This window comes from Helicoverpa armigera, chromosome 28 (genome assembly GCF_030705265.1).
Source record: "Helicoverpa armigera isolate CAAS_96S chromosome 28, ASM3070526v1, whole genome shotgun sequence".
Lineage (NCBI taxonomy): Eukaryota > Metazoa > Arthropoda > Insecta > Lepidoptera > Noctuidae > Helicoverpa > Helicoverpa armigera.
In genome coordinates, this window is record NC_087147.1 from 13,368 (window position 1) to 85,456 (window position 72,089).

A 72,089-nucleotide genomic window follows, 5' to 3' on the forward strand; every position below is an offset into this window, starting at 1 on the left:
GCAAATGCGTAAAGATATCAAAAGCTACCTGGAGATTCATTCGGACAGAGGCCAGCGGGTCCTCTACGAGCTCAGCAAGAGAATGACATGTCTGGAAGCAGGGACAAAAACACAACCGCACACAAAAGGGACCTTAGCAGGAAACGACCAAGACGTTCTGATGCGCCTTGATGAGGTTGAAACCAACTTGGAGACACGACTCAACCTCCTTGAGTCAAAAATGACCGCAGCTTTTGAAGAGCAAACTGCTCTCCGCGACGATGGTGGCGCTGACATCATCGACAAAATCATCGACAAAATTGACGAGGTTAGAGCGGCAATTGATACCATCACCGACGATGTCAGAGTCATGGGCCGCTCTCAACATACCCTCGGCAATAAGCTCGATGAAATCGCCGGTGATGTTGCGATAGCCAAAGAGCAAATCAACCAGGTTGCCACAGGGACGGTCACGTGTCAGAGTCCCAATCCCAGGACTTACGCCAGCGTAGCAGCGTCCAATCAAGTATACCGGCCAGCACTTCATTCGATGGCGGTCACCTCCGAAGGCAATCTGGAGACTGCTGATGAGGTACTCGCCAGAGTGAAAAAGGCGGTTGATGCCAGGACCACTGGTCTAAGAATAAATAAGGTCAGAAAGGCCAAAAATCAGACCGTTATTCTAGGATGTGACACAGTGGAGGACCTAGAAAAAGTCAAGCACAGGCTAGAAAGTCAGGGTGAGGGACTAACAGTAGTACCAATGAAAAATAAAAACCCTCTAGTCGTCCTGAAAGATGTCTTTTTAGACAGTGATGATGAAGAAATGGTTAAGGCGCTACACTCACAAAATGAAAACATTTTCAGGGGACTTGAACAAACCGATAAAGAAATTGAAATAAAATATAAAAAAGGAAAACCCCAGAACAGCCCACGTCGTGGTCCAGGTAAGACCAATAGTATGGCAGAGGATGACGGAGTCCGGAGCCCTCTACCTTGACCTGCAAAGGATCAGGGTGGAGGACCAGTCTCCTCATCCAATGCACTAAGTGCCTCGCCTACGGTCATGGCCGGAAATTTTGCACCGAAAGTGTGGACAGATGCAGCCACTGCGGCGGACCGCATCTGCGCGAGAAATGCGCAGACTACATCGCAGGAAACGAACCGCAGTGCTGCAACTGCTCGCACTCTAGGCAGCAGAAAACCGACCATAATGCATTCAGCGCACAGTGCCCAGTACGTCAAAAATGGGATTACCTGGCCCGCGCAAACACTGCTTACCATTGACTCACTAAATGTGGGGTGCGTAACACACACTACAGCACGAAACACATACACAGACAAGACATGCAATAACTCAAACCGGGAGTACAAAAACCGAGAACACTTAGGAGGAAAGAACAAAACTATGGAAACCGGAGAACAAAAAACATATATACACAGATATGTTAACTATATAATGACTATATACAAGCATATCAATAACAACACACACAACATCAAACCGCACCCAACAAAACAATTAAAATACCAAGAAATAATTAGATACTGGAAAAGAAAATATGACAATAAATATATATAAAGTATGTATATATATATTATTGCCACTAATATAGCAGCAAGTAATAAATAAGGTTTAATTAGTGAGTAGAAAGGTTTAAAAAACAGAAAAACAATAAATAAATCATGTACGCCCTTACAAAATTGTAAATCTATATCTAAAATGTTATATTAAAAGTATATTGTTTAAAAATAAGTTAAATAGAATAAGATGGAAAGATGGAAAAGTTTCTACTTTTAGATATAAGAGCATAGTCATAAGAAATAAATTGTATTGTTAATCTGTAGTTTGTAATTGTAATACTTAGTAAAAAACAATGTCAGTAGAGATAAGATAAATTAAGAAAGAAAAATGTATATCTAGAGCGTCAGAATCAAACTAATGTAATCTAAACAACAACATAGTACTTAAACAAATTGATAGTAAATTAAGAAACATTAATTATTTCCTGTACTTGATAAAAGTTCAAGTAAATAAAGCCCCTTGATATAATTATTTTCCCTGTTGTAACAAATAAAAGTAGGCCAAATTAGCGGGAGTCCCACCCGGCAGAGTAAAAGAGATGATGCATGGAAGGAGGTATGATGAACTAGTATGAAAGAGTAAAACTAGAATAATAAGGTCCCGTTGTTCTCATGAACGGGGAAAGCAGAAAAAAAAAAAAAACCTAACCTAACCTAACCTAACCTAACCTAACCTATCCTAACCTAACCCTGAGCAAACCTAACCTAACCCTGAGCAAACCTAACCTAACCCTGAGCAAACCTAACCTAACCCTGAGCAAACCTAACCTAACCCTGAGCAAACCTAACCTAACCCTGAGCAAACCTAACCTAACCCTGAGCAAACCTAACCTAACCCTGAGCAAACCTAACCTAACCCTGAGCAAACCTAACCTAACCCTGAGCAAACCTAACCTAACCCTGAGCAAACCTAACCTAACCCTGAGCAAACCTAACCTAACCCTGAGCAAACCTAACCTAACCCTGAGCAAACCTAACCTAACCCTGAGCAAACCTTTTTGGGAGGGGAAATCCTCATGGACTTCCTCCGCCTGGGGAAAGGCGGAGGGATATGCCGGACTCCTACCGGCTAAAACCCCTTGTGTCCCTCCTTGTGTGCGCGGGGCCGCGGGAATCCAGATTCTTCCGCAGCCCCACACTAGTGCTGGCCCTCGCACGGGCCTCGTCTCTTGCACGGGGTAGTGAGGTGTTCGCCTACCCCGTGCATCATCTCAGGGGCACGCGCCGACACACGCGCGTGCCACCGCCTCGGGTCCACTGAGTAGGGGCGGGAACTTCCCCAAGTCCCTCGCCCTTGAACCCATTCATGGGGGACGGAAGAGTGCGTTGTCCGCCCTTCTCCTGCGCCCGGTGCGCCTTCTGCGACCGGGGAAGGGAGTCAAAATCTCCCTCTCCCGTTCCGCAGATTCCTTCTGCGACATCACGTCCTCGCAAAAGGAAACCACCGCGTCCCACGACTCTGCACTGCCGACCATCCTCCGCACCACAGCCGGCAGCGACAGATCGTACCCTGAGCAAACCTAACCTAACCCTGAGCAAACCTAACAGACGTTAGGTCACCGAAGACATCGAACGTGGTCCCGATGTGTTTTATACAAATCTTCACCCAGTCTACACAACTTCACCCATTGTATACAACTTCCCCCGTAGTATACAACTCCTCCAGTTCGGCACTACTTCCCCCGTAGGACACAACTTCACCCATCGTACCCAACTTTACCCAGTCTACAAAACTTCACCCATTGTACACAACTTCACCTAGTCTACAAAACTTCTCCCATTTAATATTTATTATAAATAACTATTTACTTGCTTATAATGCACTTCGTTTGATTGCTCAAAGGTAGCAATGGAATGTACCTAAAACATCTTGTCCACGTCAGTTTACTCGAACTTAGGTTTCACTAGGTTAGGTTTCGCTACGTTGAGTTGCTCAAAGTTAGGATTGATACGTTAGGTTGCGCAAAGTTAGGTTTCGCTACGTTGGGTTGCTCAAAGTTAAATTTCGCGACGTTGGGTTGCTCAAAGTTAGGTTTCGATACGTTAGGTTGCTCAAAGTTAGGTTTCGCTACGTTGGGTTGCTCAAAGTTAGGTTTCGCGACGTTGGGTTGCTCAAAGTTAGGTTTCGATACGTTAGGTTGCGCAAAGTTAGGTTTCGCTACGTTGGGTTGCTCAAAGTTAGGTTTCGCTTCCTTAGGTTGCTTAAAATTAGGTTTCACTACGTTGGGTTGGCCAAAGTTAGGTTTCGCTACGTTGGGTTGCTCAAAGTTAGATTTCACTGCGTTGGGTTGCTCAAAGTTAGGGTTCGCTACGTTGTGTTGCTCAAAGTTGTTTTCGAATATTATAAGTTGCACAAATTTAGATTGCCGTAAGTCCATAACTTTGCATTATGTTTGGTTTCAGGACGTTAGGTCTTACTTCTTGAGGTTCCAGTAGGAGAAGGTAATGTTTTAGATGTTGTTAGTTTGTTTGTACAAAGGTATGACCACTGTAGAAAACCGCATATTGCGTTTGTGTGTTTAATATTATGTTTAACTTCATCTTACCTACTTTTGAAAGATTATTTTAACTCTGATAGTTAATTTGTGATAGACATATGTGATAAAACATGTGCTTTCTTATCGGCCCTATGGAGTGCGACTTTTGCCTTCCAATTTCGGCAAACCAAACGTTATTCTGTGTGTATTTTTGACACTTTTAGGTAAAATCAGTTTTTCGACTAAAACTTTAAAATTTCGCTATACTTTCCTATAATAGATATACCACTGGATAGCTCTCACCGAGACGCTTCTTTTGACACCACTCGCGTTTCAATATCTTTTACGAAACGTCAAAAAATGCCCCGCCCACCCACCCGGTGTGTACAGGGCAGGTAAACTTTGCCTCAAGGTCATATTGTGAGTACCGCGTTTTGAATGTAATTTGTCTCGAAATGGCTTGTGGTTGCCTGCACAAACATCTTTTGTTCTAACAAAACCCTCATAGTCGTACCAGGGAGTGTCAATGTGTGTGTTTTGATATTAACTTTTCGATATGACGACCCGACAATTAGTAAATATTAGTTTTATGTATGAAGTTGTTCAACAGTAGATAAACATGTTTAAAGAATAATGTTTATTTTATACTAATGTAGAAAACTAAGTGGATACAATTTCCCTATTCAAAAATATAGCAAACATACCATTTGTTCGCTTTCCACAAAAAAAAATCATTTATCTACTAATAGTTTAAATTTAATTGTAAATACATATGTCTTATCCATTATTAATGAAATATTTCAATCATCATCATCCACTGCCGCCGCACTGCTTGTGACGTAATGTGAAGGCGGCCGCGGCCTAATAAGATATGTTTTTATATAAAGAAACTGCGAATTCGACTTCTTCAACATAATTATTACAAATGATGTGCTTGAGCTTGTTGATACTGATGTCAGATGATCTGATACACGTCACGGCTACCAAGTAACGACCAAACATATGATTGACTGACAAATAACCAACACTCCAAATACCCAAATCTGACAAATCACCAACACTGAAAATTACCAAATCTGACAAATCATAGGACATTATAGGAGTACATAAGGAAGTTAATAAGGGGAGTACATAAGGAAGTATATAAGGAGGTAAAAAGAAGTAGAAAAAAAATATGTACCAATTTTTTTGTTGATTTGGGTCGAGAATCATTAGCATAATAATTACATCCTTGAATATTGCACAGATGCAAATCAACACCTAGTATACTTTATTATTTACTCCTCTTATGTACTTATAAAATGACTAGTGCAGTAACCTGGCAATAGTTGAAAATGTCAATATATAATTAGATTTTTTCTAAAAGTTTATTTCATGATTTTTTTGAAGGATTTTTTTACCACACGGTTTATTATCCGCACGCGAGCTTGGTTGCATCTATGACATGCAACACAGAAGTCGCATGCGTGCTGCGGGTCGCACGACAGACCTCCATAGGTACTGAGTTCCAGTAGTTAATAAGTACTCAGCATAATGTTGTAACAAAATATATTACATACTTATAATAAATTAGGCATGTAGTACATAACAATGAATAATTTAACAAACAATACAGCGAGGAGTCATCAGGCGAGTGGTGGCGGCGGGTCGGGGCGGGTCGGCGGCTGCACACAGCTTCACCCTGCAATACAAGCGGCCAGTTAGAACATGTGGCGCCGCAGTGAGAGCGCTGAGTGCGCGACTGAGTGCGCGACTGACCGGTGGAGTTGGCGGCGATGGCGAGCAGGTCGCCCAGCACCTGCAGCTTGTTGATCTTCTGCTGCAGGTGCGCCAGCGCCAGCGACTCCAGCAGACCCGTGCCGTTCGCCGCGCCGCTGCACACACAATGTACACACATTACCGTATCCTTATACTAATTATCATTTAGGTTTACTACTTTATACTCTACACGTGTTGAGCTGAACGGATTTTCATGAAACTTACCAGTAATATAGCTTTATACATCGGAACGCAACATTATGTACATAGGCCATTATGTAACATTGTATAGGATGTGAATGGTTAGAGAGTGGAATGTAGGTACGTGCATGTGATGCGGAGACATTGGGAGCATGTTGTGAAGAAGGTAATGAGGATAAATGTAGATGTACATAATGGAACCAAGAAAAGATTGGATGGATTGTGTAAGAGTCGACATGTCATCATCCTCCGAGCCTTTTTCCCAATCATGTTGGGGTCGGCTTCCAGTCTAACCGGATTCAGCTGAGTACCAGTGCTTTACAAGAAGCGACTGCCTATCTGACCTCCTCAACCCAGTTACCCGGGCAACCCGATACCCTTTGGTTAGACTGGTGTCAGACTTACTGGCTTCTGACTACCCGTAACGACTGCCAAAGATGTTCAATGACAGCCGGGACCTACAGTTTAACGTGCCATCCGAAGAGTCGACATGTCTATGAAGAATATTACTTGTGAGATGACGGCATACAGAAGAGTATGGAAGAAGTTAACATTGGGATAAGGGCAGGAGTATGATGAAAGAACACAGCACAGTAGTGAGTGGTCGGGCAGTACTCACCCGGACAGCAGGCTCAGCAGGCCGAAGAAAGGCGAAGCGTCCGCGCCGCCCCACTGCACGACAAACATACGTTAACAACAATAGCACAGATTACCTAATAGCTATACACGCTACGTACCACGAGGCTTTTCAATATGTTTTGTATATAATCGATGTGGGTCAAGCACGAGTAGTGACCGACACGGTGCATTCAGACATGTATGTGTACAATTATTGTATGGGAAGCATGTCAAGTCACTTAGTACCTCGTTCTTGTGCAGTTTTATCATCTGCATATATTTTAAGCTTCGTCGGGTTTGTACATTTTGAATAAAAGTATTTTACATATTATATTTGCCTAATAATAGGTTGTGCTATCATAATAGATAGATAGGTACATTATCCGTCGTGCTCTTGTCACCGCCGGAGTGCCAGCCGTTTTAGAAGAACGGGAGGGGGGTATGTGGGACTCCCCGGTAAAGACGTTCCCGGTATACCCACTAAAAAGGCCCAGCGGCACTCCGACCTCGCCTGAGTGGAGGGGGTCTGGGAATCCATGTCATCCAGTGCCCGCCTTATGGCAGGCCCCTCATACCTCCCCCTAGTGGGGAAGGGTCCTTATAATGGCCGGAGCGCAGGGTTTGATCCTTGTGATGCAGGCGCCCCCGCGCCTGTCGCCCGCTGATCGCCCCCCGGGCCGGATGAGGACGGACGTCGTGTTTGTCGTCTTCTGCCCCTTCTTCGTCTGCGGAGCGGCGCCGCGAGAGGGTCTTTCTCCCGCTCGGTCGTTCTTCTGAACTATATCTTTTGGTTTCACATTCGGATAGCAATATTTGGCCAAAATTAAGCAGCCTTTATGTGGCAGATAACATCGACTCAGATAACTGACTGACACTGTATCGGTAACCAGTGAAACACTTTATCGGGCCTTAGTGGTTCACGTGTTGGTAACGTTATGTATCAATCACAAGGAGGCTATCGTCAGTGGTGAGTGAGGGTCACGATGAGTCAGAGCGGGAGAGCACTCACCAGCAGCAGTAGCGACGAGAGCAGCAGCGCCACGCACGACCAGCGCCACATGACGACTGAGTGACTGGATGAGTGCCCGAGTGAGTGAGTTCGACTAGAGGGTGAGCGCGCGAGTGCAGACATCGAGCGCGCGTCGCACATATAGTGACGTCGCATTACCATGTGAATGGAGACAGTCGCACGCAACAGCGGAACTACAGCAGGCCCACATAGCTTTATTTATGGACAGGTGCAGTCGGTTAAAAATGATATTGACGGGATAATAAGTTTAGTTGAAGACACCTACACAATAGTAGAAGAGTTTGATAACTGAGAACTGAAGAGTCGTAGTCCAGGTTGTGTGGCTTACGGACAGCTGATTCAAGAGCTTTAGCTGATTCTCTATACTTTAATCCTAAATCACTAGATAAAAAGCAATTCAAAAGAAGTTCCCTTTATAATCGTCCAGAGTGATGGAGCTTCTGTTCTGTCGGGTGAGTGTGCTGCATGAGCGTGACGAGACTAACGCGTCGCCTTGGATTAGCGCGTGTCAGCGCGCGACACTGACCGCGTCACGCCGCATCACGCCGACCCTGCAGCGTCTCAATGAACTCATTCCACTCATAGTGTTACACAACAGATCGCCTATACAGGGGGTGTTCTAACCGCTGCACGTTACTCCTGCGTGACGTGCGTGCAGCGCTCAGGATGCACATCAGTCGCGCTAGTTTAGCTGAATATCGTTGGTATCGGGAGCGGCTGATCCCCTTTGTGCGTCGCGTGACTTGTCGCCGGGGTGCGGGGTGCGGGGTGAGGCGCGGGGTGGGGGGCGGCGGGGTGCGAGGGTGGCTCGCTCGGCAGTTCGGTCGCGGCGCCCGGCGCTACAGGACGCCTCGCGAGTGTGTGTGAGTGTGGCTCGTCCGCGTCTCGATATCGGTGAGTGTTACATGACAACACAGTGCTACAGTGAGTGCACGCGATACTCATCACTTAACTTAGCATCGGTTCCACGTTTATTCCATCCCTAAGTGAAAATTTCCTGGAATGTATTTGCATTTCTTAGAGAATACTTGTTATCCTCATCGATGGTGACATTTGAATAAGAAAGCTTGTATTAAAAGGTCTTTGGAATTAGATTTCATGGATTCAGAGCGGATTTCCTTATTCTTAGTACCAATCCGCGATACGCAATAGGAATAACGTATTGTGTAGTTGAGATAGTGGTGACGAGTTCTGTGGGAGTGAGTGGAGTGCGGGCGACAGGAGACGCGCTCACGATGTGCCCATCGTGTCATAAGTTATTCGTTTACCAACAAAACAAGTGTTTCGAAGCAATAAATTAACATTCTTGGCAAATTCAATCCTAACAAATACCCATTGTTACTCGGATTGGATTAGACCAGCGAAAACATTGCCGTTTTCATGCAAAAATAAGGCTTTCAAAAAGATTTTTTAAGAGCTGAATCCCAAAAATGTCATTGCATAAAGTTGAGTTGGAGTTTTTGAACCCCTGCTCCATAGTACCTAGTGTGTACACCTAGAACAAATGTTGTATATCTCTTGCGGTTCAATATATCAGAATAAGGGTTAGAGAAAATAAAACTTTGCGTACCTATGTAGGGTTTCCATCGATCTCTTTCTCCGTAAGCTATGTGGAGCTTTAATATCAAGTGGATGTACACTTGGCAATGAAAGCCATAGTTCAAATGAGTCAAGAAGTAGTGAGTGGTCCGGTGTGGGGTCCCCCTGTGTGGCTGCTCACTGGTCAGTGCACTCGGAGCATTGTCTCGGAGCACAATACTCGCTCACATTAGCATATACATTGTGTCGGCGACACTGACACATAAGACTCTCACTCGATGACACTCAGCCAGAGCCTTAACAACAGATGTACTGATACTGTACAACTGAGTACAACGGCCACATACAAGCAAATAAAGACCTATTCTATTCATGTGACTGTCACTACTACTAACATAATAGCCGAGTATAGCTCCTTGATGAAATACAACCTCTACGTCGACGTAGAGAACTTCAGCAAGTGTCCATGCTCATAATAATGTTTCTGTGAAAACATAACCAGTACAATAAATAAAAGTCAGAAAGTCAGTAGATATTCGGTAATATTGAGTCGGAGCCCCTTGAAGTCCCCAATGACGTTGACTTGCTACGAATTTGGTTCTTTACATCTCATGAGTGAGAGTAAAGAGGTACAAACCAAAGTAGTAATAATGTAGTTATACATAGGGGTAGCTAGTATTGGCTTGTAACAGGAGGACAAAAATAGATGACTTACGTTACCTTACAAACATGAAACTCAATAGATTTCGTTTAACCATACAGGTTCATGGCATGATTTCGGTGCCCTGAGTTTTTTCCTACAGAAACCTGTCAGAAAGCGCAACAATCGACTTTTGGAAGTCAGACAGACAGTTAGCATGCATATACATACCTATATACATATTTGCAAAACATGTATGAGTATCAGATTACAATGATTGACATACGTAAGGAGTAGCCGAGTGAGATGTGATGATGAGCAGTCTCGCCACTGCTGCGATACATCTGCACGAGTTGGCGACGAGGGTGAGAGGGGGGGGGAAGGCAACTCGCTGCGAAACACATTAGTTAGGTGTCGGCGCAGCAGTATGGAAACCCGAGAGAAAGTTGTTGCGGAACAATAAAACTGTTCAAAAGTACAGCGATAAATTGCTAATATCCGCTTCCGAGGCGCGCCCTTAAACTGTCGCAACTTCTTATTGCTAGAATTTTTCTTGAGCGCATTTGTCGTTGACATTATACAAGTGTGGCGCTCCCCTCCTCCCCCCTCACACCCCGCGAGAGCGCGGCTCTGAGGAGTTACGAGCTCATCGGCAGAAATGCCTGACACACGCAGCACCAACTGAGACCGATGGCTGACTTACTTATGTGTTGTGTGACGGTTTTGATTCGAGAATTGTGCCATACTTTAATTGAGCATGAATTAATGGGCCTCTTTTTGCTGATAACTTTCGGAGAGGTTTTAATCAGGTTTGTTTACCTTTGCGACTGAAGTTTAGATTCAGTGCTGTTTGTGAGTTATCAGCCGCTGCGGGGGAGGTACGACCAAAACACATACCTAATACGCCTAATTTTGATTAAGACAAACCTTGTAGCGAGGCCTGCGATATTGGAAGTCACTGACTCCACTCATTGGCAAATGTCAAACAAAGCGATATAAATGAAAATCAAAGTGGAATAGTTTAGAAGTTGTTATTTTGCTATCTGCTAGCCTAGCTATGTAAGCTCGCTTACTTGGTATTCGGCAGAGCAGTTCTCCCTGGTTCCCTCTGGACCTCGAATGTGTAGAGAGTGGGCGTCTGACTACCTAAACATTAACGTATTATCATTGTAGAGAACCCCGGTACGTTGAAACTGACTCAATTGACCACCCGGAACTTAGAGGTCTAGACTTAATTAGCGAAATGGGAATCAAGAGCTCGTAGCTTAGTCCAAGCCATGCGGAGGTATCGATCGTTAAGTTAAGCAACACTTGGCGTAGCCACGGGCCCGTCTGTGGATGGATGAAGATCTTGTCATAACGAGTTCTACCGTGTTTCTTAAGGCACGACAAATTGGTGGGTCCCAGCTATCATTCCATCATCTTTGGCACTCGTAACGTTATGGCTACTGGCTCTTGGCTCTGGAAGCTGGTGTCTAGAAGTTACTGCTGTATATAATAGAGTCGACATCCTAAGCAAGAAAGTCAAGTTCACCTGAGCATGTTTACAACTTTCGAGAGTTGACTCGATTGCTCTGGGCTCCTTTCAATAGATCCTGACTCTGTCCTGACCGGCGTCGGTACGCTCTTTATGTTATAAGTGCTTCGCGAGGCATCGGACGTGCCGGTAGTGTTACATAAACAGGGCAGGAGCGGCGCCGCGGTGCAGACGAGGCGCGCTAAACACTTCCTTCCACTCGATGCCAAGATATACGATCTGTTGCCGCCAATTTCCATCCACACACCGCGCTTACTCGACAATATAAGGATGATGTGCAATACCACAGTCTATGTGCAATTTCTATATGAGGCCGTCCAGCTCATAAACCGATCTCACTACAAACAAAGTTCTTTGAACCGCTCCTGCTTCGCACGGGATGACAGTAGTTCCCCACTATTTAATGTATGTTATTATACATATAATAATAATAATGTCTAGACACATAATTATACATATAAACCTCCCTTTTAATCACTCTATCTAGGTATTAGATAACCGTATGAAAATTGGTTGCGCAGTTTTGAAGATTTAAGCGTTCAAAGAGACATAAGGATACAGGGATATAGGGACACAGGGATATAGGACAGAAAAAGCAATAAACGTAATTAGGTAGAGACCGTGACCGTGAGATTAGGGATCGTGTTGCAAACTCCGTGGTGCAGACCTACATGTATCAGATTGATGCGTTTATTCACACAGTGCGACAGTACAGTGCGAGTGCTGCAGTCGGTAACGCTTGTTGTTTGTCGACAGATGCAGCGTCCGTGGAGATGAGCGATGCGCGCGAGTCGCGCGGCCGGCCGCCACCTCCCCCCGCCCCGCGCCCCGCCCCGCCCCCCGCCATGCCGCGCGCTGATTGGCCGCGCGCGCCCCGCCCCGCGCTCCGCCCCGCGCGTCGCACGCGCACGCTACTCTCTGCTCTCCTCTACTTCTCCCTCTTTATTGGTGAGTACATAGTACAATACATAGCTCAGTTCCACTGTAGCTGTTCAGCTGGTGTTTGTTGTCCTGCCATAGGTTTAATTGTATCAGCGGATTGAAGGAACTTTTCAGGGCTCATACTATAACATACTATGACCTGATATGAACTCATTGAAATGACAAAGCGAATGTACGCAGTAGCGCCACCGTCTCTAAAGTAATGGCATTAGACACACGCGACCGACGCGACCGACGCGACGCCGCAATCATATAATCCGCGTTATCTCGCCATCAAATTAATGGTGAGATTTAATTACAAGAGCTTTGCGCTAAGCGCGCGAGAGAACTCCGAGCGCCGCTACTTATTGTTTCACTTGAGGGGAGCGACGCACATCTCTTTATGTCTCCGCATGCGATTGTGTTTCTTGATGCTTATTAACTTAATTAACGAGTACCTCTTATTTATGTTTGCTACTTCAATGAGTAGGGAAGTGGCTAAATTATAATGTACTTCAAAATAATTGTCTTTTGTAATAAAAACTGCTGAGGAAGCTTACGGAACTACTTATTAGAGCGAGTGCTTGGAGTGCTCGCTGTACCTGTATCGTGTTAGTCGGCTGCCATCCCGATTATTCCCAATACATTTTCTTTGCAATAGAGTGTGGATTCCAGAAGGGGCCAACAACTGTGGCTAGAAGTAACCCTCGGGGCGCATGTCCCCAAACCTGCTAGAAAGATCTTCAACACTTTTAATGACTTACGGTTTTATTTACTTAGGCACAATTTACTTGTGTATAAAGTCTCGTATCTTGTTATTGTTCATGGCTCGTGATCGTAAGATTCGCGGTGTGTGTGTGTGTGTGCGTGCTGCAATAAATCAGCGTGTGTCAGCGTGAGGCGGCGCATTGTTCGCGGCGGAGATGTTCCGGATCGCGCTCTGAGCTCGTCGCTAATGTCTGTTCGCGTGTTCCCCTCCAGTCGGCGGAATTCATTACAATTCACTGCCGAAATAAAGAGGTCGCTATCGATCGCCGCTCAATACAATTTGCGATAAAACGTAGCGTTGAGATTTCCGCTATTTGGAGTTCGCTTCGTAAGTATTCCCTAAGGCGTGCATTAGCATAGGAGGCGCACTACCGCGACACGACGCAGGCGAGCGCAGAAGTACCACTGTCTGTCTAGAAGACAACACTGACGATAGAAGCGCACTACTTATTGACAGCGGTTTCTGTTGAACATGTACCGACTTGAACCAACTACTTTGATCACCCGCTAGTGATATTAGTATGTTATGTACCTATATTGCTAATGTTCGTGCAGTGATGCACAGTGGTAGTTGTGCAGCGCGCGTGCTGAAGATGAAGGGTGTTGAGCTGATGTCACATCGGCTTAGCGCCGCGATATGATCAGGTGGGAGGGGAGCATACATTGTGACTAACAGCGTGTCTGACCATCTACATGTTTATTTCTAATAAAGGATAAATAAAAATCGTCTTGTTTCAATTGCTCAAAAAAACTGACTCTGGCTGAATCTCTCTTGGAATTGGACAGCAGCCCTTGTGAAAAATGGAGGCATTCGTACATTAGTGAACATCTTTAGACTGTGATGACGGCGACGTTGATTTAGACCATAGGATTCCTACTTCGAGTTATAACTCGAAGTATATGTAGTGTTGGGTATGTACTTAGAAACTCACGAGTCAACTGTATTCCAAGATCAAGATCATCGTTCCGTAACCGACTTCTTAAACCTGAAGAATAACAAAAATTACTTGGATGTACCGCTCAGAGGAAATGAAACAACGAGGCAATATGAGGTAATGCCTTACGACAGATTCCCTCAATACAAACATTAGAGAAACATGACATGAAGGCTGTGCCCCGGGGGCTCCACAGACATGTATAACTTCACATATTACCAGTTATATTCCATGTCCCATGGGACGGGGGTAAGCCTATTGCTTGACAACTTTGAACCTTACGAGAATTCAGTCAGGCTCAACGCAGATATTAACACATACAGACACACACACACAGGAATGTTACAATTTTTTGTTCTATATCTAGTATAGTATTTGTGCTCAATAATGTATAGTTGAGTAGAAGCCGCTATTGGCACGTAATGAGTCGGTCGGCGCGCGGTAATGGCGCTCACTCGTCACTCGCGACTCGACAACAATTCGCGGAAAAATGTGCGAACTGCTCCCCACCGCCACCACCCTGCACAGGAGGAAGGCGGATGAAGGCATTATTTTTAAAACGTTATTACGCGGAGACTAATGTATTCATAGGTCGCGGCTACTGCAGACCGCACGTCGATACAACTCCATCTCAACATTCAATAAAGTCGACGGAGCAATAATAGCTGCTTACTATTTACGACATTGTATGCTGTTTATATGATAACTACAGGCTTTTGTATGAGCTGCGACTACCCACCACTACTCACACTAGTAAACCTTCTATGTGTGTGTTATTCTATCTGAACCTTACTGATCAGTATCGTCGCGCCGAAGACAGTTTACAAATGGTCTGCTTTACTATAAACTAGTTTCTATTATGCATTCCTTTATTTCAGGCAACTAAGGCCCTTAGAAATACAAATATGATATATCTATAAAGGCCTTACCAACCCGCATTGAGCAAGCGTGGTGATTACTGCTCAATCCTTCTCCGTGTGAGAGGAGGCCTGTGCCCAGCAGCGGGACGATACAAGGCTGTAACAGTATTTATGGGCACTAGTTGCCTGAAATACAAGAATAAAAAAATAAAAAAAAACTATTAGATATGCCAACGGTTTCTTCCATGTCCCGTCCCGAGGGAAGGGAACTACTTCCCTCACTCGGATAACACAAATTCTCTTTAGTACTGGTAGGCTCGAGGCGAGGGGAAGTTGATCTTCGGTTGGGAGCGGCTGGAGTCACAAATAATCCGGCGCTGAGCGCGGCAGGCACGCCGCCCTGTGCTAATAACAACATCCTTCCCAATTACCTCAATATTCAAATAAAACAATACAACTTACTATCGTGAGGATTCGGAGAGAAGAGAAAACCATTTACTATCTCCATAAATCATCTAATCGCAATCGCAAAATATAAATTGCATATGATCCCCACGTCACCGCTCAATACGCTCTAAGCCAAAGACATCACACGCCGGGGCGACTGACCCTTAACGCACACATACACACACCAATATTGTTGACACACACACACGAGCATCATCTTTTTCGTCAGAATATTGTTTTGCGACATTGTTCGGAACATTCGACGTATAGTTATATTGTGTTTGTGTGGAGTCGAAATATTTGGTTATAGAGGTAGGAACCAAAATTGTTAAGCCTTCTGAATTGATTAGATAGCTGGATGTAAAGAGCATTAAAGCTTATTAAGAGTAATGACATGTTGTTCCTAGACTCGCACGGTGCTGAGCTGGTCACAGCGTCAGTCTCACAGTCCGCTCTCATCGTATAATCCAGCAATTAAAGCGCTGACTAAACAAACCGCTGCTTTGGATCGCATCCTCGCCGTCCGAGTGGAACAGCGCTGCCCGCACCGCCGGGAAACGATAAAGCAGTTTATTGTGGGAATATCTGCGCCCTACGCCGCGATAAGCTTCGCTAGCGGGGCCCCGGGGGGAGAGAGGGCTCCGGGGGAGGGGGGAGTGCTGAGGTAATGAGCCAAAGTGAAAAGTAGCCGCTACGACTAGTGCCGATAACTGCTCTCCTAGCAGATTTACTCGAGTACCTGAGCTAGCTTACCGTCTAATAATACCGCCATTTCCAGGCTGTCATAGTTATTGCCATTACTAAATTAATAATTTGTGCTAATCCGCGATGTTTATTTGTTTTGGCGATGATGTCAATGATGGCAAGTATTCGTCATTCAGTGGCGACTGGCGGTGACACGCTGCACTATTGTCTAGTCCTCGCTCTAGCTCATCACAAAGTACGCGACTGCGTGTCTATTCGGGACTCGTCTAACAATTCCTTTGAGTGAATCACTTGGTGTACTTCAATAGATCGCGTTGTGTGCGAGCCACAAAGCGTTGTCTGCGGAACTTGGCTCGCACACATCCCGCTCCGAACAGAAAGAGTGTTTAACTAACAAATACTAAGTTCAGCGAAGTTTCTTTGTTCTCGTTGTTCCCGACTGTACACTGATGCTGCAGTACTCATGGCGTATGACGCTCACTGAGATAAGACTTCTTCATTGATTTCACCATTTATGTATAATGCTTTTTAGCGTTTCCCAAAGTTTGACTTAACATGGTTTAAATCGGTTTCTAAAGATGGAATACCTCCATAGCTACATCTAATAGGTACACCGAACGTTAAGCAGTAAGGGAATTCACTGCGACCGATATAGAGCCAGGGTAAGGGGGTCAGTTCTACCTCTAAAGTATCAGTATCCATTCAGTAAACGTTAAAGTTAATGACCCGCTAGAGCATACGAGTGTAAAACAAACCAAATCTGTGCGACACACGACGATATCACGCGCGTGTGTGTGTGTGACTGCAATGTACATGTGTAGGTATGTGTGTGCCAGTGTACAGACATGTGCAGAGAAGGTTCAGTATTAAAGTGATAGATAATACACGACTCTTCATTAGTCAAGAGAGTAGGCACTTGGGCAGCGCTAGCAATCGTTGTATTAACACACAAGCAATAAATCATACATTTGAATACAATGCCAAGTAAAGAAGTTCAATGGAAGTGCATGTATGTTACTTCTGCAGCGCGAGTATTAGCCGGGCATGTGTATCGATCGGCGTCACACACGCACACACGCGCGAGCCGCACGCACACAGCGGCGCCGGCTGCAGTCGCGACGAGCTGCACGCGGCAGAGAGAAGTACTAGCAAATTGCAGTTCTAACTCACTGGATTGATAACACACTATGCGGAGACAAACGCGTGCTTGCTAAGGCTGCAATTAATGCAGTATCTTGCATACGATGGTAATGTATGCCAGTCATAGTTGATTTCATTGATCAGAGATAATAGAGAAATGCCATCGTTTGGTGCATGTTGTTTACCGGCTTGAATGTAAAGGCGGCACAGACGTCGGCACGCCGGCGTCACGCTACACTGCGGAGCAAACGTAGCGGAACAGTAACGACAGCGACAATACTCCCCCCCCCTCCCCCCGACCGAACAAATGACGCTAACTTTACAGCGACGATAACTACAGGCCGCCTGTCTTAGCTAATTTACAAAAGAGTCGCTCAAAAAAGTTATTCCGATGTAGTCTTTGAACTGTGAAACAAGTATCGCAAATTAGGGATGATAATGTAATCAATGGTCGTCAGCGGCGACGTAATGAGCCGAGGGGTGGCGCAGACGACGGAGGGGGTGCGCGGCGGGCAGGGGAGAAGTGTCAGAAAAACAGCGAAGAAGCGATGACGAGCGCCTGTTAACATCTGTTAGATATTCATGAGGAGCTGCAGTTTGTGCACAACCGACGCCATGAGTCACACGAGACACGTGATTGATCGAACTGTTATGTTGAGCATGTGATCTCCAAGAGTTCACCTGTGCGTGGCTAATGCAACACATAATTGTACAACATTCAGCAGCACTCGCGTGGATTGTTCCCGTGGCGTGGTTGAGGGGCTCATCAGGACGTTGTTTATCGCGCCGAGAGCGGTAACGAGGTGCGGCTGATGTTCGCACATCTTGTTGTTTCACAAAGTACCCTCATTTGGACAATATTTTTCTTCCAACTTCTTTCCTTATGTTTGTGTTTCTCGTTATTATGCAGATTGAGGCATCTCCGGCCGTCATTAACAATTTTTCGTATTATAATCTGATCCAAATTTACATTTTCTTCTTTTACAGTTTCCTGGCTTTTACAGATATAAACGACGTGATTAAATGGATTTAAGTCAAATGTAAGAGTCAGTGGGGCACTCGGTGACTCCCCGGGGTTCAATAACGCGACGAAGTATTTTTCTCCGAACAATAGGAAGCTAATCTTTGCATCTAATTTGTGCACTCACAGTATTCTAGGATGCCGATTGCCGACATTTTTATGGCTTTTGTCTGTCATCATCATCATCAGCCTATCGCAGTCCACTGCTGGACATAGGCCTCTCCAAGTGCACGCCACTGAGATCGATTTTCGGCTTCTCGCATCCAGCTCCTGCCAGCCGTCTTGCGCAAGTCATCACTCCACCGTGCCTGAGGACGTCCTACACTACGTTTGCCGAGGCGCGGTCTCCACTCTAGAACTCGTTTACCCCAACGGTTATCGGTTCTTCGGCTAATATGGCCAGCCCACTGCCACTTCAGCTTGCTGATTCGGTAGGCTATGTCGATGACCTTGGTTCTCTGACGGATTACCTCATTTCTGATGCGATCCCTCAGAGAAACGCCGAGCATAGCTCTTTCCATAGCCCGCTGAGCGACTTTAAACTTGGCTTTTGTCTGGCGCTGATATTATTATTATCTTAGTGGAATGTTTGTGTTGGTCTTGAGTTATTGCTATTTGAACTCCGTTCGCGGGTTGTGCAGTCGGCGGAATGAGGGAATTCCGCAAATAGGTCACAAGTTGTAGTGCTCTGTGTGAGCAACAATCCGGTCAAGTGTGCGTTTGGCAGGTCGCGGCGCCGCCGAGTGTGTGCGTCTACTTCAACACCTTGGCTCATGAATATCACGCGGAGCCTGAGGGGAGGCGTTTGTGCATAAATTAATCAAAAATATACGCGAAGTATCACAGCTGTGTACTTGAGTATGTACAGCAAGGTGCTGAGCTAAAAATATTATACATTGACTTGAATGTTATGGCAATGGCAATGGGCAGCCCATATTGCTCGCAGAGCAAATGACCAATGGGGTAGAAAGGTGCTGGAGTGGAGACCACGGACTAACAAGCGCAGCGTAGGACGTCCACCAACAAGGCGGACAGACGACCTTACAAAGGTCGCCTCCAACAGGTACCTATGGAGATGGTGATCTAAGGGGGAGGCCTATGTTCAGCAGTGGACGTCCTATGGCTGAAATGATGATGATGATGATGAATGTTGTAAATCCATTGTTTTCGTGGCTGTTATTGAAGCGATAATGATCGGATGAATGCCCCGATGAATCTCCACGAGTGTGTCCGCAGAGCACACTGATAGCAGAGATCCGTTTTAATGCCGTTTAGAATGTTTTCAGTAATGGCATCAGTAAATCCGTCGCCGGTGATACAAGTTATTGGGATAGCTGAGAGTATTCCTGCTGGGTTTGCTCGAAGTATTTCATTGCTTGTTACTTTATCAAAAAGTTCTGTGAGAGAACTCGCCTTTTTAACTTCGACCTTCATGTAAACACTTGGAAGTAATAATGACAAGTATTAATTACTTAGTGGAGTAATGGCCGGCCGCACACCTATTAATTGATGACGTACTTTTAATTAAGGAATGCTAATTAAAGCCCGCGCCGTTAATTACTGACTCGCCATTATTGTAGACATTTTAAATAATGACGTCGGCGCCCGAACTACTCACGTACCTACATATTAGTTTACTTTAATGACTTCACATCAGTGCGGTGTTCGCCGATGGAGTCATCAGACTAACTGATGTAGAAGCGGAGGTTGACCAAAATATACTATGTATGTAGGTGTAAATTATGACAGACAAGTATGGATAAAGGCAGAAGGATGATGATTACATATTAAGCAGATATATACCCTAAATAACTGGGGCTACTAATCAGTTTTAAATCAACCATCCTGGCTGATGGTACCGAAAAAATGCAGACTACATAAAAAACTCAATGAAAGCAAGCATGAACATTAAACTTATACTAGAATCTTTAAATTTCTTTGAACTTGTGCGACTACTGATCTCACAGTTATATCATACAAACATATTATGAGCATTCGAAGTAACCTTGGAGTTATTCTGTATTGAATTAATCTAGCTAGAGACTTAATAATTGCGGTCGTTTTGAATCAGGAGTTAGTTGATTTACAGTTTAGCTTCAGCCGGTTTTTCATAAGACTTTATGTTAAAACCATACACCTAGCTCCTAACATTTTATAAACAAGTGGTATTTGAAGTCGGTCGTGGTGGTTCGTTGTAATGTACCGCCACAGAGACAAACTTCGCGCAACTGTGTGACGTGATAAAGGAAAGTCGCGACGGTTAATGTTAATGATGACAAACTTTGTTCATTAATTAGACATCACTTGACTGTCGATGTTTCGTGTCGGCTCATTGTAACATTCACGTCGCGACGCCCACACGACACAACTACCGGAGTAGAAATGGTACTCGGTACAGAATCGTAATAAACACAAACCTTTCTAACGTTATTTGTGTATCGAGTGGAAGGCACAAACGTTCATATGTGCTCATAGTTAGGGAAGAGGTCTGTTACTCCCACCACAGACGTCAGATGTGACGGACGCCGGCCGCCGACCTCTTAAGATTACATCAAGCTACTTTAGATACGCGCGTATCACCCCCTCCCCCTCACATGAGCCCCGAGGGTGGGGGGGGGACGTGTCGGAGCCGATCGTGTCGAGAATTTTAATATCGCGTTTGTAGAGGGAAGCGACACAGATTGGCCACAGGGCGGTGTTGTCGCATGAGCGGTGCCTGGGCTGCATGCCGTGGCCGGCTGTGACGCGAAGACGCGCGGTATCGCGTGGTGTCGCACGTTGGTGCGGCGGCGGCGGCGGCGGCGGCGGCGGCGCCTCCTTCATGAATTATGTACGACGGGGAGCTAAATGTCAGCCTGTTTTGTCCACACGATGCTCGATAGGCTTTTCAACAATTCAGTAGATGAAGCTATTGTCCCTATTAGTCTGTACATACATAACACGCTTATATTGCCCGAGGGGATGTGATGTGTGTTTACTTACAAATATTCCGTATTCCTTGACTTTTGATTGCGTCCCACGCGTTACTGTTACTGCGGAACTGTTTGAACGTACTCGCGAGACGAGGGGCGGTGAAACCTGACAACACGCTATATGTGTTGTTGAGGAGATAGGATCCATGTATTTTAAGGATTAGTTACAAGGAAACACAGTTTAATAAGAAGCTCGCTGCTGCTCGTGTAACACAATAACTCGGCGGTGTAGTCGGGAGGCGTGCACTCAGCGCTCGGCTCGGGTATCGCGAGTGAAGCTGCACCGACTTACACAACTTGTTGGCGCTGCGATAGCTCGATGTAATCACATTAAGTAAAGGTGCGCTCAGACTGCACGCCTTCGGAGCGTTTGTACAAAAATAAGTCGGTTTCGTTTGAACAGACACATTGGCACGCACTCAACCCTCATTGGTGCTGTTCAATGAACTTCAGCGTCGAATACGGGATCAGTCTCGCTAGCCATGCACACGTAATCACGGGTAGGACAACGGGATAGATCTCCCACTCCACGGTAATGCCGTTTAAAGGATCAAATAGGACGCGGGCATCCAGAACAACAAGGTGCCCACCCCTCCACCCGTTAAAACACCGCGACCATATTGGAGTATGTAAGTAAGCACCTAATTAAGAATATGTCTCGCTACAGAAGAATAAGGCGTACCAACACACTCTCACATTTGTGTAAAGACTCTTGTCTGTACTTCGTTGTTGATTGTAGTACCCTGCAAAGCTGTGAGCCTTTCCAAGGCGGGCTAATTGTGTCGCGAGACATACACGCCTCGCCACCTGTCTGCCTCACACAGCCGATTGTCTGCCACGACACTCGTATACGTAGGCTACGCCACGCCACGCGCTCAATGTGCATTGTCGTCGACGAATACTTTTGTCGTGAATCCTAAGCCAAGAGCTTAGGAGTCTGAGAGAATATGTAGGCGTGTTGTAATAGTGATAAGGCAAAACATAATCGAGTCCTATCTATATACTTTTCAGATTTTTGGGTTCAATCATTCCCAGTAGGAAGGTAAACAATGCTCTCCTCTCCTTTAAGAGAAGAGCAAAATAACTCTCTCCTTTAGGGAGATGGAATAATTAGTGCAAGTATTCGCTTCCACAAGTGCCTGGCAGTCTTCTGCCTTGCTTGGAAGCTAATCGTTCACACAGAGGTTGGAAGGTGTTATGATTATGAAAGACGATCAATCGATATTGATCATCGTTAGGTTATTTGTTTTCATTATATGTTTGTTAAGCAACATCATATGCTTACTGTAAATAAAGTTTTATTTTGTTTACTCAATAGTTGTGATGATGAATGGTAACTTTTTCTCGTCCTTCATAGTAGTTGCACCCTCGTTTGTTTGACGAAGAGTAATGTGCGTCACCGCAGTAACAGCACGTCGCTGTAGGACTTCGCAGGGAGCCTCGGGAGCCGCGGGGCGTCGGGAGCCGCGGGGCGTCGGGGACCGCGGGGTGCTCACAAGTGTCGGGAGCCGCGGGGCTCGCGAGTGTCCGACAAGCGGTCGCTCGTAAGCGTTCACCGCAGTTGTCAACCTTAAGCGTTCCCCCGAGTCACCCAAGTGATGCCGGGTGCCGGCTGTTCTGTACATTGTTGTCTTGCTTAGAAGAAGTTGACCGATATTTATTTACGAGCCTGAAAAGGCTTAAATATTTGCCACATTCAGGAAATGCAAACCGGCTCGTCAAATCACTTCGAAATGATCAAAACTCTCAATTAAGATTTTAATTACCTATTGCTATTATTGGTGTTGTGTTATTTCCATGGCAGAGACGCCTATCCTTCTCAAAAGCTATTTCTTTGTTTTTCTTTTACATTTAATGAAAGCCCATGTCTTCGGGTCAGTTTATTCCCTCTTCATTACAACGTTTAGTATTGCGAATGTGTGTGTGACGTGTGTAGCGAGTGGCTGACGAGTCCGCCGGGAGGTGAAGCTGTCAGGTATTAAAACATCAAGCGGGACCAGCAACGTGGGGATATAACATGTAACATGTTTTACCCCCACGGCTATTTTACATAACACAGCATCGGCATTAGGTGCAATGAAAATAGCGCCTTGGGTTAAACAGTTGAGGTTGAGGTTAAACAGTCCACTCCTGTAGAAAGCATTTTAATATTTTCATGACGTCTACACTCGTCACTAGGTCTCAATGTCGGCTGACATGTTACACTGATAATAATAATCCTCATAGATACTCTCTGACCACAACTTCATTACAATGCTTATTAACATTTAGTTTATAAATAAATTATAAAACTCCTAACATCATCGGCCACAGTTCCGCGTGTTGTGGTCCTGTTCTGAATAATTAGTCCCTGCCCCCGCCCGTGCCCCGCGCCCCGGGGGGAGGGGGGGGGGCGACTTTATTAATGGCGTGACATCAGTAACTCGGACAGACATACATCACGCGCTTATCTGTGCAGGCTTTGTGTTCAAACTCTCGCTTTTCAAATAAAATGTTCCGCAAGCGAGATCCGACGGAGCGATGGACTTCGATGGACAAATATAAGTACTCATGTCAGAACAATTACTTCATGAAATAACTGTTTCAATATTTACCTGTTTATTTTCCAAATCAACATCATCTCATTCTTCATCATGTGTTTCTCGGTATGGATAACTAAATAAGTTTAAAGATGAAAACCCTCATAATGAAATCACCCTCAATCAAGTAAAAAATAAACACGCTTAGATTTCAATTCGATTAACATCTAAGGACGAATCTCCTCTTTCATGAGATTAATCAAACCTGTACACTTAATCTAGAGTGTATTCTCTCTCAATAATGCCGTAATAAAATGATTATGCTCACAGTTCAAGAGCACTGCACAGATTTACGAGCAACGATAAGTATAGTGAGTGTCCCCTCAATCTCGCTGCTATTGTTGGTAACAACTCGGGAACTATCTCATCTCCCGCGTGTCACATGGCGGACAAAGTTTTTAAATTAACGCTGTATGTTGACACTATTAACCCTATCGTGCGGCGGCCGCGTGTCGGACACGTGACGGACACGTGTCGAGCGCGCGCCGCGGATTACCGCCGCTCATTAATATCGGCAGATTGCACTTCGGATGTATCCCTCAGTGGTAACACTCGCTCGTGTCACAGGAATGTTTCAGTTTCCCCAGCAGGCGGCTGTTCGCTATTTTAATTAAAACTCCCACTTACGGCGGTGATGCTATTACGAGTTTAATTGCTCTTTTGCTAGAATTAAAATGATAAGTACGTACTTAAAGAATAGAGCACTTGCATCGATAACTATTTGAAAATAGTTGTAGGTACGCCATTTCAAAGTCAAAGGTTTTTATTTCATATAGACCTATTAGAGATGATGATGATGCTAGAGAAACGTCAGGCTAGTTGCGCGGTTCCAAAAAGTGGGTCTTAGGGGAAAAAACCGGCAAGGAACTACATAGACACTCTTTAATAAAGTGTTTACAATGTTTTGTGGGTTGATTCTAAGAAAAATTTGATATAAAGTGACTTTATTTATTTGAATTCTTATGCTCTTGGATACCTGGACATGCAATAGATAGTAAATAACCAATTCAATAGTACAATGCGATGTAGTGATGCCATTGCAGATAAATTGATACGTATCAGATATTTGTGTGCAAATGTCATAAATTGTAGTGTGATTGTGTTTGTTGGTCGCACGTGGCGCGGAGTGAGGGGCGTCGCTCATTCAGTGTTTACGACTTCATAACACAATGTACTACACAATAACTTGTCTCAAGTTAGCAACAATTAAACCGAAACTTTAGCAACTTGCTGTAAACTTCTCCTTATAAATTATTTGTCAAATTTCTTTTCTGGGCATTTTCCTGTGTCGTATATTATCGTGAGTGGGGGGTCACGCGGCGTGGCGCTCGCGAGGCGCAGCTGTGGCGTCCCACGCGTCGCCGAGGGGTGGCGCAACTCGTCGCCGCAATAACAACTTGCTCCCGAGACGGTTTACTGAAATATTTATGTGCCGCTGATTTGTTACCCAAAAGCTTCATGTTGCCACTTTCATTCACTTTCAGGATTGAAACGTGGGCGCTTATATAACGCGCCGCTACTTGAATTGTAATCTACTAATAGGTCAGCCAGACATTAGGTTAATTAAGTTTGGAAGTCAGGGAAACTTCTGGCGTGTTTTGTAGCCATCACTGTTTGTAGGCGGCATTTATAATATTGTTTAGAGAGTTATGATCGTGTTAGAGTTAGCACTCGTGAATGACTTGCAGTACATTGTGTGTTGTTGTGCTAGGTCCCCCCCTGTGCTCGGCGACGTGGTCGAGTTCGGAGCGCGCTCTGCCGGCGGACGCGGCCGACGCCGTGCGAGACGCGCCGCTCTACCCAGTACTGCAGAATGACGCGACCGACGCGACTGACGCGACCGACGCGACCGACGCGACCGGTGCGTCCGACGCGACCGACGCGAGCGCCACCGACGCGCTCACGCACGATGTCAGAACCAAGCGCAGCAGCGGACAGGATTGGGAGCGAGCGCCTAAAGTTAGTACTTACAGACAATAGTTTACACTCTAGCCCCATACACCTTTGTTTCTAACATCAGCAGATCTCGAGTAACCAGACAGCTTTGTACAAAGATACTTCATATATACTGAGTAAGGAAAGACGAGGTAAGGCAGGTAGGTCAGATACCTTCTTCAAAGTTAAATACATGCCGTATGTACAGACAGAAAAAAAACGATCTCTTATGAGTGAAGTAACTAGTCTTTCGGGTTCCTTGAGGAAATCTGTCAACAAGTTTTGGTATTACCTCAAATAGGTAGATTCTAAAAAAGGCGTGTAAGAGCGGAGACCCCGGACACCCGCAAGGTGTAGTTAGACCGGGGCTCACAGTTAGTTTGTCGACAGCAGGGCGTAGCGACGCGGCGCGTGAAGACGGGCGACACGATCCTGAACATCCGCGGCGCCGTGCGGGACGCCATCGGCGACGCGGGCGCCGCGCCCGGCCCGCGCGCCTCCTCGCGCCTCGACACCTTCGTCATCCGGCCCGCGCACGCGCCGCAAGCGCGCAAGCCGCAGCACGACCAGCCCGCGCCGCAGCCGCAAACTAATGTACGTATAACTATTTGCTGACATAATTTTTTTAAATCCGATTCCTTCCTGAGATTAGCGCGTTCAAAACAAACAAACAAACTCTTCAGTTTTGTAATATTATGTAGGTATGCTATAGATATACCATGAGTGATCGCTAGCTACAGATGTGTTAGGCCCGGTATCCACCAAAGCAGAGAGGAGAGGAGACGAGAGGAGATGAGGCGCAAAGCTGGCAGGTTATTTCCATCAAAGCGGAGAAGAGATGCGTTGCGGAGAGGAGATGTGAGCTGTGTGTAGCTCTGTCTACGAAAGCAGCCAGTCAATCGAATGACGTTTCGGGACGTGCGAGGCGCGCGGAGAAGGCAGCGGGGTAAGCGTAGCCCGGCTGCCCGACTAGACACTTCTCCGCTCTGCCGCGCCGCTTGCTCGCTCGCTGCACAAAATTTTATAGAAAAATGAGACATCTCCTCTCCTCTCCGCTTGATCCATTTCCACCAAAGCTAAGCGGAGAAGAGATGCGGAAATAACGAAATCGGATTGGTTTATTCAAACACATCTCCTCTCGTCTCCTCTCCTCTCCGCTTTGGTGGATACCGGCCCTTAAGGTAGAGGAGCCAATATCTTTACTTGAACGTAAAGACCTCCATACGATGTTGAAGTTAATGAGCACTTGTGTTGTATATTTATCTCAGCACTAACCGGTGTCGGCAGTGTTGCGCAGTATTCTCTAGTTCTTACGATGTATAAATTCGTCTGTTGATGTGTAAGCTTGTTATTTTTCTTGCTCGGTCGGACTTCATTAGGCAGAGTTATAACGTGATTAGCGCAATCTCCCGGCGCGGCTGCGAGCCTGGTACCCGGGCTAACATCGCGCTGATTGTCGCTCTCAGCTGTTTCACTATTTGTTATTCTTGTAATTTTAATCTTGTTATTTGTTACACTTGTTTTTGTACAAAATTAAGTTGTTTTTCTTCTTAGCTAAATAAAGACGTCGCGTCGCTAAGATTCTGCGAAACGATAAATTTTTCAGAGGAACGACCCGCTGTAACCTTAATCTCTGTCATGTCAGGGCACAGTTATCATAAGTACGAAAGTTCAGGTAAACTCGTTCTCATATTAATTACTGCTCCTACATAATATAATATGCTCCCCTATACTATGGCTACTACTTTGGTCCAGGTGGTGAAGTCAGAGCGTGAACTCCTAGTGGAGGCTCACGCGCGCGCGCGCATCGAGTGTGACGTCAGCAACAGCAGCGACGTGCGCTGGTACAAGGACGGGGAGCTGGTGTCGGGCGGGGCGGGAGGGGAGGGGGTGTGGCGCGACCACGCCGCGCTGGTGGTGGGGCGCGCCACCCGGGGGGACGCGGCGCTCTGGCGCTGCACGTACACCGACCGCAGCGGGAAGACCGTGTCCGGGAAGCCCACCAAGCTGCTAATATACGGTAAGGATCACCTGATGATGATGTCCTCCTAGCCGATTATCGTCTATGTTCTCATATAAGGAGAATAGCCAACTGCGCAGGACATATTATAGTGCACAAGCATTTGCGCAGACACAGGTGCACTCATTATTCCTTTACTCTCATTGCCCGGTGGACGGCAATCCATCACCACCGGACAGACATCAGGCGCAGGCGCGAGATTTACGTGCTCTCCCAATCAATCACTAACTTCCAGGCTCCGGGCTGTTTCTGAATACCCGCAGTGATAGTCAGCTAACGATCCCTGTGTTTAAGTGGAGTGTTGAGAGATGTAATGTTTCCTCAGAGCCGGTGCGCTCTGTGTACCTGGCGGTGGACGGGCGACGGCTGGACGCCGGCAACACGTGGGTGCCCGTCAGAGACAAGACTGAGCTCGAAGTGCGCTGCGTCGCTGAAGGTATCCCATCCACTATTATCACTATCATTCCATTTCGCTTATAGCTCGTCGCTCTGTAACCTCTGGTTCTTGGGACCAGTAATCGCATGCTAGTGTAGCAACATCTCACGTGTGTTCTGGTGTGTGTGTGTGTGCAGGCGGCGTGCCCGCGCCCGAGCTGTCGTGGCGGCTGCTGGCGCTGGAGCCGGCGCTGGACCACCGCCCCTACCTCCGCGTGCATCACACCAACTACTCCATCGGTGAGAACTACACACATTCTTCTCTTATAGAATATCATTTCGTTGCCAGAACCACCCAGGAAGCATGACGCAATACTTGTATTAGGTGGTTCTGCTGTTTCTTAGCATACATATAATTATGGCTGGTGAGTAATGTTCTCGTGGTGGCAGAGGGCGTGTCGGTGTCGCAGGCGGTGGTGACGGCGGCGCGCGAGCTGCACAACGCCACGCTGCAGTGCGAGGCGCGCCAGCGCACCGCCCCGCCCACCCCACCCGCCGCCTCGTCCGCCCCACCCGCCGCCCCATCCGCCCCACCCGCTGCGCTCATGGCGGCCAAGCTCGAGATACACGTCACATGTGAGTGCTACTAAACCAAAACCATTTAATCAAACCAGGCAGAAATCTGCACTCCTTATGTGTTTATTGATGAGAAGAAGTTTCACCAACATGTGCTCCCCTAACAACTTTTATATGAGAAAGAAATTGATATGCAGACAAACCCTGTAGGATATAAGTATGAGTTGTGCGGCGATATGACCATAATAGGAGCCAGGTATCCACAGTGTCCAATCCAGTGAGGCCTCCAAGTGTTTAGCAACACCATCCGTGTTTGGTTTTCTAGGAATCGAATCTGGATGTATTTTGAACACATTTTTCCTATAATAACAGGTTATTAAGTTTCAATCTGTTGTAAGTTTCTAGAGCAAGTATGAAAATGTAAGCATTCTCGAGCGACACGTAATACACAACAAGTTTGTAGAGCTCGCGTCACAAGCGGCGCTTGCTAAGTTTTTAATTCCGTGGGAAATTCTGTTGCCAACTGCGCCGTCAAACTAGACTAGGTATGTTCAATCGGATAATAATATTATTTTTTTAGGTTTTGCTTAAAGAGTAAACTATAACTATGTAATGATGAAGTGTGGTGAAGTTTTTGAAGTTCCGGAACACAAATAACATTAGACAAGTTAAACCTTAAAGTTCCAAACTAACAAACATAGATGTTATTGACTGAGTCAATACAGTCTATCATAACCAAATTACACAGGAGTTAGATATTTGTGTACACAGCTAGGAAGTCAGTAGTTACACAACACATACACACACAGACAAACTAATGCGTTTTGGATATTAGTTCGATAGTTGTGGTTGATATGAAAATGTATGTAAATGCGGCGAAGTTGGCGCAACTCAAACACTGGCGCGTGTGATTACGAGTCGCGCCGGGTGCTCCCGCGGGGCAGCGCTAGTCGCCCGATAGAGCGAGCTTTGATGCGCCAACATTTGTTGTGTTTGCAGGACGGAATTTCTTCAACAAATATACAATTCCAGCAGTAAAGCTTCCATTCTAATCAAATGTAGATATCAAACGAAGACGCCTCAATGCACATTTACTGAAAATAAAACTTTTTGGACTAGCAATAAAGGGGTAGTTGGCGCACTTGAAATCAACTTTTACAGCTGCTAGAACTGAAGAGAAGGCTGTAGTGGTCAGTTTCGACAGTTCAATTGGACGTTCTAATGGGACAGATGGGATTAGAATCGGTAAATGCTTGCAGTTTAGTAATGATGTGAGCATGGCACTGATGCTGATGATGTTGTGTAGATCCGCCGTCGTTCGTGATCTCTCGCTGGCCGGGGTTCGGCGTGTCGCTGTCGGCGGGCGGCGCGGCGGCGCTGCGCTGCGACGTGGATGCCAACCCGCCCGCGCGCGCCTGGTGGCTGCGAGACGACGCCAACCCCACCAGGTACCGACCCCACCGGGGCGTTCGACACACAAACACACCTTGCACTTATATTAGTAATACGTTTGACACTGCATATGATTATAACCTTCATCCATAATTGATTTTAAATTATTGTGGGAGCCAAGAAAATACGCTCTTGCATTCAATGTCGCTCCCAATTTCGTCAAATAAATAATATTTCAGGGAGTGCTCCAGGGTAAAATATTGAGTCCAACTTCATTTCGTAAGATTAATTTCTGCTTATTTTATGTCATCATGATAAGAAAAAATATTAAATTCCTACAGAGACATTGCTCATCATAAGTTTGAGGAGCAGCGACCTGCACAAGGTAGCGCCTCGTTACAGGAGAACCTCACGCGTTACTTATTTAAGGCCCCTTATGTTGTTTCATAAAAGTTTTTCTAGTTTGTTGTAAAGTCTGTACCATTTTCAATACTGAGTCAATTTAACTTTGTTTACTGAAAGTTTTTTTTTTTATTATGTGGAATGTTTGTAAGATAGTTTTACATGAATCTTAAATTCTGTCCATAAGTTTAGTTTCACATAGCAGTTAGTATTCCACAATGCGTTCATGTGTGGAGCCGATACATAATGAAGTAGCCGGCGGCGTGGTCAGTGAAACCGAACAAATGCGCTTACATTTACTCATTGGATTAAAGAGACACGACTCCGCTTGACCGCGCGACCTCAATTCGCTTCATTTGCAGGATTAATGCTAATTAGCGACTGATAAACGTTAAATATCGTTTGATAATGCTTTTACGGTTCGAGTTATACGCTTTATTAGTTGAATTTTATGCCTCACGATGGAGTGCTAATAGTAGGCGAAAATTACGGAATTTTGCAGATTTTTTTTTGTTTTAATTTATTGTTCAGTCTAGAGTGTGTTTAACATCATCATCGATTTTCCAAATTATTGCTTATGGTTATTGAATGCTTGGCGCGGCGATCCGTGGATGGATGATGAGTTTGTCCGTGCTTCGGAAGGCACTAAAATTGATGTCATTGTTGTGTTTAAACATCATTGGTAGTGTCACGGGTAGTCGGAAGCCAGAAAGTCTGACTACCAGTCTTGTCAAGAGGTTTCGGGTTTGAGTTGTGGAGGTCAGATAAGCAATATCCCCATGTTAAACACTGGTTCTCAGCTACATAGTTGAGACATGAGTGTCGGTATGAGCGGTAGTGCGCTTGCAGCTCGCCGCCGCCGCTGGAGTCGGGCGACGAGTCGGCGCGCGGCTCGGCCACGCTGCGCTGGGCGGCGCTGCGCGGGGCGCACGCCGGCTGGTACCGCTGCCGCGCCTCCTGGCTCGACGCTGAGTACTCCTCCATCGGGTACTACCTCAACGTCATGGGTGAGTGAGGCAAGCCCGTCGCGTCTGTGAGTCTTGATGCTCATGTATCTCCTGTTCCCGGTATAAGGCGGGTTTTTGAAAAGATAAATGATACGCCGAAGTATGAATAATACTGCCTACATTTCAAAAAAGACACGGGTTAGAGTACAATAAGTATGCCTATATACTAACTGGCATAATACACCGGCAGCTCCCGAGGAGCACACGGAGGCGGCGACGGAGAGCGAGCCGGAGCCCGAGGAGCCTGATCATCAGAAGGTGGAGGTGCCTCTCGGCGGGAACGTGCAGCTGCACTGTCCTAAAGGTAAGTCGCGTACACAATTACGTTTACTCATTTTACAGGGACTGTCTCGTACGACTGGGTCGTCGCGCCGAAATTGGGCCGAAATGTGTGTTTTAAAGCTGGCAGATTTCCTTATATGAGAACATGTTACTCATCTTACTCTTTTGTTTATACCCTTCTATATTTGTAAACCTTTGACGATGAAGTTGTTGAATCGGAGACGATCGTACGTTCTACTGTATAGTTGCGGTAAACTCATTTATCATGTATAGATTCGTTTAGCAATGTATGATGTGCTTGTGATGGTGTAGGCAGCGTGGGTTGCTGGTGGCGGCGCGTGGTGGGCAACTCCAGCGAGAGCTGGGCGCCCGCCGGCTCGCACCACGCGCATGGAGTACTGGGTAAGTACTAACGCTATATTGTCACCTTATCTATACTTCGAAGTAATCTAATATAATAAAGAGAGAAACATATATACCAAAATTCTCTGTCAGATGTCTCAAAGAACATGTATTTGATCTAGAAGATGGCGGGTGACCGACCTGCATTATGGCATCTCCGCTCATCTTTCCTTATTCCGTGTTTATAGTAAATAGTTGTATTGAAAAAGCTGATGATTATCAGCGGCGTTTACACTGGGAAACATGGCGTCCGACTCGTGACGGTCAACATGTTGTGCGCCGATTGTTCCCTGGTTGAAGTTGGATCTTCTTGGGCAGGTATAAAGGAGGCGCTGTACCAGGAGGGCGGCGAGTACCGCTGCGTGGGAGCGCGGGCGCCAGACCTCACGCGCCTGCGCGAGCTCAAGCGAGTCACGCTCAAAGTTACCGGTCAGTAGCATGATACGTCCAATACTTCCATCAGAACTACAGTAGGTGTGCCTGTTTATACTGACGATCGATGATGAGTCATGATCAATCCCGGCCCAGTCTAGTCTCTAGGAACCCCATTTTTCAAGACTGTTTGTATCGGTCATCATTGGGTAAGTAGTAGTAGAACTGACGTGTGATGATGTCAGGCGGCGCGACAGCGACAGCACTGAGCGCAGAGCCGGCGGCGGGCGGGTGGCGGCTGGAGTGCGGAGCCTGCGGGCGCGGCGTGCGCGTGCTGTGGGTGCGCGCAGGGGCCCCGCTGCCGGGGGCCCTGCTGCCCGGGGCCCTGGCGCCCGACCTGGCGCAGCACTGCTGGCGCGCGGTGCTGCACGTGGCGGAGCCGGACGAGGTGTGGTGCGTGGCGGCGGCGGGCCGGGCGGGGGCTGTGGCCGTGTTCCCGCGCCGCGCGCCGCCCGCCTCCCCCGCGCCCGCGCGACACACCGTGCGCGCGTTGCACAACGCCGCCACACCGAACACCGCACTGCCCGCGCTGCTGCTGCTGCTGAGCGCGCTCACTCTGCACTGATGACGTCACTCTCCAGGGAATGCCGAAGCGCTTCCGAACACGTAATGATGCCGACTGTAGTGAGGCAGCAGGGATCCTGCCACTAGTTTAGGATCAGTCAAAAGATAGATGAGCCTCGAGGATCGCGAGGCGCTTCGCAGGCCGCCACAGCTGCGGCGTGGCTACGATATGAGATATCTGTCGGTTTGCATGAGCATCCTTTCAAAGTGTCGTAGTCAAACTGCTGGACAGTCGTCGTGCGGAGTCCGAAATGCATTGAAAGTTAGAAGCCAGATAAGTGTAGTGATAAACATAAACAGTGAAACGTCCAAGTTCAAATGTGTGTGAAGTGAGGCGCGTGATGTGACGTCACCGCGGTGTAACGTCACGGCGCTTGTTGTAAAGTTTACGCTCGTTGTCCACAAACTGTAGCATTCGCCGAATGTGTTGTTACTCGTCCAAGACGAGCTGACTAGTCTCTCTCCTCCTTAGTCTTCGTAGCTCCTACTGTATCACGTGACTCTTGTTTACTCTAGCGTGTCTGTACTCGTGTGTATCCCGCACGCACACACACACAACACACGCCGCGTCGCGACATGCGCTGTGTGCGAGTGTGTGCGCTCGGCCTAATCCTTGTATCCCTTGCGTTATCTCTTCTCTCCACTTCCTGTATCCTCTTGTTTTCTAACGTAATTTATAAACAGGAATCAAATGTGCCAAATTGTTGATATTTTAATATTTAAAATAGATTTTTCTTATATTGATTATTATAAATATATGGTCGATTATTACGTTACGTTCGTATTAAATGGAATGTGAATTAGTGCAATGTGAACACCAAATGAATTATAATGTAATGTAAGTGAGAGTTAGGCTCGTGCTGGTGGAAGCAATAGCGGCGCCGCGTCAGAGCTCTGCCCCGCGTGGATAGCAATAATATATCGCGTCTGACGTCGCGCCGCACAGCTATAACTATAATATATTTTATATAGATGTCAAATTCTTAAAGTATAAAAATACTATGTATCATAGCTTAAACTGAATCATGTAAATTTCGATGTCAATTTTAGTCGTCCGTTTAGATCGGGCGTTTTTTGTATGGACAAGATACTAATAATATTTGCTACCACAATTTTTGCAACAATCTCGTAGAGTAAGGTTTGCCCAACGTTGGCGTTGGTGTTGGTGTTGGTTGGTTAGTTTGTTTCGTTTTGTTCTTCTGATGCTCGGCGCTGTCTGTGTGTAGCCAATGTTTGTGACTCGGGAGATGCTTTGTGCCATATAGATCTACAGGATTGGGTAACAGATTATTGAACAAATAGAGTGCTCGCGCGAGTCGATCAAATTAACTGAACTTAAATACATGTTTTTTTACATAAATGTTGAGAAGATTTTTACTGAACAATTATCTGGCTTTCCAAATTCAACCTCCATGTTTGTGTTTACATAGACATGGTGCAAGGCGTCTCCCGGGGCACACACTGAGTATTTCGTTGAGTAGTCGTTGTTAAGATTGTGATAAGAGGCGCGGGCGCGTCGCGGTCACTCCGTGTGTCGCACTTAGTTCGTTAGCTCTAGCGAGATGTATTTTTGTATGTCTGAGCGTTTATCGTCAATTGGACAATGAGTTCGGAAATAATGTAATTCTAATTAATATAAAGGTTCTGTGCACATCCAGCGGGTAGTCGATATATTTACTGTTAAACCGTTTTACTAGACTCGTTTATTTAACATGCATTAACAAGTTTAATCATAAATTAAACTGCTAATTTAATTGTGTCCGTAGTTCCACGAGTTTCATTATCAAGTATAGAGTGTTTGTTATTTACTGTTAAATGAGAGAATGTTAGTAGCTGTATTATCCGCTGGCTGTGCGCGGCGCCTGAAACAAAAAGTCGTTGTTTCGTTCGTACCTGGATGATGATATAATGATCCGTCCATACGGAATTCGATGTAGTTAGTTAAGGAGCTACTTAGAACCTTGTGTCCCGCTCCCGCCGTGTCGTGTCTAGCTCGCTCTCTCTCGCGCGCACTGGGGACGCACGAAGCTTACTGTCTTCTATATACGTGACGTTTTGCAACAGAGTTGAAGTGAACACTCCATTAGTATCATACTCCATGGTGGCCTCGTGCGTCCTCAGTCGCGGCGTCACGCTGTGACCTGTAGTCGTCTCTCTCTCACTCGGACATTCTGTCTGTCATCCTTCGCTCTTCCTCTGTCTGTCCCCCGTGGTAGTCCACTCTCTCGTCTTTGGTTTCTCGAGGCCGTTGTTCCCGGCAGCCACGCGGCTCGCTCTCCTCCCGCCCCTCGTGCTAGGACTGACAGGCGAGTGAGTCAGCGCGGCGGTGGTGCGGCCTCTCAGCCGGTAGTTCGCTCCGCGGCCCCCGCACCTCGCGTCTCCCGGCCGCGCCGTCCTCCGCGTATCTCTCCTCACAGCATCCAGTCCGTCGCGTCCAGCGTCGCCGGACACCCGACGGACGGCTGACGGACGTCCGTCCGGCGCGGCCGCGGTCCTCCTCAGTTCGTACTTAGCGTCCACTCGATACGACGTGTCGCATCTCGGTGCCAACATAATTTAATAGATCATAATATATATTTACATTTTATTATATACATTTTATTGTTTACTTTGATATTGAATGTACAGAATCCATATATTCATCGCCATGTGTTTATGGAAATCGTATACCGGATAAAATAAATGATATAAAAATATTGAAGAGTTTCATTTCATCGTTTCACTTTGACTTTGCATCGATAGGGCAACGTCAGGGCAACAAGCTACAAGCGACAAGCAGCCGTATGTCTGGGAGATATGGTCGGTTTCAGCGTGGGAGGAAGAGGTTTTAATAAAATTAATTTCACTAAGGGTGCGTAAGGAGTCAGTGATGCGTGCAATCGAAGCGGACAAACTCGCTGCTCCGGGGAAATTGGAGCGACACACACACACACACACATAAAGCACATACATTACAACAGTGAGGAAAGTTTCAGTATCATAGAACAAAGAACTTTAGCCGTAAGTGTATTTCTTTTCCCTTTTTAGATGAAACGATCCATACTTGGCGTTTATAACACGCATCCCAAAACATAATCTATTGCGAGGTACTTTATACAAACGACACCTAGATGTTTAACCACAATTCTCCGTAAAGTCACTAATGTCTACAATATATTTATAATCATATTATTATGTAGGCAACTGGTTAAATCCTTCCTTCTTAGAATCAGATAAGTAGTAAAGAGTGGTGGAAAAAACTATTATGTTTTTGTTTTGCTCTCACGGTAAGACGGGGTACAAAAATATTTCTTACCGATGGATTTTATCCTGAAATCATCGGATAGTATAGACATAGAGGTGCTTTTTATACGATGTTACAAAGTAGTTCTCTTACGACGCTCACAAAACCTCAAAAAAGCGTAACTTCTTTATATTGGACAAGTCGTTTCTATTGAATAGAATCTGAGGCACTATAGCCGCAATACAACACTACACATGTTCAAGTTAATCCTCAAACGTAGTGGCAAGTAAGAACTCCCGCACACTGTAAACTTTTAGTCGGCCATTAATAAATCAGAATGAAGATGGAGAATGGTAGTACGCACATTACAAAGATCAGGTATTTAGCAAATACCTATCAGACCGATTCAAAACTTTGGAATCAAGATTTTCTTTAAAAACAATTTTTGCCAACCATCGGGTCAACTTTCGGCCGACTTTTAAGTCTGCAGTTTGTCGGTTCTCTAATGGATGTGAGCAGAACATTCGAGAACGTTAAGATTCCACACGCAGTGCCGCAGCTATTGACGAGATGTAATGTTCGGTGAGAGCCAGCCCGAGGACCTGTCGCCATTCATTTGGTAAGTACAGATAATATAAGAGTTAATGTTGCTACATATTACAGCTTTATATCTGAAGTACTAAATAATAGGGATGACAAGCAGGAATATGGACTTTTACCTACACTAGGTTAAAACGTTTTTAGAGTGGTTTAAGTGAAAATAGATTAGTGTATGATGGAAATAGATGATAGAAGTTTCCAAGTACAAATATTGTCAGCAGAAGTGTTTTATTTAATATGGTTGACCATTTTTTTCGAAATTGTAGTGGATAAGTGAATGATAAAATGCTTTTGAAACCACTGAAATTGCAAGTCGACTTTTGTTGCAGAAGACATTTGTAACCACGAATAAATGTGTGTTGTCAAGACAATACAGTTCACTTTATCTCAATACAAAGCTATCACATTATTTACGTTACATTATGTGGTAACGTTCCGTTTTACGGCAGTGTACACGAACAGTCGCCGATGACATACATCTCTTTTATATCATTTAACGCAAACACATCACCTACTTATCTTGTTTCATAGCGAACAATTGAAATATGTTCCAGAGCTTAAAAAAAGATTAGCGAGTTGTGCTCAATACAAAAGGTATGATACATCATTAGCTTCATCATCTGTCATTTCGTTATTGTCTGTGCACCAACAGTGACCAAAACACATATTTTTAACAACAATGGGGAAGCTTGAGATAAGTTGAACGCCATTTTAGATACAGAATGAAATGGTCATGTAGGTAATTACATCGGCAGTCATGAAACCGAACCAAGACAATGCTTCTTGTCAGAGACACATACGGCATGCCAGCTACATGGAACATATACTAAAGGATATACTACAGATTAAACCTGTAGGTAAGCCAATAACATGTATTCCGAAATCGAACTCTTTCGGTAGTCCAGACATTGAGTCATCAACGTAATAAAAATAATAAATACCGTTGCAGATAATATTCACGAAACACAAAAGAGTATATTGTATGTCATCGCGATCTGATTCCCGCACAATGCCTGAAACAATAGTCTTTGTTGCCGTAACGCCGGGGACACACGGCTTATCGGGATAAAGGCATATAATCGTGGAATGGTGAATTATTTTCTGGTTTGCAATGTAATTTAACAAGTAAGTTACATATGGCCCACTATTCTTATTAAAGTGTACTTAGCGCATAATCTGCAGTGGTGAAGCGCTTGCTGTCGTCAAGTGTGCAGTTAAAGAGATTGACGATTGGTTGCGTCATGCGTGCGGCGCGAGCGGCGAGCCTGCGTGTCGGCCGAGCAATGTACAGCGCACTACATCTCTGTGTCGGCTGTGAGTTATGTCGCGAATCACATGGACATTAATGCTTCGCTCCTAGTTTATATAATGTACCTATTACCTATCTATGTATTTTAAAATTATTGTGAAAGTCGAATGAAGAACTCGTCATTCTCCGTTGGAAAAATTGTAATCGTCCCTTAGTACGGTCTCTTTTAAATTCTAGACAAAGATAAATCATGATTCCTTTGTGTTACTGACTACAATGTCAGAAAGTGTGTCAACTGGGTTTATGAATGGCAAACTGGGTGAATTACTGTTATCTTCTGATCGTTATTTTAAAAACTTCACAAGTACGCAAACTAAAGCTATTTTATTTTTAGGACTCCTGTGCTAAGCAAACTAATTAAGAAACGACGATTTCATTTTCTTTATGTACAAAGCAGTTCAGTGAGTTTGTTTGTGTTGTCTCGATCTCATTGCAATCTGAGTCTCGTCGAAAAGCACAAATACAAATAGACTTTAGTAGGCTGACGGACAATTGCTTGACGTTGCACTGTATTTACTGGATGGCAGAACTTATAAAACCAACATGTCTATCATGAGAACTGAAAGTAAATAAAAAACTATCTGAAGAGATACCGAAAATCTCAATCTCCGTCATCTTCAAAGTTCCACACACAAATCTCATTACATTAGTAATGAACGTGCTGCCCAAAGTCCCGATATTACATCAATCCGATCCCGGGGTGTGACATCCCGGGGTTTGTCCCGGGGCGTGTCCCGGGGCGCGTCCCTCAGGCGTCAATATGAGGATATTGTCGACAGCTGCACGGGTGCACTTACTTACTTACTTATATGTGGACCGTTTGTGTCCATCTCCTACTTGCTTACGACGCACAAGTTTTATTAGCAGACTAGTGATATATACGAAACTAGTGGACCGCCCTGGCTACGCTTCGGCAACAGAGTTATATTACACATGACAAAAAGTCCCATCAGACACTTTAAAAATTATTATTAGTGTTTCTCTATTAGATAATGAATATGTTAATATACACATAACCCTTGCTCGTGAAACACTCTACCTGATAAAAAACCACGTGAAAATCAGTTGCATAGTTTTGAAGATTTAAGCGTACAAAGGGACATTAGGGATATAGGGACAGAAAAAGCGACTTTGTTTTATACTATGTAGTGATAGTGAAGTGATGGAAAACAAGATTTGTGTCACTAAATTATGTTTGAGAAATGAAACGCTCTCTCTAATATAACTCGAGTGTGTGTATAGATCTCAGTGGCGTGCACTTGGAGAGGCCTATGTCCAGCAGTGGACTGCGATAGGCTGATGATGATGATGATGATGATGATGTGTGGTGTTAGTTGCATTAAGTGCATCCTGCGGTGCATCAGCGAGCGACGGATGTCAGCACTTGTGCAGTTATTGACTGCGACTCTGTAATATTGTCGACTTTAAACTACTTCTGAGTGGAGCAAAATGATATTTGAACTTCGTTAAATATATTTTCATCAACTACAATCTCTCCTATGTTCTAGGTACGTATTAATTGTATATGTTACCTAAGAAAGCAAGATATTATGCTCAGTACATGATGTTGTTACAAACTCTGGTCGTTTATACAAATGAGGAGGGTACCTGTAGGTTGAGGTATTGTCTGTACAATACCTACACAGTACACAGGTATGTTTATAATAATAACAATAAGAGATAAACTCGAGGTATTTCACCGCGAGTGTGTGGGTGGAGAAACTTTCTTACTGAACAAATACATGTGTATGTTGATGTAACAAATGAATAAAACAATACAATGCTAATTAAAGGTCAGTCGTTGCTGACAGACTGACAGACGACTCTCATTATCGGAGCTAGTTGCGAACTTAACGATACTCTGTGGCGATGAATTATTCACCAGTGATTACACCTTTTCCCGAACCTAGATTGAGCTCATACAAAATGATATTTTGGGTCAGTTTGAAATATTAAAGCCCAGTTTACCTGGTTGCTGACACAGTGTCAGTTAGTTACCTGGTAGTTAGTGATACCTGCCAGATAAAGGTTGCTTATAATTTCGGACAGACAAAACTTTGTGAGACAAGTAAAATCAAAAGTTATAATTTATCTAACAGATAAGTCCCTGATAATTATCAAAGGCTTTCAGTAGCTAGTGAAATTTGCTACAAGTATCATATGTTGATCTTGTCAAGACGAAGGTAGCGAGGTCGGGTTAAGTGGAATACGTAGATTTGTGTCGCGGCACGTGAGGGCTGTTGTAAAGCCTTTGATGTTTCATGATATCCGGTATAAAGAATATTGCAAAGAAAACTCGAACAATAAGCGCTTCAAAGTACTGAACTTTATGATTGGAGTACTCTCCAGTTTTTACATCTTCAATCGCAATAACTTTAAATATGATATGCAGTTATAAATTCATAATTCTGGAACAATTATTATTCATCGTAGGAATTTCCAGTAAGGATATTGATATAGCATGGAATTAAGGTAAAACCGATTCAGGAAAATGGAAAAATACTAAGAAACACTCAAGGAAACGTTGAGGAACAAGCGGCGAGGTTCCTCCCACACAATACTTATGTTATAACTTTTAAATTATTGTTTGATTGAAATATTTTATTAAATGTTTGATTTATGTCCATTATAATTATGACTTTATGAAGCGCTGACAGAGGTCACCAAACATTAAATTATTTTCCTTGAAGGAAACTTAATTGGCTTTTTACACATTCAATTTTCTTTCGACTACGAACTCTTTTTCACAAGTTTTATTGCCGTTAAAATCTACGTAGGTACCTACATATTGTATGGGTCACTATAAAAAACGTATCGTAAATAAGAGCTCTAGTGAAGAAACTTCCACCAAACCTCATCAGAAATTCTAGTGTAACAGGAACAAATGAATACGGAATTCAATTTATAATAGTACTCGCCTAGCAGAGACTCGTCCGGTGTCCGTCGCCGTGCGTCAGCCGTTCCTGTCCGTTCACGGTCCGTCGGCGCGCCGGTATCGACGGCGACGGTGTCGGTCCGGCAGCTGACACACTGGTGATATTCCAGAATTTTGACGATAACTAGCTTCACCTTGTGGTGTTTTAGGGCTCCTATATAATTAAATAGTAGTAGTGTTTTTTCTTATATAGATTTTATTTTTGATTGTATGGTGAGATATGTGTAAGTATAGGCTATGTATAGGTCATTCTCGGCTAAAAAAAGAAGCTGTTAGGTATTTATAATTCTTTCAGTTTCAGTTAGATACTTTATGAAATGCTGAAATAGTTGGTATGTGGGCGGTAAAGCTTTACAAACGCTTACCTGCAATCATTCTCTTTTTTAACCAAAACAGCTGCAAAAATGTATCGTTGCAACTTCTATAAAATAAAAAAATTCGGCTTTAAAAAATATTTCAATTAAATTGAATACAGCGAGCCGTTTGGGAATTTTGTCACTCAAAATACACTCTTTTGCAAAAAAAACGGGCACCTATGCGAAATCTTAGTTTTAAGGACTTTACGTGTATTTCAAAAAGGGTTTTTATGATTGTAGCATGTTTCTAGCATCACAAGAGTTAGCCGAGGATGCGTGAGAGTGTATTCTAAATTTGAATTTTGTACAATTGCTAAGAAATTCGTTACTCCTTGTTTTGGACTAATTGTTAGCAGAAAGTTCGTCGGTGTTTTGAAAAGTTTTTGAAGTGATTTTCAGAAAAATGATTATGCAGTTTTAATTAATGATTAATGTACTTTTTTATTATATCAAAACATTTTTGAAAAACTATGCGTATTTGATAAAATTGTCACCTGCTCTAAACGGGCTATACTGATGATTGATGACAATGTTAAGAGTTTCGGTATTTGAGTGTAAAGCGTTGTATTGTTTAGATATTGTACCCACGTGTTTTGAAATATCGCTTTTTCATAAATAAACACTATTTAGAAGAGTATCAGTACCTTTGGCGCGACAAAACCAATTTAAAGTAAGCAGTGCCGATCACAACTCGTCTCCTATCGCACTTTGACATTTAAAAAATACCAAATTTTGCAATAAATGTTATAATTAACCACATGAAAAATGATGAGGAGGGTTAAAGCTATCTAAAAAGTCAAATTATTGCCGCGTTGAAGCTCTCGATAACTCCATAGGTATCGGGTTACTCAACGATGATTTAGCTGAAAGGGAGTCAAGAATTCAAAATTATTGGCCAAACGTATGGTTCTTAAGAAATGAGCAGATAGCCAATTATTGTTATGATTTAAGCAAGAAAGTGCTGTAGATGCCAGGAAATCTCATTGTAGGCAAGTTTATTTAATAAAATGTCCGTGGGATGAAAACACGCTATTTGAACGCTCAGACTCATAGATCTTCAGAGGTCTACGGAGTTTCCCAAGAGACGAGGTTGTTTAAAAATCAGTGATTACGAGACCTTAAAACCTCGTGCTCACAGTCTATGTGCTATTTTCTATATTTTGTAGAATTTCAAGACTTTTAAAAATGTCAAAGTCTGATAGGAGACGAGTTTTGATCGGCACTGCTTACTTTAAATTGGTTTTGTCGCAGCTCAAAGTACTGATACTCTTCTAAATAATGTTTATTTATGAAAAAGCGATATTTCAAAACACGTGGGTACAATATCTAAACAATAGAACGCTTTACACTAAAATACCGAAACTCTTAACATTGCCATCAACCATCAGTATATCCCATTTCGAGCAGGTGAAAATTTTATCAAATACGCATAGTTTTTCAAAAATGTTTTGATCCAACAAAAAAGTACATTAATCATTAATTAAAACTGCATAATCATTTTTCTGAAAATCACTTCAAAAACTTTTCGAAACACCGACGAACTTTCTGCTAGCAATTAGTCCAAAACAAGGTTTAACCAATTTCTTAGCAATTGTACAAAATTCAAATTTAGAATACACTCTCACGCATGCTCGACTAACTCTTTTGATGCTAGAAACATACTAAAATCATTAAAACCCTTTGAAATATACGTAAAGTCCTTAAAACTAAGATTTCGCATAGGTGCCCGCTTTTTTTGCAAAAGAGTTTATTTTCATTTTTTAATAAAATCTATCTCAGGATACGGCAACTTACGGATTAACATATCCACCTATAGGTACTGGTTGTAATATTTAAAACACGAACGGGAACATAAAAGCATGATCAGTAAAAGAGATTTATTTGCAGATTTGTAGTTTTAATCTGTCCGCGATAAAGTTACCGCCGCTCAGATATTGGGATATCGAAAGATACATTGTAGACTCTCGAAATGATAAGCTGTATGTATACTGCAGGAAACTCGTCTTCTTAGATTTACGATGATTTTTCAAAACCAATATCCGCCTATCCTTCTTATTTTTTTCTTATCTTATCTTCATCTGCTTTACCTATTTAAGCTGAAGGATCTAAAATTAAACTGCCGTCACTTTTCTTGAATGTCCCACGCGCTCCCCAGTAAGCGTCGCAGTAGCGATGTCCCGGGATCAGCAGAGATGTGCTCCACGTGACCGGACTGCAGCCTCCCAGCCGACGGGATTTACTCTCGATATAGCCCGACTGAGATATCGCTCAACTGAGCCACAAAAACGTTTAGACCCCTAATCTGCTAAAGCCGAGTCTAGATTTAAAAGTTTAGCGAAGGCTTTACGGCTTTCCCTGATAATGCCATTGTAAACTCATCCTAGGTATTTAAGCGTCATTATAAAACCGACCGACTGAAGAAACGGCGACTCCTTACAAAAACTGTGACAGACTCGTTTGAATGAAACTTTTTGTTCGTCAGCCGCTTTGGGCGTGTTTTTGGGTACTTCAAAGAAGGTTTGTAATTATAAAGGCAGACAAATCGCGAGCGATATATTTAGAGTTAAACAAATTATAAAGTGGTCTGTCTGAAGTGAGAGTTAGCTTCACAAGTTGAGATGTGTAATGCGAAGAGCTCAAACATCACGACATTATGAAGGCGCTCATCACCCGCCGTCATATTTATACAACGTTCAATTGAATTAATTTCGCAAGTTATCAGCCCGTGCCCCCCTCACCCCACCCTGCGCCCCACCCCGCGCCCCCCTCGCCCAGCAGGTCTCAGTGAATAGAGCGCGAGTGGAACAAGTTGGCGCAAGTTTTTCAGCGCCTCAGATATCATCGGCGGATGATTTATATTGCTGTGCGTGGGGCAAAAACTTCAGAACACCCCCCTCCAGCCCCCCGCCCCGCCAGGCAGACCCTCCCCCCGCGCTCGCCCGGCTAGTTGATGAATTCTATCCATACATTGGGATCAGCCGCGTGATGCCGACACAAGGTTCACTCGGAACAGTTTGACAAGTACGCGACGAACATTACAATACAAGATAAGAGTATTTAATTATCAATAAGCTTATTTATTTATTTTTAGCCCTTCGTTTTAGAGTTATGAACAAGAAATCAGATAATAAGCAATTAATGAAGCACTCAATGTTTGCTGATTGTGTGTCGTTTTGTGGATTGTTTATTTAGTTTAATTATTTTCCAAAACTACTGAAAATAATACCATTTAATTTATAATTGTTTTTAGTTTGTTTGCATGTATCCTCAGTGAGACTTCTGATGTATCTGTGCAGGCTCGAGGGAGTTTTGTAAGATTTATATTAAATTGTATGAAATATGAATCTGTGCGAAGTTACAGGTAAGTCGCGCCGGTCACTCGTCGGCGCGTGTGGGGGACGCTACCTGTGTGTGTGTGTGTGTGTGTATGTGTATGTTTGTACATATGTCGAGCAAGTGAGGCGGAAACTGTGACATATAGACAATATTTACTCGCGAAGTTTTTGGTAGTAAATAAAGAAAAAATACTACCATAGTATAAGGGGTATGTGTAAAAAAATATGGTCTTATTACAAAAAAGTTACACAGACGTTTCGACTCGAGTTTAAGAAAGTTTTGTATTTGCAATATGTCGACGAGACAAACGTACAAATATAAATAAGTAAACATTTGATTACAGGCCAATGAAATCGCATTCATAGTAGTAAATTCACTATTGAAAGATTGGCAGATTAAGTATGTTTGCCTACCTGAGTTTCTGTGGACTTGAGTTTCTGAGTTTTTCGACTCCGGCATAAACTGAATCGGCTAGTAATATCACCCCGCGGCTGCCGAACATCTTCGGAACACTCATATCTTCCGCTCAGTGTAAGCTGATCCTAATTGGCAATTAGCGTCGTTGATAAACTCCAGTGTTTACAAGTTTCTTCGCATTTTGTTGCAAAGTTCGCGAAGTCATTGCTCAAACGTGTCACACTCCACAACAGATACAAATGAAAGTATTTATTAACTGATGTAAGGGCGAGTTCATAATACGACGTAAAGACACGCTTTTGATGACACAACCTTCAGATTCCAATAATGTTCGACAACTCGGAATTCAAAGCATCTTCAAAATTTGTTTCAGGAAGATTCGCAATTCGAAATTCTTCCTTTCAGTTGGTGTATACACAGCTTTAAGTACGTTCACGAGAGATTAAAATATTCGCGAGTAATAACTAAGACTTTACAAACGTGCGAATGTTTGGAGATAAGCTGCTAAGAGAGAACTTTTATTTGTTCTACTGAGCACTTGATATACGGAGTTTCACCTACTTACTGAAATACAGTTACAATTTTACAAAATGTTTTCAGAACATTGAGAATAGTCGTGAACAACGGTCGTGAATAAAATGTTGGTATCGTAACCGCGGCGTAGCGCGTAGCTACGGCGTAGCATGTAGCCGCGTAGCTGCGGCGTAGCACTGTCGTAGTAGGCAATACAATATTTATAACGTTTGGTTGTACAACTAACAAAACTCGATAAATCGTTTGCGGTTCCGTAGTTTTTTACGACAGTGACAAACATATATTTTTAACTGAAACTAAGCCTACATTTATATTGATTAAATAAATGTATTCATAAACAAATCTACACTATCAATAAATGTTATCCCACATTTATTGTAGAATCAGAATCTAAACAACAATAAAATGCAGCGCAGACATGCATCTCAGACGTTTGACACCTATATAACAATAGGCAGTAAGTGCCAGCCACGGAGGAAGGAAAGATATCGGAGGTGCCATTAGAAAGGTAGGTGAGACGCCTTGTTCTGGGTCTAATTCGTACTGTGGGTGTGTCCAAAACGATCAGTTACGAGTGAACTAACGGGCGTTCGAGATTTTTGTAGATTTTTGGTATTACAATAAATGATCGGGTCCAAAGAAGGCGTATATGGGCCAGAACAGTAACGTTGCTTGTCCCCCGCACACCCGCGTTTTGTCGCGCTACTTTCTTAGGAGATTTTCCGTGATGGCACCTCCGCTAGTCATTTTGTTCTGCATGGTGCTAGCATCGCGGGCAGGGCGCCAGGTCTCGGGGTCCCACGTTGGGCGCCAGCAAGTGCTCCCAACAAAAACTTGTTCAGGTATTATTGTAGAACCGGTTACTAGTTCCGTCAAGAGAGTTATTTTGTGGAAATTGTATTAATTTATATCGGTTCTTCTCGTTACAGAGCGATGTATCGAGTTACTGTAAGTAGAACTACCCACTAGCTGCAGTTAAACTAATTCATTAGAGACGTTCTGTATATTATTGAAACGAAACAGATAATAGTTCTACTTTATAACTTTATAGCGGTTAGTGAAAACTAGTGAGTCCATGATCGTGCGATATTATTGTATCGAATCAAATATTGTTATTTTGTTTTGGACTTAAAATCTCGGGTCATCGAAAGACTACATGACAAAAGTATTTTAAAAGGGACAATTTTAAGGAACCAATTCCATGTAAATATTCCAAAAGCAATCAGCTCCTAGTAGTAGGAACATTCGTACAACAACACTCGGCTGCGGTCATCAGCTTATTGTTGGCTGATGATACAGTTTCATTACTAATGCATTCAATACTTACACATTTTATCAATATGAATATAGTCAACTCAAAGTTATTTACAATTTAATTGTGTCTCTACCGTTTGAGACAGTAATCGCTTTGCCTTCCATTAGAAAAGAAATAAAGTTTCATTATAGAACTTATATGTTTAACTTAGCCATTGATTTTATCGTTATTGATAACCTAATCTCAACTTTAATAACTCTTCTATTTAAAACACTACCTCTTTAAACTTACTCGTATCTATTGAACAATGTAACGTAACAGCGCGTAAACAAGTGATCATTAAGTACGTTGGGCCCCTGCGGCGGCCCGGGTCCCCGCGGGCCGCTCGCTAATGGGCCCCGCGACGAGTGGCCGGCGATGAGTGATGACGTCACACTCACCCGACTGCGCACAAAGGGACATGTCTCAGGATTGTAAGCTTTATATTGCTTCATATTGCTGGGCGGGATTGTGTGTGTGTGTGTGTGTCAGGCTACAGGTTATTAATACACTTCACAAACTACTTACAGGATGGTCGTTTGCAGTTCATTTTAGATAGACAATTTGTCACACAAAGGGCGAGTTGCACTATTTAACTATAACTATAACCAGCCGCGAAATTGCCACCCATTGGTCAAATTGGCAAAATTGAAAATGGCTCGGTTATAGTTCTATGTTAAATGGTGAAAGTCGTCATAAAATAAGTGAAATGACAAGGGTGCAATGTTTGTTCCATGTCAAACATAACATATACAAGTAACAAAAACAACAACAGACTATTAAACGTTAACATAATATAACGTTACGATGAAAACGAAAAGAAATAAAAAGTCACCGGAACTCCGACATCACGATATTACATTATACAAGCAGATGAAATATTACCGACACGCACATACAACATCAACAAATTGTTTTCAAACCATCAACACCTATAATTTGTATATAAATTCACGTTTTTATGTGTGTATGTGTGTGTGTGTGTTTGTGCAAACATTCGCGCCCTCGTCTAGTTAATGAAGGGGAGATTTGAACCCTTTGATAACAATCTGAGGGCAATTCATAAAAACCACTTGAAACTGCTCACTAAACTCGTAGTGAGTTGCGTGCGAGAACGATCGATTTATATTGTACGTAGTATCTATCTGTAGGGCGCGAGGAAGAATTCCCGGAATCGACGGACAGTAGGTTATTTATAAAGTTTTACGTTGTACTTTTTCTTCGTAAAACAATTAACTTTTGCTCTATCGGAAAATTATTTAATTTAATATTTGACTTGTCGTTTAATTCATGTTATACGCAATCTTATGCGCCTTAATAAAATTAAAAATACAAAAATATCGTGAATGTGTGACACTTACCCACTCATTGAACAATGGAGTTGACTGAAAGGAATTTTGCAAGGCTGCCTTAGATAATGAAACCTGACTTGAAGCAGTATACTAAAAGTATCGTGTTTCAAACTTACCCTTTGATCTGTGCAACTCGTTCACAGAGTATCGACCGACTAGCGAGCTATGAGAAGCTAGCTAGAGGCATGGAGAACAAAATCACTAGCGGAGGTGCTAAAACGGAAAATCTTCTAAGTTAATAGCGGGGCACGAAAAACGTTACTGTCTTCGCCCTTACACGCCTCCTTTTGGAACTGAACATTTTCTGTAATACCAAAAATGGTTTACAGATGCCTCAAAGAACCCCAACCGCCTTGTTAGTTCCCTCATAGCTGATCGTTTTGGTCATGGGCGTCTCATGGGTTTTGGAGCCTGACCTACCTGCATTATGGCATCTCCGTTCCTCTTTCCTCACTCCGTGGTGAGAAGTAAGCACTATACATACATATAATAGTAAGTAGTGCAGTGTGTATGTGCAGCGCGTCTTTTGTTTCGAAGCTGTGAGAATACTTGAAGCTCTCGCCGCCGCGTGATCTTCACACGTCGCCCCCGATACGCGATAATACATACATACATACAATGCATATAAAGATAGTTGTAAAAACTCTTAAGCTTAAACATCTTGAGTAGTCAAAATCATCAACACCATTTGAATATTTCAAGGTTTTTTAATGTATTTTATGTGGTTTGCTTTTTACTATTTTTTAATCTGGCCTTAACACAATGACATTTCAAAAATACTAAAAGAGTGGGTTATCATAAAGTCACCTTAATATGTGTATCGTATAGCATCTCTTAGCATTGATCTATAACGTAGGACGTGTCCTCACGTGTCGATATCGATACACGTACGCGGCGAGTTTTTGCGCGAAGTGGGTCAACTAGCGCGCCCGCGATCACGTGGCTATTCATACGGAACTATCTATTCACAGCTCAGATACTTTATATCTACACTCTAAAAACTATGAATCAAACAAACTTCTTTAACATAAGGATTTGCAAGATAAAGATGTTTCGTTAGTAAAGCATTTCTGTCGTCAATAATGAGATTTGTTCTATGCGAGTATCAGTAATACTATTGTAGATTTTCCGAGAAAAACATCTTGAAGTTAGAGAAAAAGGTCGCAAAATCAAAACAGTCTTAAATCTTCCAGGCTAAGGTTCGGGAGCGTTTGTTTAAAAAGGCATTAGACAGGGTCGCCGGTCGGCCACTAATTGCGGAACACTTCTATGCTAATTTGATTGTGCTGGCCTGCGCGTGAGTTACGACTGCCCTCCTCTTGTATCGCGATATACAGGGTGACTCCACGGTCATGCGACTTTAACCCTCTGAGTTTTGATGGAATTTCAAATTAATTACGGAGGGAATTAACGAGTTAAAGCTATAATATCTACTGCGCGACACGATAACTGAATAAAGATTACTTCTATCCTGTCTGCGTTTTCGGAGTCGGTAATTCAAAAGTTAGTCATTTAATTTGTTAGGGGATAATTAGGGGAAAGGTACGGCATTTGCAAGCACATAGATTATAATTTTAACATACTTAACATACACTTATGTATATTACTTCGTTTAATACATATTTTCAATTTTAGAATAATAAAAAAGTGATCCGTAGAAACTGACCACATCACCCTGTAGAAAGTCCGTCGTAAAGCGCTCGACCTTCATAAATTCGTTCAATTTGAGTGAGAGCTCCTAATTATCGTAATGCCGAATCAAATAATAATAAAAGCGACGTAACTCTGTCACTAACTGAATTAACCGTTTCACTGAAATGAAGACCGCCACTTTACTGAAAGTTTCACTTATCTCTCACAAATTGAGAAATTTCATTAAGATGAAGGTCAAAAAACTAAGTTTAAAATATCTTACATGTGCTGCGAGTGGTGACTTCTGAAAATATTCAATTTCTTCAAATTATTTCAATTGCTAGTTTAAAGCGTGCAATTTGTTTGTACTCATTAAGATGTCTGACAGACTCACAGTATTTGTTCAAGCTGAAATCACTTTTTACCGTCGTTTTATTTTTTTTAAACGGTTTTATTTAGCTCACCCAGTTTGTTTTATTTATTCATTCTTGGGTCAAATTTAGTAATTCAAATTTCACCCTCTTCCTGTCAACCGATTAATCTGAAATTTTGTATACACCTTTAATTCCGATGACAATACAATATAGTAATATCAATAACATTGTAAATCCAATATGGCCGCCGGCACAAAATGGCGGATAACGTAGATTTTATCAATCCCATCAATATGGGTATCAAATGAAAGGGCTCAACAAGCAGAATACAATATACTATAAAAAATTGAAATCCAAGATGGCGGCCGCTACAAAATGGCGGATAACGTAGGTTTTATCAATCCCATCAATATGGGTATCAAATGAAAGTTCTCAACCAGTAGAATACAATGTACTATATAAAATTAAAATCCAAGATGGCGGCCTCTACAAAATGGCGGATAAGTTAGGTTTTATAAATCCCATCAACATGGGTATCAAATGAAAGGTCTCAACAAGTAGAATACAATTTACTATGCAAAATTGAAATCTAAGATGGCGGATAACGTAGGTTTTATCAATCCCATCAATATGGGTATGAAATGAAAGGGCTCAACAAGCAGAATACAATATACTATAGAAAATTGAAATCCAAGATGGCGGCCGCTACAAAATGGCGGATAACGTAGGTTTTATCAATCCCATCAATATGGGTATCAAATGAAAGTTCTCAACCAATAGAATACAATGTACTATATAAAATTAAAATCCAAGATGGCGGCCTCTACAAAATGGCGGATAACTTAGGTTCATTTGATACCCATGTTGATGGGTCTCAACAAGTAGAATACAATTTACTATGCAAAATTGAAATCTAAGATGGCCGCCGCTACCAAATGGCTGATAACAATTTTTTATCAATCCCACCAATATGGGTATCAAATGAAAGGGCTTCACAAGTAGAAAACTGTCAGTAACTCCAGCGGGGCCCAACAGGGCCAAGGCCTGCCTGGGCTGCGAGATTGTTCGAAAGAGTTACCGCAGCCCTGGTACATAAAAGGCCTACGACGGAACAAAACGGTTCTTATTCAAGAGTCTGGCACTCCCTCACCGCTGCTGACCCACAGCAGGAGAGGTCATGTGATGATTTTTGGGGTCGTTAAAAAAAAAGTATCTGGAAGGGCTATGTATTGAGGAATTAGATTGTAATAAATTGTCAGGTAAGAGACCGTGTAATAATGATGCACTAAATGAATTAGATAGAATGAGGAATATTCGGTAGGCATTTTCATTAAATACTAAAAACTAGAAAATAAAAATCGGTAAAAACTTTTAAGTTAAACGGTTTTATCTTATGTGCACTGAAAACTAGAAAATAAAAAATAGTTACTTACCTGTCAACCTACGTAGGTGGTCCCGGTCATATTAGACTAAAATAAAACGTGGGGCCCCTGTGAAATCCTACCTATGGCAAAGCATATCTTTATACTTTGGTAGATCATGAGCTACGGCTGATTATTGATTGTCAAAATCTCCAGTTACGATTATAGTAAGTCGATGCAATCCACACCTATTATACCTCTAGAAGAGAGTACTACAGCAATAGTTAATGGGCCCCACGTTTTTATTTTAGTCTAATATGACCGGGACCACCTACGTAGGTTGACAGGTAAGTAACTATTTTTTTATTTTCTAGTTTTCAGTGCACATAAGATAAAACCGTTTAACTTAAAAGTTTTTTTTTTAAATCAACTTCAATTTTCTTTAGAATATTAAAGTAAATTCTAAACAAACCACATTTGTTGAAAATGCCTGAAAACTACAAATAACGATTAACTACTGTTAACTCACTAAGGCGTTTTTCTTAAAACATCTGTTTACTTTGAAAATTGAACGTGAACATTCATAATAAACAGTTTTTGAGAAGACTAACGTGAATGTTGTCGGTCAACATAGGCCTTAGTATTATTTGTAAAGCAATATAAAATAGTAAGCAATAAGAGCGACTTGTTACTGTATGTTTGTGTGGCGTTTGTGTCGACTCGCCTTAATAAGGGTCCCGCACGTAAGGACCGGCGCTCAATAAACACTCAGTGTTCCACTGGAGCGACGAATACAACCAGTAATGAGTGCCGACATTGTAATGACAACTCAATATATATAATATGTGTATAGTTTGTCTCTGACAGTTGCCACTCAATCGGTTTTGAAGATTTTTTCGTCTGTAGTGTAAAAGAGGTGCATGTTGTTTACCTACTCGAGACTGTAAAAATTGGATACGGATAACAATTTCTTTATTGTTATCTACTATACCTACTGATGTAGTCAAAAATATTGATATAAACTGCAAATAGTTGAACAGGACTTGGCGTTTGTGATCTCAAGACTTTTTACGATGGAAACATTGCATAATAGAGTCTCAGGACTTTTACAATATTTTTAAGTGATATATGTGTTTATATGAAAGGCAGCTGGTAACAATTAGGTAGCAACTCTCTATAAGTCTTTCAAGATTATCTATGAGGAGTGACACCGATTCTGAACGTCACTGAATAAACAGTAAAGTTACCACTATCCCTTACTCACACTTTTAGAAAAGGTTTTTCCTGAATAAATCCATCGCTTGTGGTAAAACTGTCACATTCCGCATTCAAGATGTCGAAGCGAGTTTCCAAGAAAAAGGCAATAAGGAAACCGAGATTGTCCAGATTAAGGAAGTAAACAGTGCGGGATTAATTCTGCAAATCCCGCGGGATCCCGCGTCCCGCACATGAGGTCTCCTCACTGCTAAGCCGGGATTAGGTCCGGGTTCGGTGTCGTTGCTAGGCACAACTAAATTAAACTCACGTCTTTACCCGCCGACTGAACTAAGATATGATTTACTCTTTTATGATTAATGTTCAAATGTTCTAGGTTTTTCTTACAGTCTCAGACTGGTCTTAATTAAAATCTCGCTCAACAGAAAGGTTATTTATTTTTTAATCTCGGTTAGTCGGTCTGTATCTCGGAATGAGAGAAAAATATTAGTCTCGTACTAATTAACTGTGAACTATATTATCTGGAGCAGACACGATCACGCGACATCACTCATAGCTTAGTGCTTAATAGTCCATTAATTAAGATTGGATACTTATCTTTTAATAGTTGACCGTTTATATGCCACTAATGTAATTTTTTCTCATATGATAATGGCCTCGATATGACTTAATAATTTATAGAAAACGCTACATAGTGAAACTGGTCTAGCATGTAATACGGCGTGAAATAAAGTCGTCGTTACTTATAAGAACAACTGCCTACTATCAGAGATTCGAGCACCGCCGGGCAGTACTCAAGGAAGTCATGAAACTCTCGTAATTCTGCCGCCGGTCACGGAGGAGTACTTCATTGAAGTACTACTTTATCCTGACATTATTGTAGTAAAATAATACGGACATCATTAGCTGAAAGTTGTAATATTTTACAAAAAAGACAGGAACTAACTTTACAAAACATTGACCAAATAAAACTTTTGACATGGCTCTAGAAATGATCTGTTGATTGTGTTTATTTTGCCACCGACTTCTACAACACAACAACACTAACGTACAAAAGTGACAATCATGTATTCTTATTTGAAAAAAAACTGCATTATTTTCCTATTACACATGCTTACTCCATGCACGACACTACTATATTCCATGTCCCGAGAGCCCCGACCTCTTTATTCTTCGGCGGTCAATGGCGGACACTTGAGCGGCCGATTTACGGCCACTTCTTACAACCACTCCTTAATGCAATCATACTATTGAGAATTAATTGCTTGTTTTTATTGTACGAACTGATAAGGGCAATTTTATTGAGAAAGAGTTCATTTTCTCCTTATTATTGATGTGTACACACACTGCGTCGCTGTTTTTAATTTACTTATGAGTCCTGATTATAAGTAAAATGTAGTTGTAAACGCTTGTGCATTATAATATGTCCGGCGCAGCTGGCTGATCTTCTTATATAAGAATAGCCGTCGTGGCAGAATTGTACACATCAACGACAAAATATTATCAAAATAGGGTTGAAAGTACCATGAAATTCCAAGATATTCAAACGAATTTCCTGAAAAAAAGTACTTAACTTGGAGTCGTATTTTAAAGAAAGAAGGAAATGTCTCCTTAAAGCCGAGACCAAGAATGGAAAACATTTGAGCTGCTCCACAAAGAGCGACCAGTTAATTTTTATCCTCCCCCCCCCCACCTCCTGAGTGCTCTGATTTTACGAGCAACCCTTCACAATGACTCCATTTAGATTGTTTTCTGTAGTCATTAACTTGATATTGTGGCGGAGGAGGTTTTAAAAATAAAATGTCCCTCTCGGGTCTCGTGGAGTACTCGACCGGCGGCGGCCGGGAGCCGGGAGCCGGGAGCCGGGAGCCGGGAGACAGCGAGCTCGGTAAACAGAGCAAGATGTTATTGTGAAGCAAGTGCTTGTAATGCTTGTTAATATAACGACACTGTTGTGCACACTTTTACTGTTATTTTACTATTGTTCTTTTAGCTGTCTTTCTAACATTATTTTAATTGCTTTTTTATTTAATTTCGTCACATTTCTTGTCAGTGGTATTGTTTGCAACTCCCCAGTTGAATGTTCAAGTGTGATTGGATACTCGTCGGCGGTCGACTGCAGGGAGAGCACAGATTCTCCCTGACCACGCGGGACTAATAAAAATCCTTTGCAGAATAGGGGTCGCAACCCTTGCCAGATTTAAATCGTTTAGAGAGTAGATGTGTTTATTTGAGCGCGCGACAGTATCGCTTATCTGCTGTTCTCGTATGAAACGTTTGGAAGCTGCAACACAAACAGGATTATGATAATGCGGGTGGATGTGAAGCACTCGTTGTGTCGCAGAGCGCGGGAATTTGGCGCCGAGATGTAAGCGGCTCGCGCTAGAGATGGGATGCTGTGCTGTAGCGACGCGAGATGAACGACGATTTACATTAAGAACACTTACATTGCACATCAATAACGTTTGATCACTATGAAACTTCAATAAATAAATCAAAAGGCGTAAGATAAACTGATTCTCAAATAAACCTAACCCATGTTTACCTTTATAAGGACATACAAGTCAACAGTTGTGTCGACATCTCGACATTCACTAACTTACTCAATGACTTAATTAAACGTCGACATAAGTTTTAAGCGTTGACTAAGTCGAGTTAGTTTGTTGCGAACTAACATATTTAATAATGAAAGTTTTAATTCGGCAATCACAAGAGCCAACAACTCCCTCAACTAAGATTTGACCGAACATTACAAGTAGATCAATTACCTCCGCTCCCGATAATCAATCTATCTTTTGTAGGTATTCTTACTAGAGATAGGCTGTTAAGACTGCTACAAAGATTGTATGGGGTTAATCTCAAAATTCTATCTCTATAATATTAGCGCGCCTCCCTCCCTACTTGACCTCCGCGAGAGGAACATTTGTTTGGTATAATGTGTTGGTAGCTGGTGTTTCTTTTGTGCAACGTCGGGAAATAGATGCTTACAGCTGCCACATGATAGTGTAATGTTGTAATATAAACTGCCGGCTCTGTAGGGGACTTGTAAATTATAAACAATTGTAGTATGTTGCTCGTCTTACGTTTTGGACCTCATGTTCTGTAGTTGTACGTAGCGCTTTCGGGGTCATAACGTTTATTGAAGTGTAGTACCTAATGAAAGAAAAATAAATCTACCGCATATAAAGATGTATTTAAAAAAAAACACAACCATCTAAATTCTTTTCATATCTACTAGGTGAAAAATACTAAAATAATTTCTAAAAAAGTAAAAACTTTGCATCTTAATATTTACTTAAAATATTTAATACATGAAACTTTACGTTTTTATTGTATATAGTGTTATGTGAGACATAGGTAGTTGTTGGTGAAGGCAATAAGCGCATTCCCGGCGCCGTCAGCTGGAACGAGTCAGACGCACGCACGGAATGTTCAGCAGTATTCGATACCAAGCTGTAGGCCTTTGAACAATAAAGATCAAATAAAATTACATGAATTTTCAATAAGATTACGTACTTATCTTATCGAAAAAAGATAATGGTAGAGCTAAATTAAAATTTTGTCTTCTATTAAATAGATATACATAGTACCAGAAAATCGAACGCAAGTTACTTTCTTATTAAAATAAATCAAGACATAAGTGTTCTCCGCCCAGTCGTAACATCTGAATCGCCTACTGCACTCTGGGGCATTGCGGCCAATACACACCGCTCAACACGTAGAACTTTACCGTGACGAGAGCCGCTGGCCCGGCGCGAGGGCGTGATGATAGTTTGATAAATGTCTTCAAAACAACGCACGAGCGGACCCTCGCAGTTTGTGAAGAAGGGCGAACACTTCGATTCCGAGCTTCCAAGGAATTTATCTCAATTACCTATATTAACTACGTCTGTTTGGTTTTATGTTACATTGATCGTACCTGTGTTCTTAGGGGAATAGACAGTAGTAAAAGTAGGTAACTTTTACTTTTCTTGCAATCAAGAATCAAGACTGTGTTGTAAATCCAAACCTCAAATAGTTACTAACACATTTCACGCAAGCAAAATTGAAATGGTTCGGGTATCGTTAACAATTTACACCACACAATATCAAGACAAGCCAAACACTTCGATGTGTCGATCCTCATCAAATAATCCGTTACAATCACTTGAATCTACGCACGTATGGAGTGAGGCGTTAATACTGAACAAATATATCGGCTGGCACCCGGAGCTGTGACGAGCTCGTCACAAGTTCGTCACGAGTTCACAAGTGGAACTAAATAAACAGACGCTGGTCCTTCGAGACGGGACGCTTAAACTCGCGTTAAACTCACAAACTAAGAGAAGACCATTGTCTTGTTCGACAAACATACGATTTGTTTAAGTGTGACAACTTTATAGTGTAAAGATCATTTATAATTGTTTTATTATGAATAAGTTCTATGTAATTAAAACACTAGTACTTACTCAGCTGCATCTGGTTAGACTTGGAATATACATAGTTGAGAAAAGGCTCGGGAAATGTTGAATAGTTCTGTGCCCACAACCGAAAATATAATAATTAATTTAAGGTCTGCTTTTTGCGTAAACATTAATTTACGAGGACAACGAACTGAATAACTTTAATTTTCACTTTGTGCCCAAACTAAATTACCAAACTTCACCATTTGAATATGCCTTTTCATTATAATAGCATTAATATTAACGAGTAGATAATGAATGTCAGTTAAACGCTGTCTGTTTGATCAGGTGACGTTTATAACTAGTGGCTAGTTCTGATTGTGTGTCAGTTATTGTCGAATGTTGGCGAGTCGCCAGGACACGTGGCTACTGGCTACTGAAACATCAATTATTTGCTAACTGTATCATATTTAGGAAGTCAGTTTCATTATTGTAGCCCTACTCGAAACTCGTGTTTTTGGAGGTATAATTTTTCCCTTGATGTACTCCTACGAACGTGCTTATGTACTACCAATTCGTATCCTCCTTATGTACTCCCCGTAGTAATACACCTAAGTATGTACTACCCCCATATACTTCTCTCATTTACTAACCTTATGTACTTCCCCTAGGTCCTTTAGGTATTTCTTTGGGATGGATGTGTCCACAACCTATTTCAAGGCCACCCTTGAATCTTAGGCTGGGTTGGTCCATCAACCTTTGTATGTATATCTTTGTTGACCACATGAACCAGTTTAATTGAATTCCTTCTGATCTGCAGGGGGAGTGCACCTGTATATACACCCAGCACTTGCACAGTACTATAATAATATGTGCCGGTACTAGACCAATGTGTTTGTTCGTCTTGACCCACTTGCCAGATATATTGTGCTAAGGTCACAGAGCAATGTAAGGTGAGCGGAGTTGTCACAGCAGGTAGGTCAGGTGCCTTCTTATAGGTCAAGTTACTACGGTAGCCTTGATGAAAACGATAGTTATTAGAAATAACGAGGCGTTCGGGTACCTTGTCAAAGCAAAACTGATCTGTCAAAGGTTGATTTTGTTTCAATGGTGATTTCATTTTGAAAATATTGGGTGCGTTCCAAAGAAAGCACTCCCGCGTTTTGGTGTGCTACTTTCTTAGGATATTTTGCGTTATGACATCTCCACGAGTGATTTTGTTCTCCGTGGTTAAGGTGCTGTAGCCGCCATAGCTTGGCTATCGCTTCAGGTTGTATGTCTCAAGCTACATGAATAGGTTAGTTTAGTGCCGGCTATAAAATCACACTAACATTGTAGACGATGAAGTTATTAACTGCAAACATGAATGAACGAATTCTGATGGCAATTTACAGTCGTGTAGCTTGCTGGTTGTTTGGGTAGAGTGTAGCCATCCATCAGTGAAATATTTTTTCAAATCGATTTAGTGTTTTTGGAGCCGTCAGGGTAGAAACAAAAAAGTAGGTATAGATTACCCATTACTGTTTGTTCTACATAGTTAAGTCTAAGATAGAAAATAATAAAACAAAATAAATATTTACAGCTGAAATTCCACTGAGTAAAGTCGATGTTTAAACAGCACAAATTGGAAACCACTAAATAACACGTGATTACAAAATACAAGCCGCAGTTATTCAGCAAATTGCACGTTGCTAAACATTTAGCGGGAATTGTGGCAGTGCCGGCATTACGAGCGAAGCAGTGATTACTTCGCCCGCACTTCGCTCGCTTCACACCTGGATTATGAATATAATCCGCCACTGGATGTACAGAAATACTAAAAATTACATTTGAAAAATGAAGCTTTAGTTCGCTGTGAAATGGTACTTGAATACGAGCAGTTTGTTCAAAGTATTAAATGCTGTGAGCTTTTGTAGAGTTTCTGTACGAAAATGTTTTGCCGTTTCTTCTGATTTTAGTAAATATTTGAGAAAATGCTCAGGACAATAAGATACATAAATATATATCATTAGCTACACGTCTTGTGTCGACCGAACAACTTGAGAGTGACGTGATACATAAAATATTGACGGCCAGTCACACCGACTACACAATAGCGGCCAACTCATAAGTAATTCACGCCACTGCTCATAACACCTGTCATATGACGAGTATACACGTGTGACGAGTATCTATAGACAGTGGGTTATTGGTGTAACTGATCCTAAAGGGTTATTTATAATTCATTAGCTCTTTGTTTCACGCGGTTTCACCCGCGTCCCGAAGGATTTACTTACTTCACGTGTTTCATGCTGTCCAGGTATCATCATCTCAAGAGCCTTTTCCCAACCATGATAGGGTCGGCTTCCAGTCTAACCGGATGTAGCAGAGTACCAGTGTGCCACAAGGAGCGACTGCCTATTTGACCTCCTCAACCCAGTAACCCGGGCAAACCAAGTACCTACCCTTTGGTAAAACTGCTAGATTTATTGGCATCTGACTACCCGTAACGACTGCCCGTAAGATGTTCAATGGCACGATTAAACAAAGCTCATCTTCAATACCGAAATAGTAGCTTGCAAATATTGAAAGAATGATTCAAATCGTTTCGGTAGCTCCGGGGCCTATTCGATACAAACCAACAATATAATCTTTCCTCTAATATTGTTACAGAGTAAGTATAGATTGGGCTCGGGGCTGCATAAAGCTTGGCCTACATGCCGCTCCATCAGTCATCGCTCGCGAAGGGCCGCGATAGTGTTCAAGTTCAGTGCGATCGATCCATCAATCACGTAGCATGTACACCCACCCTGTATAACGACGTCGAAGGTTATGTGAAAAAGATATTTTGAGTTAAATCATACTTAGATTTGTGGAAATTTCCTAAGACATATGTATATTTTTTATAAGTAGTAGGTAATATGCCTTTAGAAGGGAGTGATTGAAGTAGCTATAATCGTGACTATTTCGGGTACAAACCGTTGCCGGGTAAAATGTATTAAGTTGTATCGATGTAGTTCCCATAATTTAAATATTTCGGAACAGATTCGAAATCTTTTGGTAAAAGCATGCTTTGATTAAAAAATAGTCATCTTTATAGTGTTGTATAAATACAAATATTACAACAGGAAGAGCGTTCCTTATTCATCATCTAACATTATCATATAAAAAATAACTTACATTCCGTTTTCGTGAAAATTGTGCCTTTTTAAGATCGTTCTCAGAAGCCTTTCCACTTGTAAGTGAAGTGTAAGCGACACATATTTGCTCATCTCTTCAACTGTGAGTACTTATGTATTGGAGGGTATATACATATGTGTACACATTTGTACAGACGAGAATAAATTCTAAGTACTGTCGACTGAGATGGCTTTCTTATTTGTCACTCACGGCTTTCAGAATCTTAAAATGTTAAGAAGACATTAATCATGTACGACAATAGACAAATACACATTATAATTCTTGTAACATTTTTTTGAAATTATAAAATCTATTTCTTACATATGAGGTATGAATTCTCGTTGTCAAAGCAATTCTTAGTTTTCAAAACTATTAATATATAGAGACAATCCGACGCTGACACTAAGTCCACTACTAGTATCAAAGACACCCATATAACATCGTGGTTTCCTTACAATATTGACTTGTGAAAATGCAGCAATATTTGCACAAACAGACGACTCGACACGGCACAGTAAAACTGTCTGTTTGGACGCGCGACACACTGCAGCGACACAAACAACACGCGACAAACAACGCGCGACAATGTTGACGCGACTCACGCCAGTACACAACGTTTAGTATCAACACGTCACGCGATGAGTCACTACACGACAAGCATTTAATCTGTTCTTCATCCAATACTGTCACAATTACAACAAATAAAGCACTTCGCAATAAGACACGTTTTTCACTCACAACTCAAACGACTGAGTTCTAATCTACTTAAAAGCTGATTGTTTGTAACAAACAAGTCCCGTCTTCCGACCGCGGAGCAATTACCGCGACTTTTACTCAAAATGGAAGCGGAATTAAATTATTAATGAACGTAATTATAATTGTTAAACAATAAATCACGCGCGGGCTTTAATTGGACTCATTTAAAACATGGAACAATTACAACTGTTTTAAAACGTCATAATGAATGCGTCGATTTATGTTTGTGCCTTTTGTGTTAACTGTGCCGCGAGCCACGCCGGGGGATCAGCTTGTATTATTGGAATTGTTTATTCTTTAATACATAAGTAATGCCTGAATATTGGTACAGTCAACATCTGCCTAGCCTTTTCCCTACTATGTGGGGGTCGGCTTCCAGTCTCACCGTATGCAGCTGAGTACCAGTGTTTTACAAGAAGCGACTGCCTATCTGACCTCTTCAACCCAGTTACATGGGCAGCCCAATACCCCTAGGTAAGAATGGTTCTCTTACCATATAAAATACTGCACGAACAGAACGAACCACTTTTAATAACACTAGTGTGATTGGAACATTTAAAATTCCAACTAGTTTCGCTAGTAGGCACAGTTTGTCTATCTCGGAACTGAGGAACAAAAAAACACGCGGACCCGGGAAGCGAGCCTAGTTAACGAAAATGTTAGCTCACAGAGTTTTGTAGCTCGTGTTGGAAGATCTGTGATTGCAACTAAACGGATACTGCTCAGGTACAAACATTTGTTTGTTCCAATAATTGGCTGGAAAATGGTCATCGAGAAATATTGTTGCTTGTTGGAGTTTTAAATCATTGAAGAATTAAATAAAGGACATTTTTTATCTGTTACCAAGGATCATAAGATTTACATGAAAAACATATACCTATCTAATAGTACTATTCATACCAATCCAGTTCAGTAAACATTTCCAAAAGAGACATTTACTCAATTTCAGTAAACCAGTTTCAATCAAAACGCTTAATTTATTTAGTAAAACGCGCCACGTCACAGTAGTGGTGTGCCACATACATATCGATAGTTCACAACACTAGTGGCGAGATTGGCTCAGTTATGATTTGGGCAGCTGTACGGAACTCGTTACGTCATTTTATTGCCGCTCAAACTGCTGAAACGCTTGTTTTCAGTTAGTTCCGTTAAAACTAGTAAAACTGTCGACATTGCCAAAATAACGCCACAAATATTGGATTTATGAACGAAACTACACACTTTTGCTTGAAACACTACCGGTAGGTAACAATTACGGGTAGCTTATAACAATGAGCAGGTAGTGAGCCCCTATATTGAGCAGGAACTTGGAAATTGATGTTATAACGTTACGCTAGTGAATCACGTTAGAGATCGTTCTGATTACATAATACTCTATCCCCCATGGGTATGGGAACATTCCTTATCATATATGTACATAGTTATGGCACGTTAAACGGTAGGTCCCGGCTGTCATTGAACATCCTTGGCAGTCGTTACGGGTAGTCAGAAGCTAGTAAGTCTGACACCAGTCTAACCAAGGGGCATTGGGTTTCCCGGGTAACTGGTTTGAGTAGATCAGATAGCAGTTGCTCCTTGTGGCACACTGGTATCCAGCTGCATCCGGTTAGACTGAAGGCCGACCCCAACATAGTTGAGAAAAGGCTCGAGAGCTATGTTCCCTCGCAGGTGAAGCCGGGCGGCATCGCGTTATTATCTCACAAATCAGTCCGGTATATCGCAGGAGGGAGTTTTATCATTTGTTTGTAATTACGATCATTTGTCACAACTATGGACTAAATGTAATTCTGTCTGTTCTGTAGAACGTGAAAAATTGACATAATGTGTGTTTTGAAATTAGTGCTAATGTTGTGTGCATTGTGTTGTATTTAATGACGCTAATTAGGATTAGTAGACTACAAAAGCTTTTAGATAATCCGATGATAAACACAGTAATTATATCCTTTTGTTATTTAATAGTAATTTAAACTGCTATTTTAAATACGGCGCTTAAAGATAAAGATAGTTTATATACCTATTGTAGTTCTTGAGATATTGACGTCAGAATCGCTATTTTTACTATACACTCACTGACTGACTGATTCACTGACTCACTCATCAAAAACCTAGACCACTTCCAATGGTCGTATTGACTTGAAATTTGGCATGGAGGTAGGTCTTTATGTCAAGGTAAAGGGAAAAATCTGAAAATGGCCAAATGTGAGTCGGTTTCAAAATTTATTTATTTATTTATTTATTTATTTATGAGTATGGAAGACTTACAGCTAAGTACATATAATAGTTAATTGTGTGACTAACTGACAGCCAATTACAAGTCTTCACTTCTAAAACTAGTTTAACATAAAAAGGACAGTAGAACAAACTCAACACACTGCTTATAACGCCTGAGCAAAAACAAAAAACAATAATTAAAAATCGCAAAACCAATAACTTTGCTACAGGATTTTTTGAGGGAAATGTTATGTATTAGAAATTGAATTGAGAAATGGGAAAAATTAATTTAATTTTTAAAGAAATTCAATGCTAAACTCTTTTTCACCGAAGTCACACTTGTTTTAAATATGTCGAAGTCAAACTGCTTACACACCTTATTAAAATATCTACACACACGCACAAAATAAGAATTTTGCCTGTAATTTGTATTTGATAATGGTACGCTTAGCGGTGGATTGAACCTTTTGGATTTACTTGGCACATTAAAATAGAAAGACGATAAAATTTCAAAACAATTTATATCACCTTGAACCACTTTCAATAAAAATATACAGTCAGAGATGTCACGTCGATTAGCCAGTGGTAAAAGATGAAATTTTTTACAGAGATTGGGATAGTTAACTGATTGATACGGTACTCTTTGATGATAGCATAAGAATTTTATAAATCTTTTTTGGATACGCTCAATGCGGTCAATGTATTTGTGATAGCAGGGGTTCCATATTTCAGATGCATATTCCAAGTGGCTTCTAACATAAGTACAGTAAAGAATTTTTAAAGTTTTGGCTTTTGTGAAGCACTTAGATAATCGCATAACGAAACCCAGAGACTTAGACGCTTTAGCAACGATAGCATCGACATGCTTATCAAAGCTTAGTTTGTAATCGTGATGCACTCCCAGATCACGAATAGTATCACATCTGGGTAAGACCTGACCACCTAGAGTGTACGTTGTGGTTAGAACCGATCTTCCACGAGAATATGTCACAACAGAGCATTTGCTGGGGTTCAGGTCAAGCTTGTTATTTTACAATAATTTTGAAGACTCTGTAAATCTTTTTGAAGTGCTGACATGTCCGCTGTTGAAGATATAGTTGCGTATATCTTCATATCATCAGCAAAGCACAATAATTTGGATGAAGTGAAGCAGGAATCGATGTCATTTACGTAAATAATAAATAATAACGGACCGAGCAGGGCCCTGGGGACACCACTAGGGACTGAAACCCAGCTAGAAATGTAGTTATTTAATACTACAGCCTGTGACCTGTTTTCTATGTAAGATGAAAACCATCTGAGTAAGTCACCACGTATACCGATCCCCTCTAACTTCCGTAATAGGATGGAATGGTCGATCCGGTCAAAACATTTACTATAATCTGTGTAAATGACATCAACCTGCCCACCATAATCCATTGCGTCTGTGATGTAATTGTTTAGCAGTACAAGATTAGTAACCGTGGATCTACCTTTGAGAAAACCGTGTTGGAAGGGACTAAATGATAATTTTAGAGCCGAATAAACTTGGTTGTATACTATACGTTCGAACATCTTGGCGATAGTACACAGTTTGGATATCGGTCTATAATTTGCAATTTCTGTTTTGACTCCTTTCTTATGTATTGGCGATATATATGCCGACTTCCACATGTGGGGGACAATACAAGAAGATAAAGATTTCTTAAATAAAATTGAAATAGGATATGCAATAGTTGCAGCACAGCGTACTAGAAGCTTGGATGAGATGTTATCCGGTCCTGGCGCTTTTGACATATCCAATTTTCGAAGCATGTTGATAATATCTTCTGTGTCTACCGTGATACAACTGATATCGGATGAAGGGTTTGATGGTTCCGTAACATGAGCAAAAGGAGAGCTAGCACCATCACGATCGAGGTTGGGATCTAAAAAAGTCGAGTGAAAATACTTTGCAAAAGCCTCACAAATAGATTCACCAGTGCGCAGTGTTTCATTTTTATAATTGAACGAGCTCGGGATCGCATTCGTGTTATGACGTTTTAACAAATGTCCAAAAATGTTTAGGGTTGTTTTCTATAGACGTTTCGGTAAGTTTTAAGTAATTAGAGTAACATTGACTTTCCAATGATTTTACCCTTTCGCGAAGAAGTTTAAAGGTTTGTTCGTCAGCTATATTACCATAGGTTTTAAATTTTTTAAAGTATTTATGTTTCTCCTTTATGATTTTAATTAATGAAGAACTATACCAGGTCGGATACGATTTGTTGCGGAAAAGTTTCTGGGGAATATATTTAAGTTGGAGGTTATAAATTATGCTGTTGAAAAGCTTACCGAATCGTCAATTGACCTTACTGAAAATTCATTATCCCAGTCAGTCTTAGAAATATCGCGGTTAAGAGAATCATAGTCACCCTATCATATAAGAATTGTAAACGTGATGCTCTCTCAAGAGGAGGCGTTTCGACAAGATCTACTGTAATCTGCAATGCCGGGTGATAATCATCGATTGGTACCAACGGGCTTAAACATTCACAGACGCCGACTGCCACGTTGGAAAGTACTAAGTCGAGTATTTTGCCGTGTTTGTTAGTCACACCATTATATTGACTAAAATCTATAGTACATAACTCATCGCCAAATAATACTTCATCACTACTTTTAAGATTTGATGGGACGAACGATATGCCATCAGATGAGACCCAATTTATTCCACTCATGTTGAAGTCGCCAATAACAAGAAATTTATCAGGACAGTTATCAATAACAGATGTATTTAATTTGGACAGAAAGTTCGTTAACTGTGAAGAAAAAGAAAGACCACGGTTTTGTTTACAAAGATAAATTCCACAAAGATGTAAGTTAATATACTTACGTGTATTAAAGTCCTTCAAATGCATACTTATCCAGAGATCTTCAGCAGTTGATTGAAAATGTTGTTGACATGTAACTGACAATTCTCGACGAGTAGCTATTAACACCCCACCACCGCGCGATTGACCAGTTAAAATATAATCCCTGTCCCTACGCCACACAATATACCTTTCATCAAAAAACTCTGAGTTCAAAACTCCATCCAACAGCCACGTCTCCGTGAGAATAATAATATCGTATGTACAAGCTGCCATCTGACGATAGAATATATCGGATTTAGTTCGTAAACCACGAACATTCTGATAGAATATGTTTAGGCCGTATAAGCTTACATTCGCATTAGTTGCCATTACGCATCAAATCAATAACAAAAAAGAAACCATTACAAAATAGCAATAAAAGTCGTTTAAAAAGCATATGAATAATCGATACAATGTTGAAGACAAAAAAAAAGAAATATGTTTGTTGTAAGCAAATGACCAATAGATAAATTAGCGTGAGGGTAATATTGTGGTAAACAACTGTGTGAGCAAACAAGCAATAACGTATGGATCGTACAGGTGAGAAAGAGTTAAGCATATTTTTAGTTTTGACGCATTGAAGTATACAGCGCGATAAGCAACTTAGTGGAATTTTTACTAACGAACAAGAGAATGGTAACCGGTTCATTAGTGTAGCAGAGGTGCTAAACAATTTGTAACAACTTAGTATAGTGACATGAATTATGACAAAGCAAAGTGGTAGCGATGATTGTATAATGTAGTATAAATAACATATTAAGCAATTTTGTTTAAATCAGATTCTTTCCTTACTATTAAAACCTTTGAATTGGTGTTTTTGAGTACGTGAATTTTACCATGTTTCACCCAAATAAATTCGTAGTTTTTTTCTTTGGCAATAGTTTTGGTTTTACTCAGTAGCTTCTTATATTCTACACTAAGATGATCATTGACAAATACGCGCCGAGATGTGCCTTGAAATCCAATGTCGGTTGTGCACAGGTCCTTTACTGCTCTTGCGGCCGCTATAAAGTCCTCCTTGACGTATCTGTTCAAGAAGCCCACGACAATAAGTTTTCGTTTGAATTGAAAATGGGCACCCTCGAGACGTAATTAATCAGGGTTTTGGGGCAACTATAGTTCACTTTCCGGCCAATCGCATCAATAATCGAGAATAAATTTTCACCTTTCTTTATAGGAACACCCTTAATTTCGATATTATTTAACCGGGAGCGCTGGTCAAATGATGCAATTTCGAACTTAGCTCTGGATAATTCTGTTTGAAGATCATTAATAGTCTCTTGCATCTTGTCAATCTCTGAGACTTTATTTTCGACTTCAGCAATTCTTAAATCGAATTCTTCAAGTTTGCCACTGGTTCCCTCACATGTCGACTTCAGATCGGATAGCTCCTCCTTAATAACCTTGATGTCATCGATTAGTGTCGGCAAATTAATCAGTTGGCGTTTCATATCCCGTATCTCACTGAGGATGGTTTCAAGGGAAGCTTGATCAGAAGTTGGTACGGCTGGAGACGAAGTTTTACAGGCTAAGCACTTCCACTGTGCCATCCTTGTAGCACCCAGCTTTCTCCATCCAGCTTCGGATATATTTGCACATTCAAAATCCAGGTGTTTTTTACAGCTTCCACATTGAACGCCATCGTTGAATCTCACATTACACATTGCACACGTTTTCATTGTAAAAGCACTACTAGAAAAAAGTTCGAAAGAAGTATGCAAAAGGTTGGCGATCTATTTATTTGCTCGGAGCAGCAAGCAGCGCGTACTGTACGACTGAGTGTCCACCGGAGAGTGAAACTACTAAAATAATGAAGGTGTTTTATACCCGGTGTAAATTTATACCCCTAAGGAACTAAAACGAACTAAATTTATCTATATTTATATAATATATCTTCGAATGGTACAAAGGTTTGTATTTAGTCAAAGTAGAGTAAAAATCTGAAAACGGCCAAGTGTGAATCACTTTCGAAAATAACGAATGTGTAACTTTGATCCACGAAAATAATATATGATAACATGTCATATCAGTCAGTTGGTAAATCTAGTCCATTTAGTTAATCGTGTTCATTTCTTTGTAAGAAACATAGTGCATATTAAAAAATCTAAAAGATAGTATAAATGAGACATTTCTTTAACTAACTTCATCATAAGAAAAAAATAAAATAAACAACCTTACCCCCGGAAGAGATGCCCCGGAAGAGATGGCGTGACGAACTAGACGCCTTTCGTCCGGATTGGTGGACACGGTCGAAAGATCGGGAAGAGTGGAAGCGAGATGGGGAGGCCTTTGCCCAGCAGTGGGACACTACAGGCTAGATATAATAATATAATAAACAACCTTACAAAAATAAATGAAATCCCACCCAAAACAAAAATGTGAAAGACTGCCAAGTTCGATAATATGGGAATGCTTCGCCTATAAAAGAAGTGAGATCTGAATAAGTACCAAGTTCCATACACATACCTCAGTTAAAAATAGTTACTTTTTAATGATGATTACTTGGCAAGTTTTAATAGAAAATTAAATACTTGATTCATTGCGTTTAGTAGGTGTATAACAAGGTGTGTGAAAACTTGCCAAGTGATATCATTAAAAAGTAACTATTTTTAACTGAGGTATGTGTATGGAACTTGGTACTTATTCAGATCTCACTTCTTTTATAGGCGAAGCATTCCCATATTATCGAACTTGGCAGTCTTTCACATTTTTGTTTTGGGTGGGATAAAAACATAACATGAAACCCCAAAGTCCCAAACAGAGCAATATTTTATATACGTGAGTAAGTAGTTAATTTTCCAAATGACGTAACAGAGAGCTGAATTGTTGTCCATTTACACTCGCGGTGCCCGCGGGACCCCCGCCGACCAACAGTGCCCCGGTATTATGCCACGAAGTGTACTGTAGCCGACTGCGCAGTGTTGGAGTTATATTGCTGGACTTGTATCTAATTAATAGGAGAGCGTTCTGATGTAAATTAATTTATATTGCGTTTAGTGTCTTAGGGAAATATTTTATAAGTTATTTTTCGCTTAATTTCTGATTTATCGTGATTTTAAAGATTGAAGGAAGGATTAAGGGTTAATGGAAACGAGTCATGGTTTATACGAGTAGGTACAAATAATTAAAATGATATTTCATAAATATCACACGGAGATGACAGTAGGTATAACACAAAGTCCCTTTCACAAAGTTGTAATAAATTCCGTCACAATATTTCAGCTCCCACTTAGCATTCCGGAGTTAGCAATAAATATTACGAGTCTAGTCTGGCGGACACTCAAATACATTCCGTCCCTTCAGAACAATTGGAATTCTTCCGATTCTATCATTAGTACTATTACATTAAAGTCAGAGAATACATTAAACTCCAGTAAGGACAGAAGTCTGCAATAAAAACTTTGCGAACAAAAAGACTAATAAAAAGTTGCTCGTTTGGGTTATAATAATTTTTACAGAAACATCCCTGCTGTACCGCGGCCAGTTACAGGAGTTTTACTTTGTTAATGTCGTATAAAACAACGATTCAAAATTTAAAATTACTTAATAAGATTATAACTGCATTAGGAGAGTATAAGTATAAAACAATTATAAGTTATATCGAAAGTAAAATTAAGTAGAACTCGAAAAGTAGAATTAAGTTTGTAAATATAGTGCTTAATAATATTTCTGAATTATAATTTTATTAAGTTAACAAAAAAATTAAGCATGACAAGAACAAAAGTGAGTGTTTAACGCTCATTTTATCTAGTTTCAAACCCGCATATTCAACCAAAAGCGTTCGATTTCGCGCGAGAACCCAGAGAGACATTAAATAAAGTTATTGAGACGCATTAAGGAGAGATAAAACGTTGAAAGGGACGAATCAATTTCATTAAGTAGGCGCCATTAACAGCCGAGCCGCCAATGTACGCAATTTACGCGTTGGACGCAATGTACGGCGTACACTGAGGTATCGTCGCGCTGTCGGATAACTTCATTACAAGGTCTTAAAGGCAATTATTGTGTCGGCAACTGCTGCCATTATACATTATGACTTTTTGGATACTTCGGCTGGTTGTCTACGAAGACAGTTATCGTGATTTGCACATTGACTATATCTTGCATTCTGAGGAGCTTGTGGTTAAGTAGGTAACAGTTGCAAGGCTCGGCTGATGTTCATGAGTCCGTTTAGGATGGTGAAAGGATGGGTGGTCATCTACTTATTAAATAACGAGATTCGGAGGGCACTTGAATTTTGTGTGTCCCGGCTGTCATTGAACATCTTTAGCAGGTTTTACGGGTAGTCAGAGACATGTAAGTCTGATAAAAAGGCTGTAACAGTAACAGTAACAGTAAGTCTGATAACTAGTCTGATGTACAATTGATCGTGTAACTAGGTTGAGGAGGTCAGATAGGCAGTCGCTCCTTGTAAAAAAACTGGTAGCTGACCCCATCATAGTCAGGAGAAGGCCAGGCAGCTGATGTTGCAGGCACCTGACACACAGTCACGTAGAGAACGTTTCGCGGCTATTACGAGGTTAGTTCTAACTGCAGTTATGTTCACAGCGACAATTACCGAAATATTCAACTTCATAGAGGTGGGATTATGTTCGGTTTCAGGTTATACTTGTGTTAATCTGATAATTCACTATTTGGGTTAGGAAGCGGAAATTGGAATTTGATATTAAACCTGTAATAACATGACATTTCCCTGTAGACCTTATGTAAATATTTTACATACATACAAAGATATGTATATATTCCGCACGATATCTGCCCACATATCATGAATAATATTATACATACATAAGGAATTGACTGTTTATTCCTCTTTTTTTTGTAAAACAGCTGAACAGATTCCGATGTAACTAGAGACGATTTTAAGACCTCTTATAACCCGAGTTTTTAGTTGTAATGAATTCACAGTTATAATATTGTAAAGTACTAGAATAGAAACAAAGACACTTCTCAGAATAATATCTTCTGCCATATCAAGAGAGCCTTTCATAATAACAGTACTACATATAATTATTAATTCACAAGTTCGTCACAGTAGTTGTCTGCGCAAGTTGTGGCGGTTCGACTCCCGGGACGGACACAAGTTAAATTGAGTTTGTTTGTTAGAAAATTGACAATTATAGTGCGGCCTCAAGCTCGTTATACTATCAGCGGAGTTATATTACCTAACTAGTGGCTTTTAATAGATACAACGGTTTGCAAGATTTCTGGTTGGTCTTGTTGACGGTAATGTTACAATGTTGGGTCTGATTCCATAATTTGGCTGTATTATTAAGTTATATTATAAAGTTAGCAGCAAAAAAGTAAATTCTTGGCTGGTTTTTAAAACTCTATTTACGAAAGAATTTGTTATATTCTTAATTTAAATTCGTGTTATAAAGTGTTAACTTTATTGTTACATTTTTGCTCAGCTTAACAGGTGTGCTTTAATTACATAAGTTATTAACGTTTGCGAACAATACTACGCTGCGTTAATTCCACTAAATGTGTAAACATTTAAAAACTTTCTTAACGTAGCTCGTAGCCCGTAGCGCGTAGCATGTACTACGACGTAGCATCGCGTAGCTAAGCGTAGCAAAGGACGTGTGTTTAGCCCGCCTTTTGTTTTTAAAATTAGCGCTAAACGTTTAATTTAAAGATCGTATTTGTGCTTATAGTAGTGGTAGAATAGC

At 41.9% G+C, this 72,089-nt stretch overlaps 3 protein-coding genes and 1 non-coding gene across 4 annotated transcripts; 1 reads left to right on the top strand and 3 right to left on the bottom strand.

The window, feature by feature from the left end:
• Positions 1–3,482: 3,482 nt before the first annotated feature.
• On the bottom strand, positions 3,483–3,941 carry LOC135119009 (phospholipid scramblase-like). Its single transcript, XM_064042254.1, has one exon. It carries the CDS (start codon positions 3,939–3,941, stop codon positions 3,483–3,485), a length of 459 nt encoding a protein of 152 aa, XP_063898324.1.
• Positions 3,942–4,597: 656 nt separating this feature from the next.
• LOC126056935 (uncharacterized) lies at positions 4,598–7,832 on the bottom strand. The gene is made up of 4 exons (XM_064042421.1): positions 7,627–7,832; positions 6,619–6,671; positions 5,799–5,914; positions 4,598–5,721 (listed from the first exon to the last, which is right to left on the bottom strand). Exons 1-4 carry the CDS (start codon positions 7,786–7,788, stop codon positions 5,717–5,719), a joined length of 336 nt encoding a protein of 111 aa, XP_063898491.1. The 5' UTR covers positions 7,789–7,832; the 3' UTR covers positions 4,598–5,716.
• Positions 7,833–8,400: 568 nt separating this feature from the next.
• On the top strand, positions 8,401–35,794 carry LOC110383089 (uncharacterized). The gene is made up of 14 exons (XM_049851744.2): positions 8,401–8,541; positions 12,120–12,311; positions 25,423–25,670; positions 26,037–26,240; positions 27,402–27,666; positions 27,992–28,102; positions 28,240–28,341; positions 28,492–28,677; positions 29,924–30,065; positions 31,261–31,418; positions 31,609–31,722; positions 32,013–32,102; positions 32,421–32,531; positions 32,720–35,794. Exons 2-14 carry the CDS (start codon positions 12,137–12,139, stop codon positions 33,097–33,099), a joined length of 2,286 nt encoding a protein of 761 aa, XP_049707701.2. The 5' UTR covers positions 8,401–8,541; positions 12,120–12,136; the 3' UTR covers positions 33,100–35,794.
• Positions 35,795–66,910: 31,116 nt separating this feature from the next.
• Positions 66,911–68,096, bottom strand: LOC126054817 (uncharacterized). The gene has a single exon (XR_010277914.1). It is a non-coding gene; the product is annotated as an uncharacterized LOC126054817 (transcript).
• Positions 68,097–72,089: the final 3,993 nt, after the last annotated feature.

Coding starts and splice junctions, on each gene's coding strand:
- LOC110383089 (XM_049851744.2), top strand. CDS start 12,137: ATGAGCGATGCGCGCGAGTCGCGCGGCCGGCCGCCACCTCCCCCCGCC. Junction 28,678..29,923: donor GCTCGAGATACACGTCACAT/GTGAGTGCTACT, acceptor GATGTTGTGTAG/ATCCGCCGTCGTTCGTGATC. Junction 31,419..31,608: donor GTACTACCTCAACGTCATGG/GTGAGTGAGGCA, acceptor ATACACCGGCAG/CTCCCGAGGAGCACACGGAG.
- LOC126056935 (XM_064042421.1), bottom strand. CDS start 7,788: ATGGTAATGCGACGTCACTATATGTGCGACGCGCGCTCGATGTCTGCA. Junction 6,672..7,626: donor TCTCGTCGCTACTGCTGCTG/GTGAGTGCTCTC, acceptor TTTGTCGTGCAG/TGGGGCGGCGCGGACGCTTC. Junction 5,915..6,618: donor CTGCTGAGCCTGCTGTCCGG/GTGAGTACTGCC, acceptor TTGTGTGTGCAG/CGGCGCGGCGAACGGCACGG.
- LOC135119009 (XM_064042254.1), bottom strand. CDS start 3,941: ATGGACTTACGGCAATCTAAATTTGTGCAACTTATAATATTCGAAAAC.